Source organism: Danio aesculapii, chromosome 14 (genome assembly GCF_903798145.1).
Source record: "Danio aesculapii chromosome 14, fDanAes4.1, whole genome shotgun sequence".
NCBI lineage: Eukaryota > Metazoa > Chordata > Actinopteri > Cypriniformes > Danionidae > Danio > Danio aesculapii.
Genome location: NC_079448.1, coordinates 14,172,213 through 14,244,301, shown reverse-complemented (window position 1 = coordinate 14,244,301; position 72,089 = coordinate 14,172,213). Strand labels below are relative to the sequence as shown.

General features: G+C 37.6%; 2 protein-coding genes and 1 long non-coding RNA gene across 3 annotated transcripts in view; 2 read left to right on the top strand and 1 right to left on the bottom strand.

Annotated features, from left to right (window-relative positions):
• LOC130241222 (uncharacterized) overlaps window positions 1-718 on the top strand; it is a 3,243-nt gene extending 2,525 nt beyond the window's left edge. The window contains exon 4 of the long non-coding RNA XR_008838838.1: window positions 548-718. This is a non-coding gene — a long non-coding RNA (uncharacterized LOC130241222). The remainder of the gene's footprint in view (window positions 1-547) is intronic.
• A 20,359-nt stretch (window positions 719-21,077) lies between these two features.
• LOC130241220 (E3 ubiquitin-protein ligase NEURL1B-like) lies at window positions 21,078-31,724 on the bottom strand. Its single transcript, XM_056472940.1, has 4 exons — window positions 31,718-31,724; window positions 29,443-29,559; window positions 23,754-23,876; window positions 21,078-23,084 (listed from the first exon to the last, which is right to left on the bottom strand). Exons 1-4 carry the CDS (start codon window positions 31,722-31,724, stop codon window positions 22,837-22,839), a joined length of 495 nt encoding a protein of 164 aa, XP_056328915.1. The 3' UTR covers window positions 21,078-22,836.
• A 16,705-nt stretch (window positions 31,725-48,429) lies between these two features.
• LOC130240964 (trypsin inhibitor ClTI-1-like) lies at window positions 48,430-49,199 on the top strand. Its single transcript, XM_056472650.1, has 4 exons — window positions 48,430-48,525; window positions 48,700-48,734; window positions 48,821-48,930; window positions 49,020-49,199. Exons 1-4 carry the CDS (start codon window positions 48,489-48,491, stop codon window positions 49,066-49,068), a joined length of 231 nt encoding a protein of 76 aa, XP_056328625.1. The 5' UTR covers window positions 48,430-48,488; the 3' UTR covers window positions 49,069-49,199.
• Window positions 49,200-72,089: the final 22,890 nt, after the last annotated feature.

The following is a 72,089-nucleotide window of genomic DNA, read 5'->3' as shown; positions in this document are numbered from 1 at the left end:
TGTATATTTAAGTACACCCCTCACAAATCTATCTTTTAAATATTTTTAATAGGAAGCTATACAATATTATAATTGTGCGTTAGATTAGTCAGTATTGAAGCCAAATCTGGAGCTTATCTAACAAAATAATGGTTGATATGATAACGGTCTAAAAACTAGTACAACCCAAATATATATGTTATAGAAAAATATTAAATACAAATATATATATATATATATTTGCTTCTCTTGATTTTTCCTCTTTTTTGTAAACATTTAGTTAAAATTTGTAATTATTTTTTGCAATATTTTGCTTGAATTTAATTGTTTTATCTTTCAATTTCTAAATATGTTTAGTGACTAAAATATTATTTTAATAAATATATCTGTTAAATAAATCCGTTTTGTTTAAATGCACCAAAATACATTGCATATAATAACTGAGAAAAGGATAAAAAATATTCATTTTCAAAATGGGGTCTACTCAATTATGCTGAGCACTGCATATGTAAAAATGAACTGGTTTGTTAACAGATGATTTTGCTAATTTAATCTATCTCCTTTTTAGGACATCGAAAATAAGGATCTTAATCCAGAAGCAAGGCGAATGTTAAATAAACATCTGCAAGAATGACATGATAATTCAGCTTGGCACACCTTTTGTCAAGCTTTATTGTACTCATTCATCATGGCCTGATTTTGTAATGGTTTAATCCAAAAATAAATGTTGCATATTGAAGCTGTTCTTTTTATTATTTTTTTCGCCCTTAAATCCTGGAACAAAAAGAGTCTGTTAGTTTATAGTTTTAAATTGTAACTTTGCAAGTCACTTTCTTTTGACATCTATACAGGAAACCCACAGAAAACACAAGTATTGCACAGATAATACTCAATAAAAAGACATGGGTATTTGCAACATTTAAATGTGCACCTAAAATGCTGTGTTGTTGTAACCCAACAACAGGTCAAATAAGGACAAACCCAACATTGGGTTAATTTTCTAATAACATTAAAACAGCATTTTTAACCTAATGATTTTGCTTGTCTGTATTTGACCCAAAATTGGTTTACAACATCCCACCCTTTCTTTAGTGTATGATTCTAATATGGAGGGAGTAAAATTAAGTTCAAAAGGTCACTGTGTGTGAGACAAAGAGAATCCAGATCATTTGATAGGTTTTTGATATATTGAAAAGTTACTGTGTGTGTGCGCACGTGTGCATGCATTTGTGCAGTAAAAGATTAGTTGAAGCTCTGACATTAACATCTCCCCTACAACATAAGTATACTTGATAGTTAAAGTATCATTGTTAAAAGTTATCTTTATTAAGTTTTTAGTGGCAACTTCTTCTTTTTTTGTCATTTTTACTGCAACTATATACAAGTGTACAATATACTGCAATACAATATAACAGGCCCCTAGTCAGGGGGTTTGGGTGGTTCGAAAGACCCACCCCTCACTGACAAAGGTTCAGAATTTGTCCCATACATGAGCTCGCTTGTCTTATTTGACTGCTACGCCATTATAAATAGTGAAAATAACCCATCGAAAAAGGATTAAAGATCAAGCGAAGTATTCTGTTGGCTGTTGCTTTGGTATGACTTCAGCTAATCAGTTTGGTCATCACAAACAATTATTTTTCATGTGTTTAACATCCAGCTGTGCAACATACAATCTGGCTTCAGATAAGTCATGTTTCGCTACTGTTTTGTTTTTAAAACATTTTACAAGTAAGTCTTATCGTAAATCTTGGATCTTGTTGTTCTTGAAACAAACAAAAAAATGGCCAATAAAAAGGTGTGAAGTGTATTGTATTGTAAACTTATTGTAAAATGTTACGGAATACAAAACAATTGTTATAAATATTGTTTGTTTGTATTTTGGAAAGCAATTATATATATATATATATATATATATATATATATATATATATATATATATATATATATATATATATATATATATATATATATATTTGTTTGTTTTAGTGAAATTTATGAAAAAAATAAGAACAAAATCTGCCAAACAGGATCAGAAAAAAATCTACTTCCTAGCAGACTGACATATATATGTTTGTTTAAAGCATTAAAGCAGTGTTTCCCAACCCTGTTCCTGGAGGCGCACCAACAGTACATATTTTGTATGTCTCCCTTATCTGACCCATTCGTGTCAGGTTTTGGGGTCTTTTCTAATGTTCTGCTGAGTTGATTCAGGTGTGTTTGATTAGGGAGAGGTTGAAAATATGTACTGTTGGTGTGCCTTCAGGAACAGGGTTGGGAAACACTGGTTTAAAGCATAAATTTGCTTACTTTTGTTGAATTTCTTATGCTTTTTCATTTAATTGTTTTGGGGATATGAACAGTCTTTTAGTGTTTATAGTGTTATAGTGTTAGTTATACTGTGCTAAATCAGTGGGATGAACGGTCCACTCCCATACTTAGAGTTCAAACAATTACTATAAATATCCTGATCATATCACAACTTTGTTCAATTTTATTGCATCAGTTGAGGGAGGTGACTCTCAGATACATGAAAAATGTTTGTGGTGACATCATTCTTCTCTGTGTTAAGTGAGTAATAACCTCATTTCTGAAAAAAAAATTATCTAACACACATCAGAATCTGCAATATACATTAATACTCTGCAAAAAATGTCATTGTTTCATTTCATTCAAAATCTACACTTTAGAATCTTAATTCACTGAAGATATTTTTGTGGGATTTAAAGGACAGTTTATTAAAAAGTAGCTTCATTATGTGGTTCCAAGACAGTTTGGGCCCATTGACATGTTGAAATTGTTGAACCATTAAAAATGACCACTGTGGAGAATGTAAAGTTTAATTATTTGAAGGGGGGGGGGGGCGACATAGGCAAGCAGACTATAAAATTAGGGTTGCACTAGTTGAAAATAGCAATAAATCGTGCAATACACGTCTTGTGCTTTATTGCACTGGGTGGTATGATAGGGTGTTAGATGTTTACAGTAAGGTCCAGACTGAAGTTGATCACATATCTTTTCTAGTCATCTTATTGATAAAACAACAAAAATAATTGCACAACAAAGAATACAAAATTACAGATATTTGTGTTCTATACTTCCCGTTGTTGCATTCAGTTTACAATTATTATATAAAAGGTTTCACAGTCAAGACAATTCTAAGAAATTATAAGAAAGAACAAACTAAGGCACTGGTGATGGCTCAGAATATGTTTGTTGAGGCACTAGAAGAAATTTTAGGATAAGAACCAAAGACCATATCCTTCATCGTCCTCCCTGTAGGTTGTTCTAAAACAAGATAATCAAATTACACAATTATTAGAAACATTTCTGACTTGATATTAAATGACATTAACAGACAATTTATATTAACAACTATAAACACTGCCTGTCCAAGTTACACGCACTAAAATTTAAATTGAACCCCTACAGGTGGTTTGTCCAGCCCACTCGTCTGTGTCAAGCACACTCAGAATGCACATTTTTTTCCCAGAGATGTGCATTGATTGTAAGATTGTAAGTCTCTCTCTATGCTCCAGACACTTTCTTACAATCACTACATATCTCCAGAAAATCATTGTGCAAATCAGAGTGTGCTTCACACAGGTGAGTGGGTTTTGATAGACCACCTGTACAAACACTCCTCTCTCTAAATGCACCAGACCCTTAAACTTTTTTACTTTTAAGAAACTCATTTACTTTCAAACTTAAATACCACTTTGGCACAAAATCCTGCACAAAATTGTTTACTGTTTTACGTAAAATACTTGTATAGTTTAGTTAGATTACTGCTCCAATATGTTAGTTAAGTTTAGGTTTAAAAATTGCTCTTATGTCCAGTGTTTATACTTATGATTATGTTTATTTATGTAGCACCATGGTCCTGCAAGACATAACATTTTATTCCACATTATGCCCACACATGTAGTGACAATAAAGCTCAACTTGACTTGTGCCAGTGGCGCAATTCCCGGGGGGGACAGGGGGGACATGTCCCCCTCACTTTTTTTTTAGATATAAAGTTAGCACAGGCCCGGATTGGCTAATCGGGAGGACCGGGAAATTCCCAGTGGGCCGGTCCGTTTTTGGGCCCGCAAGGGCTGGTGTCCCTAGCTGCTCGCACTCTCAGCAGTCGCACTTTTTTCATTTATTTATTATTTGACCATAACCTCACTCTTTTTACTCATTATTTGCCACAGATTCGCTCTTATTATTTATTTTCTCGCAGCCCCGTGAGTAGAATGCAGCCTGCAGGTTAATGATGATGCACCATAATTCGACCCCAAACAGCGGCACCTTAGTGAAAATAAGAATTTGAATAATTAATATTAATGAATATTACACCTGCTTAATGAAATCAGATGATTCACCGATTCAGCCGATAATCTGACATAACTTTATTTGAGCATAAGATTTTAATTTTATGTAACAGCACTACATGTGGTCCAGTGGTCAGCACGTTGCATTACGACTCCGCTGACCCGTGTTCGAGCCTCACCAGAGTAAATATTATAATTTCTTCAGTTTTATTGTTAAGTCATATAATGCTGTTAGGGTTGTTGAACATTTGAAGTTCTAAAGCAGCTGTTTTCTTAAAAAGACGTGATAGTGTCATTAGAAACTGAATTGGAATTGACGTATAATAGTCAATCGTGAACTTATGTAATTCTTTTTAAGAAAACTTACATAAGTGAATATGAAATTTTTATGTAAAAAACAAATAGGATTCTGACATTTAACAAATAAGATTTGTTAAAACAAATAGCCTTATTGGTGGCATTTGCAAGTCGGCCTGCAATGTCAGGTTTGCAGTGTTATAAATTTGTGCATGAGTGTCAGTCTTATGGTTAAATGAGATTACGTTATATGCTGCTTTGCTGAACAATATTTAGTTTAACCTCTGCCTATTACAAGACAGAAAAATAAAACACTTTAATGATAATATAAATATTGTTTTGCCTTTTAAAGTAATAACAGAATATAAGCCCATGATAAATGTTGACTGATTTCCACGGTTATAGCTTATTTAATTATTTAAACAAATCCTGACAATAAGTCTTGGCCTTTTTGTTTAAGAAGCAAGTCTTGAATAACTCACCTCAAATGTTTTGTTGTTCTTGTTGATACCTGAACAAAAAATACACTAAATAGGCCTATAAAAATGATACCAAACGAAATTTGTTTAAAAAATGATTTTTCCAACAAAAAAAAGGGTTTTTTAAAAGTATGTCTGACTCGCTCCTTTTTTTCCAGCGTACGCCCGTACCTTATAACACGTCCTTATGGCGATTAAAAAATAGAACTCAAGCAGGCCTAATATTTAAATAACATAAAAAGTAGCCTTGACTACCTTTACGAGTACCTTTGAAAGGGAGGGAAGGCTACAATGCGAGTGGAAGAGGAATCTCACTTTTCACTTATGTTTGCAAGTCTTTATATATTTTATTTTTATGCATTTAATATAAACATTTTAAGACGAATTAATGATTTAGGAGATACATTGTCCCAATAAAATAATATAAAATAATTTAGCAAGCTGAGGTAGTGTGAAATCCTGAAGACCCTGGATATACAGTATAGCCCGCTCCCACCACTGATAGTGATAGTGGCATTATTTAAAGATCAGTCACCTTTCCCCGCACACCGCCGCACACTCCAATATCTAATATCCAAATGTGTTCTTTTACTCTTAAAAACAATTAAACTCTTCACGTTATTTCCCAAAAATTATATTCTTTCATTTGTTCTCATTTTAAAAATACACTGTATATGTTATGATAAAATGTCAAATAAAATTGAATTTAGGCTTTTCTGCACACAATTACTCAACATTGCTGCACATTCCTACAACTATCACCAACATTCCACAGTACAGTATCACCATCACTCAGATTTGGTCCCCCCCCCCCACTTCTCAGACCAGAATTGCACCCTTGACTTGTGCTGTAATGAAAACTGTACATTATTTAATGTTGAAAGTATTACGGAATTGCAGGAACGAACGAATGGTTCAAACTGAAGTGCTTTTCCATGTGTGTGGATCAGCATGTCGATCTCTGTGCGGTTAATGAAAATAAAAGCCTTTGTATATTTTTCCAGACACATTTAGCTGCTAGATGTTAGTCAGATAACGTTTCTGTGTTCCTTCTTAATGCCAACTGTCTGAAGATAAGCCATTGTTTGTTTACCTTCAAGCTCGGACCCGTGTACACGTGAAGCAGCCGGTGAGCGTCAGCACACACACATATTATGTACATCTCGACATGTGAAAGTGTTCCTCCATATGTTTTCATCGAAGTGTTCACAATACTTATCCATCCACAGAGTTGTAATGTAGTCAAATGTTTAGAAATACAAGAGCAGCCGTTTAGAGGTCATTTCTGGTTAATGATGTCAGAATATAACAGTATTTTGGAATGAATGTGTGAATGCTCTTTTACTGGTATCACTTTGTGAAAGGGGCTTATATACACCAAATATGAAAACTAGATACTACTGGGCTTACAAATGATATACAGTTTGTCAAGGTTTCGACTAAGATATTATGGTTTAAAAGATAATAGCTCCTTCACACATACATACCTTTTTTTCCGGCAATTTCCGGAAAGTTCTGTATGTGTGAACAGGCCCTTTTTGAAAATACCGGTAAATTTGTTCCGGCTATTTTCAGGAAAGATTACCGGTAATTTGCCAGAATGCTGCGCTGAATGCAGAAGGAAGATTACCAGAAAAAGCGCATTCATATCTAGAACGCGCTGACGTGAGACGTCTACTTTAGCCAATCAGAACAAGCAATTCACATCCGCGCTGTTTATAAAGATAAAAGTCTTTGAAGATTTGTCCAGACACCTTTAGCTGCTAGATGTTAGTCAGATAACGTTTTTATGTTCCTTCTTAATGCCAACTGTGTAAAAAAATTAGCGATAAGATGCTTATGATAAGCCGTTGTTTGTTTACCCTTCAAGCTCTGCATCCTTCAGTGCTTGACACGTCTGTGTGCACGCAAAGCAGGTGGTGAGCGCCAGCACACACACATATTATGTACATCTCGACATGCAAAAGTGTTCCTCTATAGTTTTCATCGAAGTTGTTTACAAAACTTATCCATCCACAGAGTTTGTAATGTAGTTAAATGTTCAGAAATACAGCACAGCCGTTAAGAGGTCATTTCTGGTTAATGATGTCAGAATTTACCAGTATTTCGGGATAGAAGTGTAAATGATCTTTATGGAAAAATTCTGTAACGTCTTTTCCTGTGTGAACAGCACATTTTTAAATTTATCGGTAAAGTCGTACTAGAAATTTTACAGATATTTACTGGTACAGTATCACTGTGTGAAAGGGGCTAATATCAAGTCAAGCTAGTATCTGCAGAAATGATGCTGTTTCAAATGAAACTTTAATTAGTCTCACCCTTTGAGCTGATCTCCAATAAAAGAGGCGTCCATTCTTGCAGCCTATGTTGGCTCACATTACACTTCACCTGGCAATGTCATCTCTTGGATGCTTTTTAAATTGCATAACCGATTGGATATCCCATCCCTTGTCTCCTCAAAGATTAAGGTTTGTGCAGAGTCATTACACAGAGATATAGTAGACTCCGTTCGAGGTATAAAAGGCTCCACTATGTCCAAGGTGCTGCAGAGTAGATGACGTATCACAGCCTTTCGTGTTCTCTGGAAAAATGAGCCAATCTCCTTCCAACCTAAATGTTTTCTACACATTGATGGAAAACATATTATATAAGAATATTAGAAACATTCCTGACCTCATATTAAATGCAAAAAAAAAAAAAAACAATCATACACAGTACGACATGTATAAATATATAAAACTTATACAGGGGTGGGAGAATGAAACAGAAACGCCTAGTTTTAGACCACAATAATTCATTAGTATGGTGTAGGACCTCCTTTTGTGGCCAATACAGCATCGATTCTTGGTAATGACAGATACAAGTTCTGCACAGTGGCCAGAGGGAATTTATGCCATTCTTCTAGCAGAATAGTGGCCAGGTCACAACATGATGCTGGTGGAGGAAAACGTTTTCTGGCTCGCCCCTCCAAAACAATAAGCTCAGTAATTTTTAGATCTGGTAACTGTGCAGTCCATAGAAGAAGTTCAAATTCACTTCATTTCATCAAATCACTCTGTCACAAGTCTTGCTGTGTGTATTGGTGCATTATCATCCTAATACAGTACCGACTTTTAAACCACTGGGTGCGCATGGTGCTCCAGAATGGTTCGGTAGTCCTTGGCAGTGACGCGCCCATCTAGCACAAGTATTGGGCCTAGAGAATGCCATGAAATTGCAGCCCAAACTTGATCCACCACTGATGAACCACTGATCCACCACATGCTTCACTCTGGGCATGGTCTGGGTGGTATGCTTGTTTGGGGCTTTTCCACACCATAACTCTGCTGGCTGTGAGAAAGACGGTGAAGGTGGACTTATCAGGGAACAAAACATGTTTCACATTGTCTTCAGCCCAGGATTTTCACTGCTGACACGATAAAACCAACGTTTGTCATTGGCACAAGTGACAAAATGTTTATAGGCTATAGAAGTCCACCCATGTATACTGACCCTGTGGAGCTCCCAATGAACAGACAGCTGTGGTTTTAGGTTTTTTAGATACAATCCAGGTTAGCACCTGGACATTCCTTTTAGACAGCTTCTTCTTGCATCCACAGTTACTCCTGTTGGATGTGGTTTGTCCTTCTTTGTGATATGCTGACAGTACCCTGGATACCGTGGCTCTTCATACATCACAAAGACTTGCTGTCTTCGTTACAGACATGCCAGTCAGATGGCTACCAACAATTTGTTGTTTAGCATTTTGCTAATTAAACATTCACACTCTGCACTTACTGGTAGAATGTGCAATCAATGAAGATTGGCCCCCAAAGCCAAATGGTCAACTTTAGACATGAAACCTCCAACATTAAGCTTGCCAGTGTTTCAGTTTCATTGTCAAACCCCTGTAAGGGGCCATTTACATATTGTGTCTAAAAGTGTGTGGAAGTGGTCTATCATTCCTAGGCAACCATCAACTGTTTTCTCAAAGGATAACCAATTAACAAAACATTGCTGCAGCTCTGATACAAGTTTTATTTATGGAGAAAATAATAAGCACTGCAGTGTTTGGGTGCTCTGTGTTTGTCTGAACTAATTAGTCTACTGAAATTTGTATATTCCATACAAGTCGGTTCTCAATTAGTTACGCACCTCCATTGGAAATAACGAACTTGCGCATGCAAAATATGCGATATATGAATTCCTAATTATTTTTTATTTAAAATATCCGATATTACAATTCTCAAATTTGTGTAAGAACATCCATTTTTTTGCTTAAACGGCTTAGGGTTGATCATATTGTTTATCTTTATGGGTGATGGGTGCTGCTACAGTATGTTAGTCTGTGCTTGCAGAGGAGAGATTAAAGCATCTGGATTTAATCAACTTCTGCCAAAATACACTGTGTTCCAAATAATTATGCAAATTGGATTAAGCGTCATAAACATTACATTTTTTTGCATACTGAAATAAATATCTGACACTTGTAATATTTAGTTTGCCAGGTAAGCCCAATATAAGCAAAACTACTTAATCTGGCCACAGGTAGGCGTTCCACATTATTAAGCAGTCCACTGATGTTTACTGAGGAGTGCTGTGCAATTCTGGATGTTCCAGATGGATGAAGTAGTGGATGGTTGGTGGACGTTCCAACAAGGTTGAAAGGTCAGCAAGGATGTGATGGAGTTATGTTTTGAGACAGAATTATTGGTAAAGAGCTGGCCACTTTAAAGTCCCTAAAAGTGTGAAAATGACCTCTACAAAGTATATAAAGTTTCTGACTGACTGTGCCTTCCATAGCAAAATCATGTTTAAGCATGACAATGCACCATCTCATGCTGCAAAGAATACCTCTGTTGATTTGGCTGCTATGGGCATAAAAGGAAAGAAACTCGTGGTGTGGCCACGAGCATCCCCTGACTCAACCCAATTGAGAATATTTGTTGCATCCTAAAGCAAAAGATCCTAGGGAATGGGAGCCAATTAACATCAAAACAAAAGCTCTGAGAGGCTTTTCTGACATCCTGAAAAAAAAAATTAAAGCAGAAACTATGAAAAACAAGTTGAATGCAATGAATGCAAAAATTGTGGAAATATCAAACAAGTGAGTCAATGTTAACATGAAACTTTTGATTGCAATAGCTTTTGATTTCAGTAAATATGACCCCCTAATGCTGCTAATTCAACATGTTACCATTTCCAGTTATTTACAACCTATAAAATGTTTTCAAACACTATTGTGCATGATAATTTGAAACATTTTGAGTATTTATTTTAAAATTATTATTAATAAATTTGCTTGATAATTTGGAAAGTGTAAGTGGCTGTTTAACTGCGCATAGAATAACAGTCTAGTTCTTATGTGATTAAAACAAAAATATTAAAATGTTTAAAAATTATTATTATTGCAGTGTCCAAAGACATCAGCGTGTATTTTATTAATTTATGTGTAATGAAATCTTTGAAACCTAAAATTAAATATGATTGTTTAAAAAACACTGATATATTGGGATTCATGACAAACACAGCACATGTCTTTTTCTGGTTTAGAATAAATCATCATGGGAAAGCAGATTTGAATTTAGAAGTTGATCACAGTTGTTGTGAACATTTTAATTACACAGTTGTGATCGTACGTTAAAGGTCCCATGAAGTGCATTGAAATATGTAATTTGTTATTCAATGTTTGATGTAATCTTGACCGAAACACGAAGACAGGGTGGGACATAGTGTAGCCTACCCTTTTAAAAAAACAGCCAACAGCATTTTGGTTGAGCTCAAGTGCATCAAATGAAAAGCAAATGAAAAGTGTTTTAAGGGGCGGGGCTTGTCAGACAATAGAGAGCCTTTGATTGGTCATGATTTGATGAGAAAATGTAGTATAAGTTGACGTGAAAAAAACGTTAATAGATTTAAGTCACAAAGTACAAGCTTTACATGTTATATCAGTTTTATATCTTCTAAACGTGAATTTTGTAACTGTTTTGCAGCACACTAGCTATATTTTAAAAACTTGCAATACTGATACTAACATCTAAAAAAATTATTTTAGTTTCATGGGACCTTTTAAGGACCAGCCAAGACTGATCACACTGGTGTGATAGTGCGCGTGAAAGGTTTCATTGTATTTCAAACTCACTTGTTGAGCTCTTCTCCTCTACTCTCTTCTCAGCGATTGACGTGACATCCACTGTAGTGATATTAGTAATATTAGGGCTAGTCTTGTGTAGATCTTGTGCATCTGTTGGTTTAACAGGGACTTCACCTGGCAACAGAAAGTATGAACACCCTAGGATGTCGTTTGAACGTTCCCCACAAATCCTGCACACAAAGGCTCTCTACAGCATGCTCAGAGATGCATGTGGTGTCAAAGTGATGTGTAGTTTCTTCACAATGTGTTTCTGAAGATTTTAATCAAAGTAATGAGGCTTAGAGGGGGGAGGCACAAAACACTCCAATGTGTCCTGACAGCAGCAGCAGCAGCAGAGGAAGACGTTCTTCATAACCTTCTGTGTTCTTTGAAGGAATGATTGTTTTTCTTCTGTGTGGGGACTTTTAGGTTCTTCTAAAATGAAAAAAAAAAAACAGAAAGATTTGAAAATACCTGAAAGAGTCAATTTAATATGTCAATAATTGTTAAAGAGCCTCTATTATGCATTAAAAATGGTCATATTTTGGTTTTGGGGGGCTCCAACAGTAGACTGATATGCATGCAAGATTTTACCAAATTATCCCAACTACTCCCAGTATGATTTGATTCATTTGTTCCCAAACTCCTCCTTAGTGCAATGCTAATCTGCGCTGATTGGTCCAATGACCAAGTCTGTTGCAATTGGTCGACTGCATTTAGCGAGAGACAGAGAGAAACGCTCACCATGCCTTATCAACATTGTTGAAGTAGTCAGAGTGCACAGTGTATGTGTGAGCCCAGTGCATTTAAGCAATGCAGTTAAACACCAGCACAACACCAGCATATTACTCTATTGCTCAAACAACGACACACATTCAGTATTAATCCACACAGTGGCAAAAGCTGAACTATTTTGAAACTTAGCAATGACAAACGGCAGAGGATCGCGAGCCAACAAATGCATTTAAATCAGTACAGAAAATGGCACGCACATCGTCTTGAACGTGGCTTTAGATGGTTTTTAGACCTGTCAAGCTCTGACAAAGTCTCACACAGCAATAGTCTTTTCCAACGCAATCTCACGGCAATTGTAACTTTTTATTTAGCGGCTAATTGGTATGAATTCGTACAATCTAATTGATACAATTTAGTACGATTTGCTCATCACCCAATGACGGTTGCGTTTAGGGGTGGGGTTGGGTTGGGTGTCATGCTTCCTTTTTAAAATTTGACATTTTTGTATGACTGAACTAGTACAAATTTGTACAAATTAGCCACTAAAATGACAAAACGTAAAATACTTACGTTTTTTTGTGAGATCAGACTGTATTTTCTGACCCTTCCTTAAACAAACGGCTGACGAATCCCCTGTTGCAGGGTAGATTATTGCATTAATCAACAGAACGTTCACTCATCTTCAGTCATGATCAGTCCCACACACACACGCATTCTGCTAGAATTTGAAATGTGCGTTCACATTTCACCAGATCCGGCACTTCATTTGGTATTGTTTCGCATCGATATCATTTCGAACAGGCAAAAGATCCGGATGAGCGATGAATCATTTATACGACTCTGAGTCGAATCTTTTATTAAAAATCTATATTTTTAAACAAGGTGCACTTTCAGATTTAAACCTCAGCTGGATATTATCATTCAATTAGCGCTGTTACACACTGCAAGGAAGGTCATTTTAAAAACCCATAACAGGAGCTCTTTAATAATTTAATCTGGCTCTGGCTATACCACTAACTGTACTCTCTCTCTCAAAAAAAAAAAATCTAATGCTTTGCTTCTTAGACTTTACACACCTGAAACTTGTCTATAGCACTTGTTCACTGCTGCTCTTATAGTTGTGTAAATTGCTTCCTTGTCCTCATTTGTAAGTCGCTTTGGATAAAAGCGTCTGCTAAATGACTAAATGTAAATGTAAATATAATCAAAAATAGATCTTACATCTGCATAAATATAATACAAAAAATAATAAGCACAAACTACTTACTACAGATAAATTCAACAGAACAAAGCAGTGCTTTAGTGTTCTGGAAAACAGTATTCAAGGGCAGAAACTGACTAATCCAATCTAAAAAAATTATTGTTCACCCAACAATGAAAATGTAACCTTTGAGATCCACAGTAGGAACAAAACAAATATGTTTAATGTGTTTGTGCAAATATCCCACAGTAGGAACAAAACAAATATCATGCTTTATAACATTCTTCAAAATATCTTTTTTGTGTGTTCAACAAAAGAAAGAAAGTAAAACAGCTTTGGTAGACAAGTTAGGACAAGTTAATTATAGGGCGTCACACACTGGATGCACCACTCAGATCCACGACAGGGTGCGCACATGACAGTTGAAAGTATCACACACCAGATGCGCACATTCACATGTTATTAAAATTAAACTATTCAGATGGCGCTTTGTGGTGCGGCAGAAATATGAACAGTGTCCTGAGTCGTGGCTGGGCGCCACGGACAGCTGCGGACTTGTGGCACCGGTGTGTGTACTATGATAGAAACCTATGTTTAAAATTCTAAAATGTATGGCACTGCGTGTCGCCGAGCAGCGCTTCTGGTGTGCGACCTGCTTAAGACACCATTTGATTTTTGAGAACTATTCCTGTGAAGTAAAAAAAATTAAACAGAATTATTCTAAACTTTGTTAAAGATACTAACGTTCTCATTTCTTGAATGGTTTAAACTCACTGTAAGCACAGATCTTAAAACATGAGTTTCTTAAAACATATTTTTGTTTCTGGACTCATTTTAATCTCACCTGTTGAGCTGTTCTTTACAGGGGACTCCATGTTACCTTCAATATCAAGGCTTCTCTATAACATTTTACAGATTTTACAAAGATGTCTCAGGTAAATGTCAAATCTGTATATTTAGAATTTTTGGTCTATCTCTCTGAATTGTTTGGATTGTCCTACAGCTTATTAAACTGTTTGTCAGAGATCCTGACGTGTCCTTTATATTATTCTGCCATCCGTTGGTTGCTGCAGTGTGACATAACTGTAAAACCTCTCGCATTTTTTGAAAGTCGAACAGTTAAATTTTAAATACTGGTTACAGGTTTGGCTTTAAAACCGCAAGGTCCTCATTTTATGGTATCTAACGGACCCTGGAGGTCATCTGGTGGTACTGCGATAATGGGCTCTAACAAAACAAATGTTATTTATTTATTTATTTTTGCGTTTATTTATGTATGCCTTTATTTCCTTGTATGCTTGAAATTTCTTTACAGGTTACTATAAAGAGTTCAAAAACCAGCTGTCAGCACTGATTTTAAGTCTGAATGCTCTGCGTGTTTGTGATAATGAAAAATTTTGTTATCAGTCCATAATAATAACAATAATATTAATAATACATACTGTAAATCAATGTTTTTTAAGTCAAACAGTTTTTTTCCATGTTTTAAATTAGCATCATTCTGGTGAACTAGAACATTTGGTGTAGGCTATTTTAATTTTATTAATTATTTAACCAAAATTAAAAAGCAATTATTACATTCTAATCAAAAATGATTAATTTTCATGCACGTTGGATACATTGAATGATACATTTCATATCAAAAATTTGCATAGACTTACTATCAGAAAGAATAGGTCTATAGGCGCTATAATATATATATATATATATATATATATATATATATATATATATATATATATATATATATATATATATATATATATATGTATATGTATGTATGTATGTGTATATATGTATATGTGTATGTATGTATATGTATATGTATATATATATATATATATATGTGTGTGTATATATATATGTGTGTGTATATATATATATATATATATATATATATATATATATATATATATATATATAATAATGTCAACATTATTGTGCTGACGTGTTTGTTTTGTTGTTACTGTTAATATAATTAATAAATAACGCAAATCTGACAAAGTATGTAATTACAAAAATAATAATAATTATTATTAATATTAATAATAATATTTTTTATTATTTTCCATGCTAGGGATTAAGTAATATATAGAATATATTTTATTTTCCTCAGTATAAATTTAGGAAAAGCTGAATTGTTTTATCCTTGAAAAGGCTGAACAAGTATTTTAGTGCATCTCTTTTACCAACAGAGGGCGACAACGATTACACAATTGTGTAAAAAAAAATATTATGTAAGTCATACACACGCACACACAAACACAGCTATCTTTGCAGGAACTTCATTCATTCATTTCTTTTCTGCTTAGTCCCTTATTAATTAACTTATCCAGCACATTTTTACGCAGCTGATGCCCTTCCAGCTGCAACCCATCACTGGGAAACTTCCATACACACTCACACTCATACACTACGGACAATTTAGCCTACCCAATTCACCTGTACCACATGTCTTTGGACTGTGGGGGGAAACCAGAGCACCCGGAGGAAACCCACACGATCACAGGGAAAACATGCAAACTCCACACAGAAACGCCAACTGATCCAGCCGAGGCTCGAACCAGCGACCTTCTTGCTGTGAGGTGACAGCACTACGTACTGCGCCATTATTTAAAATGACTTTGATGCTTTTAATGAGTAAATCTGTTTAGTCAGCTTAGAGGGTTTTTTGTTCAGGAGTCATTCAGGATTTTCTTAAAATTCAGCAGAAAGCACTACGTACACTTCAGACATTCAGCATTGGAGAAGAGACTGAAGAAGAGCTGATTTTCAGAGCAGAGAGAGTGTGGCGCTGCGGTGACAGATGAATCTGTTTACTCGGGACTGAGCCTCTCAGATCTTCAGAGAGAAGTTCTGCTTACGAAGATCAGATAAGAGCCTTCTGTTTTGTTCATCATCTGACCATTCAGGAGCATCTAGCTGATCTATATGTGCTGCTCTGCTTGAAAAACAACAACATATGTCAGTTGGCTAAAATACAGGGTCCCTAGAGGATAAAAATGGGACGAATAAGCATTTATTTCTAGTTAATTTCAAAATAAACTGAACAGTAGTTCATGTAAAAATTAATCTATAAATAAAAAAATCATGATTTCATTTAAAATTATTATTAATTTGTTGCTTTGCTTGTGGTGTGTGTGCCATTTAGAAAAGCAATGCTATTCTGATATGCTGATTTACTTGAAAACAAACACTGGAAGTGAATGGTTACAGATTTCCAGCTCTCTTCAAAAATCTTCTTTTGTGTTCAACAGAAAAATAAAACATTCATAAATCTTTGAAACAAGTACATTTTGAGCAAATGATGACAGAATTTTCCATTTGGGTTGAAGTGAACTATACCTTTAATTTCCAAAACCGTACCATAACTGCAGTATTAGACTGGTTTTGTGTTATGATTTTAATTCTGTATGTTTTATCTTTAAGATACATCTGTAGAATCCTTTAAGTCAAATTTTAAAAACCCTTTCTTGACCACTCAGTCCCAAAACTCACTTTCTGTCCATCAGTAAGCTTGATCCCAGTGTTGAAGATATTGCCTAATTAAATTTACCATGTATCTACCGAATAGCTTATTCGGCTGTGTTTGATTAGAGCTGGAATCCAACTCTCTATTTTGGTGTTTATTCAAAATAATCAATATAGGTCAATGAGTATTTGTGGCTCAGAAACACTTATCGATCTGTAATGGGCAATATCATGCTTATGGGTTTCAAACGTGTTTTTCAAAGTTTCAAAGTTTTGAGGCTTGTCCCTACTGAAAAAACAACTTAAACCAGCCTAAGCTGGTTGGCTGGTTTTAGCTGGTTGACCAGCCTGGTTTAGAGGGGTTTTGGTCATTTCCAGGCTGGTTTCCAATCATTTCCAGCCTGGTTGAAGCTGGAAATTGCTGGTTTTGGCTGGGCTCCCAGCCTGGCCAGGCTGGTCAAGCTGGTTTTAGCTGCCTAGCCTAGGCTGGTTTATTCAGTAGGGGTTGCATAAAGTTTGAGTTTTTACACAGGTAAGTTTCCATTTTTTGAGTTTTTGGTCTCAAGAAGGTACACTGTAAAAAATAATTCTGTAAAATGTACGGTAAAAAAACGGCAGCTGTGGTTGCCAGTACTTTAACGTTAAAAATACGGTACAAACCGTAAAAGTAATTTCTCATTTTACAGTAAACTACCGTATTTGATTAATTGATAGAGGTACTGTAATATGTCTGTAATTTTAATTACCAACATCTACACATCTTTTGTTACACAGTTAGACACGTTAGCAAACCCATATGCAGGTGGTGATGAGGAAGTTACATAATAAACCAATGCTCATCACAATCAACTTTACCCACCTGCTGAAAAGTGTATCAGTATATAGAAGGTGCTCAGTGTCATTCACACAGCTACACACGCATAAAGTCATGAAATAAACATTGTTTATCAACATTAGATGTAAAATAAATCTCTAATGTACATAACTGATGGGGAAACAACTAAAAAGATCCATAGTAATGTCAACAAAAAGCATAAAAGGTGATGTGCCATACAGGGAATTCTGGTAAAGTCAATTTACGGTTATTCGGCGTATTTATTAAGTAAACATACCGTTAACCAGGTTACAGATTTGTACTGTAGCATTTTAGTTTTTTACAGTTGAAATCACGGCCATTTTTTACAGTGTAGGTTGTTTTGATCGGGTTTCTACGCCACACAATTTATAATAAGGCTAACCTGCTTTCAAAACATTTCTAAACATAATAGTTTTAATAACTTATTTCTAATTTTGACAGTATTTTCAATAATATTTTTTCTTCTGGAGAAAATCTTGCTTGTTTTATTTGGCTACAAGAAAAGTAGTTTTAATTTTTAAAAAAAATCTATTTTAAGGTCAAAATTATTATAACAGCTAATAATTCAGGGGGGCCAATAATTTTGACCTCAACTCTATATTGCTCATAATATACATGCTATACTTATTTTGATACTAGTATTTGATACTATGCAATTTAAAGAAATAAATAGATTATTATGTTAACCAGGCAAGTTAGGATAATTTGTAAAGTGGTTTGAACTGCTAATTGAATATATATATATATATATATATATATATATATATATATATATATATATATATATATATATATATATATATATATATATATATATATATACATATATATATATATATATATATATATATATATATATATATATATACATATATATATATATATATATATATATATATATATATATATATATATACACATATATATATATATATATATATATATATATATATATATATATATATATATATATATACACATATATATATACACACATATATATATATACACACATATATATATATATATATATATATATATATATATATATATATATATATATATATATATATATATATATATATATATATATATATATATATATATGATGCACAGTGGTTTATGGCCAAGAAACTGTACGAAAGTGTATAAAACAGTTCAGTGCCAGGCATACTGTACAGATGGTTCTACACGCTATTGCCACATTGTACAGTAGCCTAAAATGCCCTGACGCAAAAACAAAGAGCTGCACGTACTGTTTTCTTGTCACGTTTGATTTCAATCAAAAGCTTTGTTACATACATTAACGATTCTTTTGAAAAATGACAACGCTCATTTGAATATTCATTTGGTTATGAAAAGAACTATGCACTTATAACCCTCACGATGAAGAAACTCGTATATATCTGTGCTTCTACGTCCATCAAAGTTCTCAGCAAGAGCACGCAATGCTCAGTAAACTCTGAAACAGACAAACTCTGGAACATAACCTACTCTGGCTCTGGCGGCACGATAGCTCAGTGCTTAGCACTGTCACCTCATAGCAAGAAGGCTGCTGGTTCAAGTCCCAGCTGGATTAGTTGGGATTGTGGAGTTTGCATGTTCTCCCCGTGTTTCCTCCAGGTGCTCCGGTTTCACCCACAGTCTAAAGACATGCAGTATAGGTGAATTGGGTAAACAAACTGGCCATAGTGTGTGAATGTGAGTGTATAGGTGTTTGCCAGTACTGGGTTGCGGCTGGAAGGCATCCGCTGCGTAAAACATATGCCGGAATAGCTGGCGGTTCATTCCGCTGTGGCAACCCCAGATTAATAAGGTTTTTTCAAACATAATATTTTATAAAAACAATTTTTAGTCTTTGCTATTATGAAAGTGCATAACAATATACTCTAGTACAGTGGCCGAGAGAGCTTAAGGTGCTGCAACTTAAGAAAACACGTGTGATTACAAAAACACCAGCAAATTAAGAAAAGATCTTCATCAGTTTGACAGCACACGTGCTGCAAATCCTCACAACGCATACACATAAAAAAACACTTTTAAATAGCATAAAAAATAACAAATGTTTCAAGGAGACCCTAAAACGTGACAGACCAGGCAATTTAGGTTATGGTTATTTAGGCTAACAAAACACAAAAGACAAGGGAATCAGGTTGTTGAAATAAACAAAAAATGCACCTTTTGAAGATCACCTACAACTTCATGGAGTAATAGACACAGCACAGTGGTGTCCGTCATGTGTTTGGGTCCCCTTGAAACATTTCCACTGTGTTCTATTGCTTTTGTGTTGTGAGAAAATGCAGCATGTTTTCATTAATTGTTTGTGCTGTGAGAAAATGCAGCATGTTTTATTCATTTGTTTGCATTGTGTGAAAATGCAGCGTGGTTTTTTTATGTGTATGTGTTGTGAGGATTTGCTGCACGTGTGCTGTCAAACAGATGAAGATCTTTTCGTAATATGCTGGCATTTTTTTGTAATTGCATGTGTTTTCATTGCAGCAAGTTCAGCTTTCTCGGCCACCGTACTATTGTCATTTTGCAAGATACTAGTATTCAGCTTAAAGTGCCATTTAAAGACCTAACTAGTTAAAAGTTAAGTTAGGTTCACCAGGCAAGTAATTGGAAAACAGTGGTTTGTTCTGCCAATCAAGAAAAAAAGAAAAAATCTTAAAGGGGTATTAATGTTGACCTTAGCAGTTTTAACAGTTTTTAAAAATAATGTATTTTATTCCAGCCAAACTAAAAGAAAATACTCTCCAGAATATGATAATAGGGAATACTGTGAAAAAAAATTATCCTTGCACTGTTAAACATCACTTTCTTTAAAAAATCTTTTAAATACATATGACAATAATAATTTTAATAATTTTAATTAGAATCAATTTAATAATAATAATTTTGTCTGCTTATATTTTATCAACTACAATTTGTGTGGTAGCTGGCATTTTTCCATATTTTACTTTTAGAAGAATAGTTTGACAATTAATTAACTGTATTAAATGGTTCAGTACATGATGTAGTTTCACACATTTTCAGCACTGCCACTTCAGCGTTACTAGAAGTAGAAAGCATCCTGATGAAAAATCAGCCGTGATACTGATTGGATCATTCAGCAGCAACTATGCATTTAATTGCAGCATTCGAATTTAAAAAGGAATTGCAACAGTATTCTTGTTTCTCTAGCTTTGCTTCCTTTACAATTCAGAAACAAACAAAAAACAAACAATGAATACTTTAAAGAATAAACCTGTAGTTTATGGTTTCATTTTATACAATTTGCTGGACAAAAAGTCAAAGTTAAGGATAAAATGACAGAGGGAAAAAATCTGACATTAAATACAACACCACATCACTCCATTATACAAACAAGTGACTTTTGCTCTTACTTAAAATGCAGTCCTCCTGCTGCACATCTGAAATCACTTCAGTCTGAGCAACAGATGCGTTTTAGTGTGGAGTTTACCTCTTTAGTTATAAGTGCAACAAATCTCTAAACCCTTCAAATGTTACAAAGCAAATCCTTCTTCACTTTAACACAGCAATCAGAATATCAAACAATAATTTCTTCTCTTTAAAATAACATACAAAATCACATTTGTAGCCCTGTGTGTTATTCACTTGCAAACAAATCATTTGCGCAATTTTACCTCGAGGTCCCTCACAATTATTCCATACATCTCAGATATGATTGTCGAATTCAATAGGTCCTGCTTTAGGAATAACAACAAAGTTAAAGGCACTAAATTGAGAATAACCTCATAATCCATTAAGTGGTTAGTTCACCCAAAAGAAAAAAAATTGCCTTTAATTACTCACCCTGATGTTATTTCAAAACCCCTGAGATTTTGTTCATCTTTGGAACACAAATTAAGATACTTTAGATGAAATCCTGGAGCTCTCTCACCCTCCATAAACAGTAATGGCCCAGAGAGGTTCAAAGTCCAGCAAAGGAAAAAAATGACTTTGTTTGACAATGTCTTCCATTTCAGGTGTACGTTTTCTACGGTGCAAAACTATTGTTTTGTGTGTGTTGTACTGCTGACCTTATCACCAATAACTTGTATTGCCCATAGTACACTACCTGACAAGTCTTCTCGCCTAAGTTTTAGAAACAACAAGTAATAACTTCACTTTAAATTGATCATTTGGTATCAGAAGTGTCTTATATGAAAGGCAAAGGCCTCTAAATTACCCTTATTTTACCAAAATAAAATATGATCATGCCTTGATTTTTAATTATTTAAATAGGACAGTAAGTGGAAAAAAATTAATATTATGTATGACTCCCATGATCTGGGAGGACTGCATCCATACATCTCTGCAATGACTCAATTAACTTACTAATCTGGAATGGCAAAGAAAGTATTCTTGCAGGACTCCCAGAGTTAATCAAGATTCTTTGGGTTCATCTTCAATGCCTCCTTCTTCATCTTACCACAGACATGCCTAATAATGTTTATGTCTTGTGACTGGACTGGCCAATCCTGGAGCACCTTGACATTCTTTGCTTTCAGGAACTTTGATGTGGAGGCTGAAGTATGAGAAGGAGTGCAATCCCGCTGAAGAATTTGCCCTTTCCTGTGGTTTGTAATGTACAGTAATGGGCTGCACAAATATCTTGGTACCTCAGGCTGTTGATGTTGCCATCCACTCTGCAGAACTCCCCCACACCCATACTGAATGTAACCCAAACCATGGTTTTTCCCTTACCAAACTTGACTGATTTCTATGATAATCTTGTGTCCGTTCGTTTCAATAGGTTTTCTGCATTATTTGTGATGATTGGTGTGCAGTTCAACAAAAATTCTACCTTCTGCCACTTTTCCAAATGATCAACTAGAAGTCAAGTTATTATTTGCTCTTACCAATTTTTTACAACTGGGATCGTTGACAAGACTTTTGTCAGGTAGTATAAATATGCACCCTGACCTGACGTGGAAGAGAAAACACAGGCGAACAAAGTAATTTTTATAGTTTTTTCACATGCAAAAGTGTTTTTGGAGCTTTATATGATTACAGTTAAACTACCAAAGTAACATGGAATGTTTTGACAATATTTTTGGTTCATTTTCTGGACTTGTATGGAGAATGAGAGAGCTCTCAGATTTTATCTAGAATATCTTAATGTATTCCAAAAAAAACCAAGTTCTCAGGGGACTGAAACAACATAAGGTGAGTAATTAATAACAGAATTTCTATTTTTGGGTGAACTAACCCATTAATCATCAGTTACATTTGGCTTCAGATGACCTGCGATTAAAATATGAGGCGAGAGAAATATTGACAAGAACTTAATGCTACTGAATAAAAGCTACATACAGTTCAGTCTAGATACCACAGCTCTGAGTTCTGCAATGAAACCTTTGATAGAAGCTGTTGTAGTCTCTTCACGGTCTGTAGGTTTTTATAACGTCCTTGATGGGTCTCCGACAGATCGGACAGCACGCATTGATCTGCCTCTTGAGCCTCTGTCCGCAGTCATTACACAAACACATGTGTCCACAGGTATAGATGACCGTGTCTACCTCCTGATCGAAGCACACAGTGCACTCGCTGCTCTTGCTGCTCAAAGGAGCGTCTGATGAGGACAGACAAGGGGACACTGGAGGACTGAGAGGAGAGCTGGGAGCCGTCACTGGAAAACAATATTTAAAAAAAAATTTGAATTATATAATAACATTTATACAGCCCAAAAACAGAACAGATTCATTGAATTTATTTTAAGAAAAACTTTTTTTAAGGTAAGGTTTATTTGAGGTAACTATTAAGGTAACTATTTATATGATCTAAATGTAAACAAACAATTAAGTTACTTTTACTAAGTAACATCTGTTTGTTAAATTCAGCCCATATAAATGCAATTTTGTTTGCAACCAGTTTTTTCAGTTTTCCTGGTATTTTGTGTAATATACCGTTATGGGTCAACCATGGATAAAAACAAACAAACAAACATGTAGCTACTAACAAAAATCGTATGAAACATCACTATTCAGTTTACTAATGCCACCGACATTCAGTTCACTTCACTATTATGTGCCAACTATATATTTTCTATACAGAAATACTATTTCTGATGCACCATTAGTGTCCTCTGGTAAATACATTTGTTAATTCATTGGTCAAAAAAGGAAGATAGATTTGGCTTTAAGTTATTATCATTTCATCTGATATCATGAGAGCCCTACTTTACAATAAGATTTGTAATGCATTCCACGCTGACTTTAATCAGCCGTTTCATTAGCATTCTGCCTCTTCTAGCGGTTCAAAGCTGAGAGTGAGCTGATGAATGCTTGTTGAGACTCACCAAGAGAGGACTCAGATGCTGAAGATGATCTGTTGACACTGAAAGCCAGATCAGAGTCACTGTCATCAGGCGTTGATCCTTGAGACACTGATGGAGAGGTGGGTGGGCTGGCCTGAACCGTTCCTTATGCAAAAAAAGAGAATAATTGAATACATCTGCCTTCCTTGCAACAATCACTGATAAACTACTGATACCATCTTTATCTGGCAATGACAGAATGAGTCCAACAAAATATTAAAGTGCAACTGTTTATATAATATCTTCCTTGTCCATGCAAAACAGGGTTTCTGCAGGTTTCACCAAGTTAAATTTAAGACTTTAAGACATTTTCAGACCATTATAAATGAAATTTTAGACTCATATAGGGCTAAACGCTAAGGAATTTTTCTAATGGTCCAAATGGAATTCTTTTTATTTGACCCATCAAAAATGATAATTTAATACATTTAATAGTACAATAATACTAATTATTTAATTATAAAAATGTTATAATTTTTTTTTATTTCTTAGCAACATATTTAAATACTGTCTCAAAACAAGCAATCGCTAGTTTTTATACATACACTTGTTTTTAACATAACCTTTCTTTAATATATATATATATATATATATATATATATATATATATATATTTTTTTTTTAACAATAATAAACTAACTGACAGATTTTTGAATGAAGGGTGCATTACTTGATTTTAAAATAATTGAAGGAAACACACATACCATCTACTGTCTATGATTATTTATTGAACAACAGAAATTAATCTGCACCATCCAGACTCGTTACCACTATCAAACTGACCAATCATAATGACTGTGCTAAGTGTCGTCGCGATGTGTAGTTACATTTTTTGAGAGGTGCACAGGTATGTGACTGTGAGAAGGCTGTGCCAGACAATATGCATGCACTCGACGCAGGAGTATAAATCTTAACAGGGCAGGATCACGTAACTCCACACGCGAGTAGGCAAAATGAAAATAAAAAATTGCCCTACTACATCCCGAATTCTACCTAATAATACAACCATAATAACTATCAATAAGCAGCAAGTTAGGAGTTTATTGAGCTTAAAGTAAGTTCATTGTTTATTAACAACAGATCAATAATAAATTGTACTTTAAAATGAAGTGTGAGCTGGACTTTGGATTGATGTAAAGTTTTCATTCTCATGTAATATATTTTCTTCTGTGTGGTTGTGAATCATTTAACTAGACTAGAGGGAAATTATTTTGGAATATTGGTAGTGTCATCTTCAAGATAAACTAAAGTTGACTGTAGAACCTCTTTGAATGTACTAGTTGTGGGATGAGGAACGCTGGGAGAAAACTATTTATAGTGATTGTATTTATAGTGAAGAAGTTATATGTTAAATTGAGCTCACTGTCGCTAACACACACACAACCGAGTCATTCTACAGTGAACTAAAAATAAAAAACAATACCACATACACTAGCGGTCAAAAGTTTGGGGTCAGTAGGATTTTTAAATGTTTTAAAATAAGCTTCTCCTGCTCACCAAGGCTGCATTTATTTCATCATAAATACAGTACAAATTGTACAATTGAGAAATATTTTTGCACTTTAAAATAACTGTTCAAAAGTAGTTTATAATTTAATTTAATAATTTATTCCAGTAATTTTAATGATGAATTTTCAGCTCATTACTCCTGTCTTCAGAGTCACGTGATCATTTAGAAATCACTCTAATATTAATTATTATTTGTATTATTATTAATGGTAATAGTAATAAAAGTAATAATGACTGGAGTTTCATTTGAAACTACATACAATAAGTAATAAATAAATATTTAATAAATAAGTATTTAACAATTTTTTTTACTTGATGAACAGAATCATTTTATTTAAATAATAATAATAAAACAAAAACTAAACCAACTTTTGACCGCTAGTGTATGTCACAGATACATTTGAAGTCAGAATTTTTAGCCCCCCTTTGAATTATTATTTTTTTTCTTTTTAAAATTTTTCCAAATGATGTTTAACAGAGCAAGGGAAATTTTAACAGTATGTCTGGTAATATTTTTTCTTCTAAAGAAAGTCTTATTTGTTTTATTTGGCTAGAATAAAAGCAGTTTTTAATTTTTTAAAACATTTTAAGGTCAAAATTATTAGCCCCTTTAAGCTATAGTTTTTTTTTCAATAGTCTACAAATAAACCATCCTTATACAATAACTTGCCTAATTACCCTAACCTGCCTAGTTAACCTGATTAACCTAGTTAAGCCTTTAAATGTCAATTTAAGCTGAATTCTAGTGCTTGACACATATCTAGTAAAATATTATTTACTGTCATCATGGCAAGATAAAAAAATCAGTTATTAGAAATGAGTTATTAAAACTATTATGTTTAGAAATGTGTTGAGAAAATCTCTTCTCTCTGTTAAACAATATGGGGACAAAAATAAACAGGGCTAATAGTTATGACTTTAACTGTAAATAGCAAAACCAATCAATGTTTTAAATGCTGAATTTATAATATCACGAACTGTTAGATGTAAGAGTTTTCCTTAAATTAGTTTGAAGACAAATATTTTTGTACCTACAAAATAATTTAAATGCAAAATTAAATGTGATTTATAAAAGCCACTATGTAAAGCATACAAATAAACTACTTTGTTAATGCTAAAAAGCATCTCAGAATGCTTTTATACCAATATGAGCACAGAAGCTCAGATAAGAGAGTCTTTGGATTAAATGAACAGGTCAGTGTTTCTCAACCCGCTCCTGGAGGTACACCACAGTACATTTTTGATGTCTTCCTTATCTGACCTATTTCAGGTCTTGGGCCAATCCCAAATGGCATGCTGACCCCTTGTGGTCCTCCTTTTGATCCATGTTATTGTGATGTATTAATGCTTTGCAACTCTTTTAGTGCTACAAGGACCTGTTTTAGTTCCCCTCCTGTTTTAGGTCCCCCTTAATTTACATGCTGCCCCTTAACATTAGAAAACATGGGGTTAGTTTGCAATGTTATGTTAATGATACTGTAGGATTATTTTTCATAAAAACAAGGTGAAATGTCTCCGTCGAAGTTAACAGAATGTATTACTGACGTTGAAGACTGAATAACCAGTATTTTTCTTTTTAAGAAAGACTTTTCTTTTTAAAAAGACTCATTGGAACAAATTCTGTACACAGAAGATTTTGGAATATAATTAGGATCTATGAGGATCTACTGTTGCTTCAGCTTTTATTGTAAAAGTCCTGGGTGTTTTATTAGACAGCAATTTGACTTTATATTTCATTTGTTTCAAAAAGAGCCTTAATTAGTGCTGTAACGGATCACAAATCTTATGGTTCAAATCACATAATTTTTTTAGTCACGAATCAGACCATTTTTTGCATCAAAAGGGGAGGAGACAAATGTAATTTGCTTTCCATTTATTACAAAAATAGTACTGCAACACACTTTTGGTTTTAACAAACAGAACTTAGAACCTGTCATTTTATTAAAAATAAAATGAAGAAATAATCAGCTGAGTAAAAATAAATTGTAAAATATTCAGTACTATGAAAAATTCACTACTACTACTGTTGCTGATAATGCTAAATGTTTAAATCTAACATTAGAATTTGTACAACCCATATTTATTTCTAGTCTCATTTTCAATAAATGATTCAGTTATTCACTCATAAAACTTCATGTTTCATTGCTAGATAGATAATTTGTGAAGAAATATTCAGTGGCATACTTTTTAATGTAATTGCTCCCTACAACTTTCATTTTGAGCATCATTAAATGCATATGACGGTGGTTTTAATCTTTACCATAATCATCAGTGGGTTTATATAAACTATAAACTGTTATCCCAGTACTTGTAACTAATTTGTAACTCAAAAGACTAAGGACTAATTATCTTTCTTAATTTTTGCGTTTTTCAAACACAGAAAATTCGGCAATTCGATGGATTAATAAACATATGCAAATCACAATCATTTATAATTTATGTTCCATGAGTGTTGAGATCCCGATCTTTTAATGATTAATCATGCAGCTTATGCTGAATGCATTGATGCAGGCTAAACAAGTAGTAACAGAAAACACCTTGAAACCCACCACATCCCGAATAACCTTCCACAACTACTTCCGTCATCATTATAATTTACAGGAAAACCTAAATGCTTTCATACATGTGATTTGAAATATGCGAGAGGCAATCCCTTTGTGATTGTTATCAGTATACAAATCACGGATTAACCATGATCCGTTACACCTCTAGCCTTAAACTACCTCTGGAATATTGGCAAGTTACAAAATATGTTGTCTATTTCTGATACCAAAAACTCATTTGCGCATTCATGACCTCAAGATTGGAATTGGTTATCCAACTGGTTATCCAACATCTTTAATAAACAAGTCATTAGGTTTTGCTTAAAGCCTGGTTGATACTCGATGCATTCGCTACTTCGCTTGAGTGCACGCGGTGAATGTGACGTCATCGTGGTGTTTGCGGAGGTTCGCTTTGGGTGCGTGCGACATGATTTCGGCTGGCAGAGCACACTAATTTTTTGACTTAAGTGAACAGTTCGTGCGGCGCCACATTTGATTTGAGTTAAATATGAATCACTTTGATAAGATTTTGTCTGAAACAGGTACGCCTGTACAGACATCTTTATGATCCGTTCATGCGTGATCATAGAGATAACCAGATGGACAATAATTATTGGCTAGAAATTGCAACAGCTGTGGGAAAGATAGTCTTTGTAAAAGGTTTAGAAAAACTTGAGGGATAAGTTTGTTAAAACCAAAAGGCAAAAGTGGAGACCCAGGTGGTTTTAATAAACAATTACAGAATATGTTTTTTTACCATTTATAGGTTTTACACTGATGTATATATTACAATTTTGAATTTAAAACTATTTAATAGTTACAAAACTAAAATGAAGAGACAAATTATAGATTATTTGAATATATCGGTTTACAATATACCCATGCCCTGTTTTTCTAGGCTTTATTTGTGATAATGGTCAGGAAAGTTGGACCATTATTGCCTTTTTAGCATATTGGCAGAGGACAGAAACTAACCAGACAGTAATGTGTGTATTGTGGAGTGAGCTAAATCAAAAAAAAAAAAGTCAGTATTATTTAGAAAATTTACTTTTTTTGTAAAGCAACAAGCATGTTCTGGTGTCATTGATATTATGATAAACTTTAATAGGTAGCACTGTCCGAGATCTGAACAAAAGCAAGTGATGCCTTAAAGTTTGATTTAAAAAAAAATCTTGAATGGTTATAAAAATCTTTATAACCATTAAAATAATTTATAAATATAATAAAAATAATTCGTTTAAAAATGTTGAAAGATATTAATGATATTACCTACTTCCGGAAACTTCATACTTCTATGTTTATCCATCTGGTTTTACGGTCTCTTTCTTTTGAGCGCTCTCTGTCATTTTAAAGAATATCCCAACGGCGAATGCTTCAAGTATAAAAGCCTTGTCCATTTTGTGAGGTGCGCGCGCAGTCAGCAGAGATCCGCGATGTGGCGCCAGGCGAAAGTATAAATCAGCCTCAATGGGTTCTGCTTAATAGTATACAGCTAATAACCTACACCTTTAAATTGTTTAGTTCCTGTGTACTAAACCTGTCTTCTATCATACTTAGAGGCCCTAGGGTCTCAACAAATAAGCTTATGGGTAACTTGTTGTTGAGAAAAAGTTACTTACCTAATATCCTGAGTCGGTTCACAGCTCCATGCAGCGTGAAGAAGGCCCACAGAACCTGAGAGGAGTCAACACACAGGAGACGACCACGCGCCACTCCACAGAGCTTTATTATGCACACTGAAAAAAGTTTTAAAGCAAGGTGAAAATCCAAGAACTGTGATTCTTTCAGCAATCAAATCACAATCAAAGTAAAACTAATACATGTTGCTTTTAATTTTAGACTGAGCCTTCTTAAAAAAGAAAATTCCCTATATTTGAGTGCATTATGTGGGTGATTTCTCTTTTAATTCCATTTACATTTCAAGTCTGATTAATGACAAACATTTTATAACAATAATTCCAGTCAGTATAGTGACGGTGAAATAAACCAGCAAAGCTTTCAACTAAATTGGCTAATTTGCCCAGTTAGGCTTTTTATGTACTAAAACAGTGTCACGGATTGGCCAGGCTCTTCCACCAGCATCACGCAAAGATCACCATCACCTGAGTATTAACCACACACAGCTGCACCCAATCACTTATAGTCACTACATAAGCACACACCTCACTTCACTCAGGGTCCGGTCTCGTTCCTACGAAGCGGACTCTGAGTGAACACCTCCTGGTAATCACTAAACTCTCGATATCAGTATTTTGTACTTATCTGCTCTCTGTCTCTCCTAGTTTGTCCAGTGTTCCCGGTATCCTGTTTGCCTTGTGTTTGTCGTCAGTCTGTCTTCCCCGCAAGCCCTCTGGTGTGTGCATTCGGTCTCCCTCAGTATCAGTCATCCAACCTGCCACCAAGGATCTCTACAAACAACCAGACTCCACTCACTTCTCCTCCGTTCTCCTGATGTGCTTATATGTTGTAAATAAACTTCGTTAATAACTCACTCACCTTCCTTGTCCGTCTGCTTCCCATAACAGAAGACCGGACCTCTACAATCAACAGCATGAGCACTCACGATCCCATTCAAGAGTTGGTGGACTCACTGAAGAGAGTGTTATTGCCATCTACTCCACTTCCCGAAGCACCACCAGCACCGAGCACTTCTTCACCGTCCACCCACTCATCCAGTCCCATGGCTCGACCAGCGCCCTACTCTGGCGGGGCGGAGGAGTGCAATGGATTTCTTTTGCAATGTTCTCTAATATTCACCATGCAACCTGAGTTATATCCCACAGATCGGTCCAAAATCGCGTTCATCTCCCTTCTCTCTGGATCGGCTCTTCGGTGGGCAGAAACCATCTGGCAACAGTCTGGGCCGGTAACCAGCTCCATTCAAGCTTTCATCAAGTACTTTAAGGAGGTTTTTGGTCGCGCAGATGCAGAAGTAGCAGCTGGAGAACAGTTATACCATCTCAAACAGGGAGCCATGTCCACTCAGGATTATGCGCTCCGGTTCCGTACTCTGGCTGCTGCTAGCGGATGGAATGAGCGATCTCTCCTCACCACCTACTGGCTCGGACTGGAGCCCAGCCTCCGACTACAGCTAGCAGCCCTCGACGATACCATGGGGTTGGAGAAATTCATCCAACAATCCCTCCGCTGTTCAGATCGTCTGAGGGTCTACCAGCACGATCTTCCATCTGCACCCCAAGCACTCCTCCGTTCGCCAGAGCCAGTAGTCCCTCCAGAACCTGAACCAATGATTGTGGAATCTGGTAGACTCACCATCACTGAGCGACAGAGGAGGCTGACCCGGGGTCTCTGTATGTACTGTGGTGCCGACAGACATGTCAGGCTGGACTGTCCCATTCGTCCAGCACGTCCCTTGGTGAGTGTGTTCAGTTCTCCCATAGAAAAAATGCATCCTCTCACCACCAATGTCCAGTTAACTACCCCTTCTGTATCTGTTTCAGTCACGGCCCTCATCGACTCCGGGTCAGCTGGAAATTTTATCTCGTACGCCCTCTGTCGCCAGCTCCAACTTAACACCGAAGCCTCGACGCACGTCTACCAGATCCAACCCATAACCAACGCAATCCATTCCCAGGCACGTATCCATCGCAAATGTGAACCTATCAATCTCCAAGTGGGATTGCTCCACAAGGAGGAGATCCAATTTCTGGTTCGGAGGGTGCATCTATGGACATCATTCTAGGGCGCCCGTGGCTGGTGAAGCACGATCCCATCCTCTCTTGGGGCACAGGAGAAATAAAGAAATGGGGTGAAGACTGCAAAACCAGATGTTTTCCCGACCTACCTGTTCAACTTCAGAAACCCCTTACCATCTATGTCACGTCTGTCGAAAGTCCAGTCGATAAACGATCCGTTCAAATCCCGAAGATCTACTCCGCATATAAAGACGTTTTTTTGCCCCAAGAGAGCTTCCCAGCTACCTCCACATCGGCCATGGGACTGCGCCATAGACCTGCTGCCAGACACTCCTATGCCCAAAGGTAGGATCTACCCGTTGTCCCTTCCGGAAACTAAGGCCATGGAGGAGTATATTCAGGAAGCACTGAGTCAGGGGTATATCCGCCAGTCCACGTCACCCGCTGCCTCAAGCTTTTTCTTTGTGGCCAAGAAGGATGGAGGGCTGCGTCCTTGCATCGACTATCAAGTTCTGAATCAAGGAACAATAAAGTTCCGGTATCCCCTTCCTCTCGTCCCTGCGGCCCTGGAACAACTCCGATCCGCCAAGATATTCACGAAGTTGGACCTCCGCAGCGCCTACAATCTGGTCAGAATACGTGAGGGGGACGAGTGGAAGACGGCGTTTGTGACCCCTACAGGACACTACGAATACCTGGTCATGCCCTATGGTCTGGTCAACGCCCCCTCCGTATTCCAGAACTTCATTCACGAAGTCCTCCGGGAGTTCCTCCATATCTCCATCATAGTCTACATTGATGACATCCTGATTTACTCCCGGAGTGAGGCCGAACACCGCCACCACGTTGCGGAGGTCCTACAAACCCTCAGAGACCATCAATTGTACCTCAAGGCTGAAAAATGCTCCTTCCACCTACCGTCTGTTCAGTTCTTGGGGTACATCATTGATCATGAAGGGGTTCGCATGGACGAGGGGAAGGTCACTGCCGTTGTCTCCTGGCCAAAACCAATAACTATTAAAGAACTCCAACGATTTCTAGGGTTTGCCAATTTCTATAGACATTTCATCCACAACTACAGTATCATTACCGCTCCACTGACCAACCTACTCAAGAACCATCCCAAGAAACTCTCCTGGCCTCCCGAAGCCGATGCAGCCTTCCAAACCCTCAAACAATCCTTCACTCAAGCTCCACTCCTGACTCACCCCGATCCTGAAATCCCGTTCGTGGTCGAGGTAGATGCCTCGACAACTGGAGTGGGAGCCATACTATCACAACATCATGGTACACCAGCATTACTCCATCCATGTGCCTATTTCTCAAAGAAGCTCAGCCCGGGGAGAGAAACTATGACATCGGAAATCGGGAGCTATTGGCTATCAAGCTTGCCCTGGAAGAATGGCGACACTGGCTGGAGGGAGCCAAACATCCTTTCCAGGTGATTACAGACCATAAAAATCTCCAGTACCTCAAAGAAGCCAAAAGACTCTGTCCTCGTCAGGCCCGATGGTCCCTGTTCTTCTCCCGATTCCAATTCTCAATATCTTACCGACCTGGGTCAAAGAACATCCGAGCGGACGCACTTTCCCGTATTTATGATCAGCCGGAAATCATGGAGACCCCAGCCAGAATCCTCCCAGAACAGATCACGGTCTGTCCCATCACCTGGTCCGCTCCTACAGTCGTCGCCACTCCCGAATCCAGGACTCCGCCGGGCTGTCCCCCCAATCGTCGTTTCATTCCTGAAAACCAACGGGTAGATCTGATTCATTCCACCCATACATCTTTGGGCACAGGGCATGCCGGGGCCAACAACACCCTCTCGCTGCTATCCCAACGCTTTTGGTGGCCGCACATGGCGAGGAATGTGAGGAGATATGTTCAAGGCTGTAGAGAGTGCGCCATGTCGAAGAGTCCTCGCCATCTACCTGCAGGTAAACTCCATCCCTTGCCCATCCCGAACCGCCCCTGGTCACACCTAGGAGTTGATTTCATGACAGATCTCCCATCATCGGAAGGTAATACCTGCATTTTAGTCATTGTCGATCGATTTTCCAAATTCTGCCGTCTGATTCCCTTCAGGGGCCTACCCACAGCCCTAGAAACCGCCGAAACCCTATTCAACCATGTCTTCAGATGCTTTGGGGTACCTGAAGATATAGTCTCGGACCGAGGACCCCAGTTCATCTCCAGACTATGGAAAGCCTTCTTCAGACTCCTAGGTGTGACCGTCAGCCTCTCATCTGGCTACCATCCACAGACCAACGGCCAGACAGAGAGGAAGATACAAGAAGTGGGGCGGTTCCTCAGAACATTCTGTCACGGTCATCAAAACTCCTGGAGCCAGTTTCTGGGCTGGGCGGAATACGCCCAGAATTCCCTGCGGCAACCTACCACCGGACTTACGCCATTCCAGTGTATTCTGGGATTCCAACCTCCACTCTTTCCCTGGGATGGCGAACCTTCTGATGTCCCCGCAGTGGATTACTGGTTCCGGGAGAGCGAGAGGGTCTGGGACGATGCTCATCACCATCTCCAGAGGGCAGTTCGCAGAGCCAAGGAGGTCTCCGACAAGAGGAGGATTCCAGGTCCTAGCTATGCGCTGGGGCAGAAAGTTTGGATCTCCACCAGGGACATCCGCTTGCGACTGCCCTCCCGAAAACTTAGTCCCAGATTTGTTGGTCCCTTCACCATCCTGGAGCAGGTCAACCCCGTCACGTTTAAGTTACAGCTACCACCACAATATAGAATCCACCCCACATTCCACGTGTCACTCCTCAAACCCTTTCACGACCCTCTGATTCCCTCCACAGAGCCTGGCCATGAAGAGGAACCTCCTCCCCCACTGATGTCGGAAGTCGGTTCCATCTACAAGGTCAAGGACATTCTAAGGTCCCGACGTCGTGGTGGTCATCTGGAATATCTTGTCGACTGGGAGGGATACGGTCCGGAGGAGAGATCTTGGGTCCCCAGATCAGATATATTAGATCCCGCACTTATGGAGGAGTTCCACTCCAATCACCCCGAGTTTCCAGCACCTCGTGGACGTGGTAGACCACCACGGCGTCGGAGGTATAGGCCCTCAGGAGCAGGCCCTGGGGAGGGGGGTAATGTCACGGATTGGCCAGGCTCTTCCACCAGCATCACGCAAAGATCACCATCACCTGAGTATTAACCACACACAGCTGCACCAAATCACTTATAGTCACTACATAAGCACACACCTCACTTCACTCAGGGTCCGGTCTCGTTCCTACGAAGCGGACTCTGAGTGAACACCTCCTGGTAATCACTAAACTCTCGATATCAGTATTTTGTACTTATCTGCTCTCTGTCTCTCCTAGTTTGTCCAGTGTTCCCGGTATCCTGTTTGCCTTGTGTTTGTCGTCAGTCTGTCTTCCCCGCAAGCCCTCTGGTGTGTGCATTCGGTCTCCCTCAGTATCAGTCATCCAACCTGCCACCAAGGATCTCTACAAACAACCAGACTCCACTCACTTCTCCTCCGTTCTCCTGATGTGCTTATATGTTGTAAATAAACTTCGTTAATAACTCACTCACCTTCCTTGTCCATCTGCTTCCCTTAACAAACAGTACACATGTATTTATAATACACCTATAAATATACATTACCTATTCAAAATACCAATACATGAAAAAGGTGGAAACTGCATGACAGCCAGTGTTCACAAACCTGATTTTGTTTTAACCACTTTTTAAAAATCTCTTTGAAATATGTTTAAATATTTTTGCCTTTTTAACTCAATCAGCAGACTATTACAGACAGTTTACCTTGAACTGAAAATGTATGGGCCTGTATACGTTTCTGATGGTATGATAACCTTGGATAAATATATCACGGTTTCATTGTAATTACTGCTCTAAAATATGTCTTAACTGTATGGGTAAAATTTGCCCTCATTGAATACAATATATTTAAGAAACATTTCAAATATTCTGCAGCCGTTAACATGTCAGGCTAAAAAATTCTAATAAATCAATGACTTCTGCTGTCTTCATTAGTTTCAAAAACACTGATTTTTTTTATTCAATTTGATTCAATTCAATTCATCTTTGTATCTAGCGCTTTTACAATGTAGATTGTGTCAAAGCAGCTTCTCATAGAAGACTATAATAAACTGAAGCTGTGTCAGTCCAGTTTTCAGAGTTTAAGTTCCGTTTAGTTCAGTTCAGTTCAGTGTGGTTTAAATTTCACTGCTGTAAGTCCAAACACTTAAGAGCAAGATGCGCAGCTCACAAGTCTCAAACCATGCAAGCCAGTGGCGACAGTGGCCAAGTAACAAACATCACCAATGATGAAGTGAAGGGGAACAAAAAACCTTGAGAGAAACCAGGCTGCTACATCACATAAATAACACGCACGCACACACACACACACGCACGCATGCACGCACCGTTTAAAAAGACATACTTATACCTTTACAAACAGTTTTTTGTGTTTGGTTTTGTGCAATTCTGATTGGTTACACTTCTTGTGATAATTCTTTTACTGCTTGATTTACTTATTAATTGGTATGTCATTTCTGGAGTAAGATGATCATAAGGAATCATTTTATTTAGTGGTGATCAAGTTTTTTTTTTTTTTTTTTCAAAATTAAGCAGATTATATTTTTGTAAATATTGCAATAGTGCCATATCAATACAAGTTAGGCACTACCAGTTGGCTGAACCTACAACCCTGAATCCTGACTACCCTACGTTTATTTGCATTTCTGAGATGTCAGCTACTAAACCTGAATCTGGAATGTTACCATTATCATGTAACCTAATGTGCTGTATCACTTCACTGCTGTTCATAACTGGGACCTCATGGGATGTGCACACTTAAAAACATTGTTTTAACATGAACCCTGAAAAGCCACCTAAAGAGGTTCTCATCCTTTAGACATTCACATTTTCAATGCAGTATGCGGAGGAAGAAATGTGTTTCTGAAGATAAAAGATCAGTGCAATGTGAAAATTTCTGAAATCTTTCAGATAAAAATCATGTGGAAACAACAAATTTTTGCCATTTCATCCCAGCTCTCTGTGTGAGCATGTGTAGTAAGTGACAATTGCTTAAGCGGTACTTTCTATTAAATCTGCACCAATATATAGCGTCCACTGCAAAAAAAAGCTTAGTTTTTGTCTTGTTTTTAGTTAAAATGTCTAAAAATTCTTAGAAAGAAGCATTTTTTAGATAAGTAAAAATGTTTTCAGAAATATTAAGTCAATATTAGGAGTTTTATCAACCTAAATTAAAGAAAAATACTGTTATTTCAAACCAAAAGAAGATTATTGTACTTACCACACTGGCAAATTATTTAGCTTGTTTTAAGGAAAAACTCACTTAATTTTGATTCATTATTTCTCAAAACAAAACAATATTTAAATATTTTTTAAATAAAATGCTTGTCTAGATATTTTTTCATTAACTAACAAAGCATTGGACTGTGGTGGGAAACCGGAGCACCCTGAAGAAACCAATGCAGACACGTGGAGAAAGCCAGGGACTCGAAATCCGTGCTTAATTAAACGAATGCAGTTATAACGTTCATTGTATTTAAGTTATATACAGCCTTATAACAACATTTTAGATACCAAAAAACTAATACTAAACTGTTTAATTCAAAATTCAAATATAACCCTGGACCACAAAAGGTAAGGGGGAACTTTTGGAAATTCAGGTGTATACATAATCTGAAAGCTATAAATAAATAAGTTTATTTGGCCAAGATAAAACTCTTTAAAAGTCTGGAAAAATGAGGGCTCAAAACTCTTTATCTCTATATTGGCTCTAACAGAATTCAAACTGTTAGACGGATTGCAACAGCTCTTCAGATAAAGGGAGACTTTTCCACATATTGTAATTTCTATTGCTTTACTTTCTATTTTTCCTATATTTTAAATGTGTTTAAAAGTGCTAATAGTATTCTACACTATCCTTAAAAATTACTGAAATAAAACTCAGATGTGTCTAATTATATTAAAATAAAGCTTATGAATGTTCTCTGGTGTTATAATACATTTTTCCTTTTCTGTTTTTAACCACACTTGAACTTGTAGTTGACAACCATTTGAATGTGTATTAAGCTAATATTTTGGTTTTATAAAGGCATTGTCTTAAGCCCTGCTCACACTGTAGGATTTTAGCCATGATTTGATCATCCGAGACAAATTTGATATTACAAATCCTAAGCAAATTTTTGTTCATTGGTTTAACGTGTTCATAGATCACTGCTTAATGATCATTGTGTTCAGATTTTTGCTATGATTAAGTTCTGGCAGTGTGAGAAGATTTCAGACACTTTTCTGACAACAGCTACATTGAGCATCAATCTCCTTTTCACATTCCACTGTAATACAGTTCGTTTTGTATAAAGGAAGAAGAAGGCAGGGTCGACGATTAAGGTAATTTTTGTCATATGGCAAATCAACACACATTTTGAGCCTTGTTTCTGGCTCTTTCCTCTCTTCACGTCTCTCCGACCCAATCACTGAGAAGAAACAGGTGTGATCATAACCCTGATTGACCCACTTTTCAGCCGCCGGTCTCCTAAACTGCTCTCCGTTGTTGCGGAGTGTTTGACCACATCTTCCCCGCCACATCTGAGTTTCTCAATAGCAGAAGTCATTATAGTTGGATAAAGAGTGCAGTGAATGGGAGAATACAACAAATATTTTTTTACAATCCTATTTGCTGAAATTATAAATGAAAAATGCCACAATGGTGTATCAAGACCTTCAGAAAGGAAAAAATTGTGAAAGACTGATAACGGATGCCAGAGATGAGAACGATGTAAAATTACTGTCCCATACACTATGCAAAGTTGATGTAATACTGTACATACAGAAATATATTTAAACATTCATACTTAAAAAATAGAAATATTAAAATATTCAATGATTTAAGATGAGCATTAAACGTGAAATAACAGTTTTGTGAAAAGGGTTCATATGAGCGCTGAATCTGATGATGCAAACTGTTTTTTACTGAGGCCCGTTGAGTGAAAAATGTTGTTTATGTTTAATTTCTAAATTATGGTTTAAAATGTTGTATATGTGAAAAATATTGTTTATGTTTGCTGGTATCATTTTAGAACGCGTGAGAGTGAAAGTGTCATGTATGGACGACATCAAAATCCAGTTGAGATTTTTAGGTATATTTGGTTATTTAAGATGAGCAAAATCTGAGCAGAATCTATCACTGGTGATCACCGAAAGATGCATCTCAGTTAGAAATGTGTCTTATGTGTCTTCGCCTAGCTTTGATGTCATGCTGATGTGTGCCAAAAAACTCTGGCACTGAGCACTCCTCTGATTTTGCCTCACCAAAAGCATGATGGGAAATGACTGGCTGACAACACATGTTAATGCTGTGTGGATGAAACTGACAAATTACACTTTGTTCTCTATCTTTTGTTGTTACTAAGGTTTAAATCTGGCTTTGTTGTATACTTTATAGCTTTGTATTTTTGTTGATAATTTTAAAAAAGACCAAGAGAACATTGCATATTTTTATTTATTTAGATTTAAATATGAACAAAAACAAACACACCTTTGTTAAAACATAACGTGACCTATCTAGAATAGTGTTCTGTTGTTTGACTATTTTAACTACTGAGGCTAAAGGCTGATTTAAATTGTGTTCTATATAAAAGCAACAACAAAACCCGGGGTCTATGTATGTACTGTGGTGCCGATGGACATGTCAGGCTGGACTGTCCCATTCGTCCAGCACGTCCCTTGGTGAGTGTGTTCAGTTCTCCCATTGAAAAAATGCATCCTCTCACCACCAATGTCCAGTTAACTACCCCTTCTGTATCTGTTTCAGTCACGGCCCTCATCGACTCTGGGTCAGCTGGAAATTTCATTTTGTACGCCCTCTGTCGCCACCTCCAACTTAACACCGAAGCCTCGACGCATGTCTACCAGATTCAACCCATAACCAACAATATCCATTCCCAGGCACGTATCCATCGTAAATGCGAACCTATCAATCTCCAAGTGGGATTGCTCCACAAGGAGGAGATCCAATTTCTGGTTCTGGAGGGCGCATCTATGGATATAATACTAGGGCGTCCGGGCTGGTGAAGCACGATCCCATCCTCTCTTGGGCACAGGAGAGATAAAGAGATGGGGTGAGGACTGCAGATCCAGATGTTTTCCCGACCCTACCTGTTCAACCTCAGAGACCCCTTACCATCTATGTCACGTCTGTCGAAGTCCAGTCGATAAACGATCCATTCAAATCCCGAAGATCTACTCCGCATACGAAGACGTTTTTTGCCCCAAGAGAGCTTCCCAGCTACCTCCACATCGGCCATGGGGACTGCGCAATAGACCTGCTTCCAGATGCTCCTATGCCCAAAGGTCGGATCTACCCGTTGTCCCTTCCGGAAACTAAGGCCATAGAGGAGTATATTCAGGAGCACTGAGTCAGGGGTATATCCGCCAGTCCACGTTCACCCGCTGCCTCAAGCTTCTTCTTTGTGGCCAAGAAGGATGGAGGGCTGCGTCCTTGCATCGGGACTATCGAGTTCTGAATCAAGGAACAATTAAGTTCCGGTATCCCCTTCCTCTCGTCCTGCGGCCCTGGAACAACTCCGATCGCCAAGGTATTCACAAGTTGGACCTCCGCAGCGCCTACAATCTTGTTAGAATACGCGAGGGGACGAGTGGAAGACGGCGTTTGTGACCCTACAGGGCACTACGAATACCTGGTCATGCCCTATGGTCTGGTCAACGCCCCCCTCCGTATTCCAGAACTTCATTCACGAAGTCCTCCGGGAGTCCTCCATATCTCCGTCATAGTCTACATTGATGGACATCCTGATTTACTACCGGAGTGAGGCCGAACACAGCCACCACGTTGCGGAGGTCCTACAAACCCTCAGAGACCATCAGTTGTACCTCAAGGCTGAAAAATGCTCCTTCCACTTACCATCTGTTCAGTTCTTGGGGTACATCATTGATCAGAGAGGGGTTCGCATGGACGAGGGGAAGGTCACTGCCGTTGTCTCCTGGCCAGAACCAACAACTGTTAAAGAACTCCAACGATTTCTAGGGTTTGCCAATTTCTATCGACGTTTCATCCACAACTACAGTTCATCACCGCTCCGCTGACCAACCTACTCCGAAACCAACCCAAGAAACTCTCCTGGCCTCCGAAGCCGCCGCAGCCTTCCAAACCCTCAAACAATCCTTCACTCAAGCTCCACTCCTGACTCACCCAGATCCTGAACTACCGTTCGTGGTCGAGGTCGATGCATCGACCACTGGAGTGGGAGCCATCCTATCACAACATCATGGTACACCAGCATTACTCCATCCATGCGCCTATTTCTCAGGGAAGCTCAGCCCGGCGGAAAGAAACTATGACATCGGGGAAATCGAGAGCTATTGGCTATCAAGCTTGCCCTGGAAGAATGGCGACACTGGCTGGAGGGAGCCAAACATCTCTTCCAGGTGATTACAGACCACAAAAATCTCCAGTACCTCAAAGAAGCCAAAAGACTCTGTCCTCGTCAGGCCCGATGGTCCCTGTTATTCTCCCGATTCAATTCTCAATATCTTACCGACCTGGGTCAAAGAACATACGAGCAGACGCAACTTTCCCGAATTTATGATCAGCGGAAATCATGGAGACCCCAGCCAGGATCCTCCCAGAACAGATCACAGTCTGTCCCATCACCTGGTCCGCTCCTACGGTCGTCGCCACTCCCGAATCCAGGACTCCACCGGGCTGTCCCCCCCAATCGTCGCTTCATTCCTGAAACCAACGGGTAGATCTGATTCATTCCACCCATACATCTTTGGGCACAGGGCATCCCGGGGCCAACAACACCCTCTCGCTGCTATCCCAACGCTTTTGGTGGCCAAACATGGCGAGGGATGTGAGGAGATACGTTCAAGGGCTGTGTAGAGAGTGCGCTATGTCGAAGAGTCCTCGCCATCTACCTGCAGGTAAACTTCACTCCCTTGCCCATCCCGAACCGCCCCTGGTCACACCTAGGAGTTGACTTCATGACGAATCTCCCATCATCTGAAGGTAATACCTGCATTTTAGTCATTGTCGATCGATTTTCCAAATTCTGTCGTGCTGATTTCCTTTGAAGGGTCTGCCCACAGCCCTAGAAACCGGCCGAAAAACCTATTCAACCATGTCTTTCGATGCTTTGGGTTACCGAAGATTATAGTCTCGGACCGAGGACCCCAATTCATCTCCCAGACTATGGAAAGCCTTCTTCAGACTCCTAGGTGTGACCGTCAGCCCTCTGTCTGGCTATCATCCACAGACCAACGGCCAAGACAGAGAGGAAGATCCAAGAAGTGGGGCGGTTCCTCAGAACATTCTGTCACGGTCATCAAAACTCCTGGAGCCAGTTTCTGGGCTGGGCGGAATACGCCCAGAATTCCCTGCGGCAACCTACCACCGGACTTACGCCATTCCAGTGCATTCTGGGCTTCCAACCTCCACTCTTTCCCTGGGATGGCGAACCTTCTGATGTCCCCGCAGTGGATTACTGGTTCCGGGAGAGCGAGAGGGTCTGGACGATGCTCATCACATCTCCAGAGGGCAGTTCGCAGAGCCAAGGAGGTCTCCGACAAGAGGAGGATTCCAGGTCCTATCTATGCGCCGGGGCAGAAAGTTTGGCTCTCACCAGAGACATCCGCTTGCGACTGCCCTCCCGAAAACTTAGTCCCAGATTTGTTGGTCCCTTCACCATCCTGGAACAGGTCACCCCGTCACGTTTAAGTTACAGTTACCACCACAATATAGAATCCACCCCACATTCCATGTGTCACTCCTCAAACCCTTTCACGACCCTCTGATTCCCTCCACAGAGCCTGGCCATGAAGAGGAACCTCCTCCCCACTGATGTCGGAAGTGGGTCCATCTATAAGGTCAAGGACATTCTACGGTCCCGACGTCGTGGTGGTCAGCTGCAATATCTTGTCGAATGGGAAGGATACGGTCCGGAGGAGAGGTCTTGGATCCCCAGATCAGATATATTAGATCCCGCACTTATGGAGGAGTTCCACTCCAATCACCCCGAGTTTCCAGCACCTCGTGGACGTGGTAGACCACCACGGCGTCGGAGGTATAGGCCCTCAGGAGCGGGCCCTGGGGAGGGGGGTAATGTCACAGATTGGCCAGGCTCTTCCACCAGCATCACGCAACGATCACCGTCACCTGAGTATTAACCACACACAGCTGCACCCAATCACTCATAGTCACTATATAAGCACACACCTTCACTTCACTCATGGTCCGGTCTCGTTCCTACGAAGCGGACTCTGAGTGAACACCTCCTGGTAATCACTAGCCTTCGATCTCAGCATATTGTACTTACCTACTCTCTGTTTCTCCTAGTCTGTCCAGTGTTCCCGGTATCCTGTCTGCCTTGTGTTTATCGTCAGTCTGTCTTCCCCGCAAGCCCTCTGGTGTGTGCATTCGGTCTCCTTCAGTGTCTGTCATCTAACCTGCCACCAAGGATCATCAGAATTCACCAAACTCCAGTCACGTCTCATCAGTTCTCCTTGCGTGCTCCACTGTTGAAAATAAACACTGGTAAATAATCTACTCACCTTGTCTGTCCGTCTGCTTCCCTAACATTAGGACAGGTGTGATGTGCTTTGATTTTCTAGTCTGGTCAGAATCCTAGCAGCAGCATTCTAGATAAGCTGCAACTGTCTGATTGCCTTTTGGGAAGACCAGTGAGGAGCTCATTACAGTAATCTGCTGGTGATAAAAGCATGAACAAGTACTCGGTGGAAACAAAGCATATAATTCTTGCAATATTTTTGATGATAGAATGCTGATTTAGTCACTGCTTTGACATGACTACTGAAATGTAGAGCTTATTTTTTGTTGTTTGACCCCTAGAGCCAAGGTACGCATTCACCTTGAGAACCTCATCTCTATTCCCAAATGCAATGACTTCAGATTTCTCTTTGTTTAACTGAAGAAAATAAATTTTTGACATTTCCAATTGCTAATTTCATCAATGCATTGGAAAAGGATGTCAATGGGGCTTGTTCTTTAAACATATGATAAAGATACTGTTATCTAAGCGTTGCACCATCACACATGATTGATAATGCTGGGTTCTTGCAGTAACGCATATTTTAGTAATTAGTGAGGGATTACAATGTTTTCCATTTTTAAATAATAGGGCTAGATCGCCAGTAGTTTCCTGCGGAGTGGCAAGGTAACTTGGGTGAAAAAGTGTTTTGAATTAAAAAGACAATGTCTAGTTACTGTAAATCACTGAGTGTCAATCTTGCATGCTGCACCTTTAATGTTGACTTGTACAGTGCTCACCATTCAGGATATTCACCCTCTGTCAACTGTAAAATTTCACATCATGGATGTCCATATGTCTATGGATCTTTTAAAAATACTTTTACACATTTTTTTATTAATTCTTTCCCATTGAAGCATCGGACTTTGTGTCTTGGCCCACAAGCACCTCAAAGAGTGGTAGGGGATCTAGACCTTCCTCTGAAAATGACAGCTCACCCTCTAATGCCACGATGGACATCATGTCACTGGTGTCATCGAATGAGAATGCGATCATAATGGGGGATGAACTGCCACTCAGAATCAAACTTGAATAGAGCAAGCTATGTTGGAGTGGGGCGGTGGGGGGGGTGTGGGGCTTGACTCGGCTGATAGCTTAGACCCATTGTAACACTCAAACCAGCCAGAGTGCTTTCTCCACTGTAGGAAGCAAGGAGGGTGACTTGTTCTTTTGCAAGTACAAAACAACAACCTTTTGCAATTCTTAATTGTGCAACGCCTTTACAGTGAGGGCATGAGCTGTGCATGAGCACTGTTTCCAAAAAGACTCAAGAAAGTTTTCCAAGTCAGTAAAGTCTACCACAGTCATCACACTACCTGATCCCACTCCTGTTAATCCAGAGTATCTCTACTCTACCACAGTCAATGGGCTATATGCACAGTTACTGTTTTTCAGCCAACTGTAGACTTCCGGTGAAAGGTTAATGTGGCTATATCAATATTCAAATACATTCAGTTAATAAATTAAGCATTCATTTAGTTGTTCAAGCATAAAATGAGATGATAGACTGTGTAAACACTAACAGTGGCAGCAGGCTAGCACAGAAACTCCATTGAAAATACTGGGGTAAAATAAATGTTTATATTTTAAAGAGATGGCAGGGAAAAATGGAATTGTCTGAACCCTTCCCTACTATCTTATTTCCATGTTGTGTCCACCGATGCCAGTCAACTTAAGTCTAACGATCTGCGCAGTCAGTTCTTTACACAGGAACTGTTCCTGAGCAGATTGCTCAAGATTTTGGCCACGGAGACCATCCCTGAGGCTCTGGCTGCTCGGTATGGCCACAGAGGCAAGCACGAGTACCTTGCTCTCCATTTCAAAGCTGATGAGCTGAGTCCCAAGTAGTTCACTGACTCTGCAGCAGAGGCCTTATCTGAGTTATTTTCCAGTCTTTCCAAGTCTATTGATGAGATCCTGTCACTCCTTGTCCTTACTATTAATAGTGAATGTCCTGTGTCTGTTCCAGAAAGAGCCTTCCCAGGGCCTTCATTTACATTTGAAGCACCCCTGCAACCATTTGTTCAATCACCCTCTCTACATACTGTACTCATACAGAATGGTCATTTCAAAGTCGGAATGTTCTAAATCAACCCAAGTCACTATATCTATCATGTTTGATATCATTTGAAATGTCTCAGTGCGACTGGTACAATTGTCTCATTTCCTCAAAAATAGACATAATCAAAACAATAGATATGTAACTTCAGGTATCTTTTGAACCACTGTGAAGGGTGTGCCTTTCCTATAGGCAGAAACTCTTCCACTAAATGCAAATGTCTTTGTTATTCACACACCCCTTTCCTTGAGGGCATTCTTGGATTTACTACTTAAGGGAAAGTTTCTAAATGTTCAGGGCAAATCTGTTATCCAGATCAGCCCATAGTGTGGAACTTTATGTTCCATGCTACGTATATTTTGAAGTCAGGTATGCATCTTTTAATCTTGGATTTATCTTTGAGAAATTGAGTCTTATATTGATCGTTTATGAATTGACTGAATGAATTGGCATAATACACATTTACCTGACTATTAAATTGTTATGTTTGAACACATTTTGCTTACTCTGTAATTATTCATTCTATTAGATTACGCTGTATCCTTGTTTCCGCACTTCCTGTGTCAGGTCAGTAGATGGACTAAAATCCAGTTGAGATGGAGCATTGGGCACACTAATTGTATTTTAGGGATCCGACTGACTCTTGGTATTGATTCAAGTGTACTTAGATGGAAAGGGCGTTAACTTCATCTAGGACAAACAAGGAGTTGCACGACTAACCTAGATAGGGTACCCGACCCTGGTTTGAAAGTAATGTTATTCTAAATTAAGTGTATATGGGAAACCATGGGCTTGGCTAAACCCAAATTATTATAGAGTACAGTAGTCGGTTACATTTATAATAATGGCCCCTAACCTCTGATTGGAAATGATAATGTCTTTACTCAAGGGTGTATATCTGAGGAGGACTAATCAAAAATACTGTAGACTGAGCAAGCATGGGAGCGGCCATCTAAAAGTAGTAGTCATCTACCTCTGTTTAGTATTCAAGACTGACAAGAGTGTGACCGTGAGTGATGCCTACAGCCGGGGCTATTTCTCTGAGCGACATGAGCACCCGAATGAACAAATGTGATAGTTACGAGTGAAGATAAAAGGTTCAAACATTTATCTAAATTATATATTGATATAATCTTAATGTTTTATGATTGGAGTCAGATAAAACAAAAGAAAAATATATTAATGTTTCTAAACCACCTCATATTCAAATTGGAGTCAGATGTGAGTTAAATTTAAAGTAAATCAACATTGTGCACTGGAAAGACCGAACAGGCATTGAACCTTCATCCACCAGTGGACACCTCCACTGGACCAACTGGGTGGACCTTACACTACATTTATGCGTTAATTGTTTTTGACAAATAAAATATTATCGAAGTAAATGAAGATTATTTTGCAATTTTTTTCAGAGTACATTCGCAGAGTTTATTAATATTCACAATCATTCCAAATATGGGCATCAAGGAGCTTCTGGTTCAATGGCTATTTAAGGGTAAAAATTTGCATATTGTTAAAAATTACCATTTCTAGGTCATTTTTGAACTTGATATCAGAAAACAATTTAACTTATTGAATCAATGCCCTGTATGGCACTTCTAATTAAAATGGCAAGTAACGGTTCTGAATTTAGGCCAAAAATGTAGTTGTACAAGAAGGGGATTAAATATATTTTCCACTTTCAAGGTCATCACATTTTTTAACAAATCATTACTAAACTTCTACTGTTGTCACTTGCATAATAGTGTGGAACACAATGTAAATGTAATTCGACAAAATATGAAACAGACTTTGATAATCTTCATGACTTTGATAAACTGACAACACTGATAAAAACAATGGGCAAGGCACTTCCTCATTCTGTGACTGGACAATAAGATCATTATTTCAAGATCAAGGTGTCTTTATTAATATAATACATTTTACAAATGTAAGTTAGTTTCACAGAGAGGAAATTTAGCAGTCCATCACTAAAATTGATTCCACATGTACATGAATACACTGTACCACAATATAAAATGCATAAATTTAGAACAAGAAAGTCATGATGAAAACCTACACACACATACACCCAGGAACAAATTGCCATCTCTGGCAGAGAATGACACTCACTGATCTATTACCATTTTATTAAGTAATTCTATTGCTGCAGATCTAAAAAGTTTTTTTTTTATCTTTCTAGCTTACTATCTCTAAAGTATCTGTTAGTTCTCCATCTAGGGGCTGCAACTACCAGCATAGAAGCTGAAATTTAACAAACAGCTGAATTTCAATTTCAGTTTGGTCAACAGACTGTAAGAAGAGCTGGCAAGAATTTTGTTTACAACTGTTTATGAAGCATTTTATCAACAATTTTATCTACTGTGGTAATGTCATAGCTGTTCGAGCAATTATATTTTGTTCATATATTATATTATGTTAAGTTAAATTATATTTTGTTGAATTATCTTTGTGTGCTCTTTTTTCCTACTACTTTAAAATGATTAGCAATTTGTAAAATTTATCATTATATATTTTTCATATTTTATTTATACCACTTATCAATTGATTACTTGTTATTTAATTGATGTTTTGTTATTTAATTGACCAGAACAGTGTCACAATGGAATGAGACATTACTCTAAATTCTTACTATAAATGCTGAATCAATCTCAAACTGTTTATTCTGCAGTATCTTAAAAAAAGTTATTCAAAGCTAATTGTGGGTTGAAACAGAGACTTCTTTTCAGTGCCCTTTGGTGATATTTTTCTTGTCAGTTTTTAATGATCTTAGTGGGCAAGACGTTTAAAAAAAATAAAGACTGTAATGTATATGATAATCTGTAATTTAAAGGCTGTCAAATATTGATAGTTTATTCCCCTTTTAAATTGTTAAGATTTATATAGGCTATATGTAATATTATCTTCCATCAACATATGAAAACGTGCTGGATAAGTTGGTGGTTCACTCTGCTGTGGTGACCCCCAGATTAATAAAGGGACTAAGCTGAAAAGAAATTGAATGAATATATATATATATATATATATATATATATATATATATATATATATATATATATATATATATACACAGTAGTGTAGCAAACAGGGGGGAACAGGGGGGTTACATGATTAATAATTATATGAACGTATGAATGTATCTCATACAGTATATATATATATATATATATATATATATATTTTTTTTTTTTTTTTTTTTAATTTTTTAACCATTCACATAACTCCACCCATTGGAAGTTTTTACACAAGAACTAAATATGAACCCACTCTGGTCTGTGGGTGGGAAATAAAGTGCAATAAAAGGAGCTCACTGCCTCTGAAAGTGATTAATTACTTTCTCAACACGTCTCTGTAAACAAACCACAATGCTGGCGCAGATTGTTCTTCTACTTTGTTTGTCAGGTGAGTTTGAAAACTAATTTTGACTTTAAAGGAACATCATTTAGGATGTTTCCAGCATGTTTTGTATCAAAAGTAATGTTGTTTTTATGTTTAGTCATTACTTGAAAGTTTAAGCTATAGTTGTGTAGAAAAAACTTTAATAATTGCTTTTTGCTTCTACGTTCTTATAAACAGCCATGGCAACAGCAGCTGATGATTGTCCTACAGTGGTAAGTTGAGCAATATATCCTTATGCTCTCTATCTTTTTTTTTTTTTTTGTCTTTTACCAGCTATTTGTATATGCTTTATTTACAGCCCAACTGCATTAAATACCACCTGCCCCACTGCACCAAGGAATATAAGCCTGTGTGCGGTACAGATGGAAATACATACGCAAATGAGTGTAATTTGTGTGTGAAAATTTTGTAAGTAGACCTACATGTAATTCAATTTTGTAATGTTTGGTTTATCTACTTGTTTTAATGTACTCTTTAAACTGACCATCTTGTTGCAGTGAGGAAAAGGTCAACATCATATTAATCTCCAAAAAGGGTGAATGCTGAGCCAGATGCATTCATTTTATTTGGGATGACGTGAACAATGTCTTGCTTTTTAATGGGTTTTCATCTCAAAATGAAGAATTTGTTCCTTTTTAAAGTATTCAAATCTTTAAATAAACCCTTGATGTACAAGTCAGTGTTGTGTTAAATGAATTTTGATATTAGAAAAATTTAACTATGAGGTCTAAAAAAAATTGTTTTGAGTCTTTTTTTGAGAAATTTTATCATGACATGAGTTTCAAAATTACAAAAATCTGATGAAGAGAAAATGGTGTAGATAAAGCCCTTAGTGTAGTTAAAATAAATGTGCATGGAACAGTCTTTTTTACAAAGTTGTTGCAAAATGATTTTTTAAGAATAAAAATGGTGTCAACTTCAATCATGGGGACCGAAGCTTACTTGTTTGTTACAAATAAAGTAGTACAAATTAATAATAAAAACAAACAAAATTCAGTTTCCCTCTTTGGAATGATAGAAAAGTGATAAAAGGTTTTGGCACACAAAAGTAATACTTTAACACTGAAAATAAATAACAATCTAAATAAAAACTGTCGTCATCTCTTTGGGACTAAATATAACTACAGTACATACAAAGCAATGTAGTCGAAGCCTGCTGGACCTCTGCCTGAAAGGCTCTGTTATTAAAATATATTACAACTTTGTTTTGTATTTTCATTTTGTGCATTTGAACCAAATAGTCAGGGGAAAAAACTCCAGCTAGCTTCTTACTTAGTGTCACAATAACCAGCAATCTAACTTGTATATATTGCTGGAGAACATTCACCACACCCGGAGAACAATTCTGTCATTATAGGAAGTACAAATCCTGTCATCCACCACACACACACACACACACCTGTTTCAGTTCTCCTTTCATTACTCATACACACAGCTGGAAGCTGCGAAGACTAATTACATAGACCATATACAGCACACACACAGACCTTGCTGAGTCTTGTTGGTGCAAACCCTGCAACAGTACGAAGTGTTTCTTGGTTTAGTCTCTCCGTGTTTTGACCCTTGCCTTGTTTTATTGTTTACATTGTCTGCCACCTGCATTGACCTGTTCCTTGACTATGCTGCTGGATTTCCTTGTATGTACCCATTTGTAGTGGTCGGCAAAGCGAGGCTTCATGAAACACTGAAACAGTCAAAGCAAATGTGTCGAAGCTTCAAAATGTTTCTAAACCTGTCTCTACAGTGACACCTAGTGGTCGTTTTTTATGTATTGCCCTGGAACAGCTTCAGCAAAGAAACAGTTAAGCAAATCGAGGTATTAAACTACATGTTTATAGAATTGAGCTTTAAGTGATTTAGTGAGAGTGGTGAGAGTTCCAGAATAGCATGCTGAGATAATGGCTTTGAATCCAGGATGATGCAGCTATAGACATTCGTTTTTAAATGCTCTGTTCTTGTAATGTGTTTTTGTTTTAACATTGGTCTGACATCCCAATGAACACTTTGTGGATCAAATATGTCTTGTTTGGCCATAAAAAGTGACATTATTAAAATACATCAAGTCATAGTTTAAGAGTATTTGTACAAGTCGGGATTCAAACTCAGGGCCCTTGCAGCACAGTGACTCTGTGCACATGCACAGTTGACTAGGCTACATGAGATGGAGGTTTTTTACCGACCTTGTCAGTCAAACGCAGATTTGCCAGGCCTCAAAACACATCTTTAAAATGCAAGAAGATCCCTTTACAGTTTTCTAAATTGGTAGATAATATGTTGTTTGTCTGCAGCGTGATGTTCAGTCTAGTGATTCCGTCAGGTTGGATTCAGTTTCGGTTGGTGCTTTCATGTTGTGTGACTTGACACATCGGGAATAGCCAGATAACCAATCACTCTGAAGAGTAAGAAAATGAATGCCTATGAATTGACAAAGCATACCTTTGCTCCTCACAGATACTGCCAATCTAATCAGTTTAAAGCCAGCACCTTGGAGGAGAGCAAACCTCGGAAGCCTCACGTGACTGAAGAAACAACATCTGCTGAACTGAATCTAGAGAATCAAGCTTCATGTATCCAGTGAGGGTGAAGATGCAGATGAGCTCAGTGATTCTCCCATCCCTGGGTGTTTCAATGAGTACTTCTAAAAGAACAGTCCAATAAAAGAGAAGATTTCCCCTAAGATCAACACTGTCAGGCAACGCATCTTTTTCTAGATGCTGTTCTGACCATGCGTTTCTGGATACGGTGGTTCCTATTTCCGGATGATGGGCATTGGTACAAGTTGGGCGAACTCACCTGACACAAGAAGAGCATAATCGGCAATTTTAACACAACTAGTGTCTTTACTGTGTCAACCCGGGCACATTAAAAATGCCTGTCCCATCAGACACATCTAGAGACATGAGTTCAGCTGCTATACAGTCTATCAATAATCATAGCCTGGACATTTGCATAATCCTGTCTTTTGGAAAACAGAAAATTATTACTAAGGCTATGATTGATTCCAGTGCAACTTCATAGATTATACTTTTGTAAAAAGTAATGCCATACCTCTAACTCTCTCTCACTCTTCCTTAGCAGTCTCACTGTTAGATGGGCGACCCCTTGGGGACTGGAGAAGTCCATCATCTGACGCAACCATTTTCACTAAAGACGGCTCATTACACTCTGAAAAATACGTTTTTACGTCATCGAATCACCCACACACCCTGTAATCCTAGGATTACCATGGTTACAACAACATGATTCCATTATATCCTGGAGGAGTGGAGAAATCATCCGATGGAGTGAATCCTGTTTCACGGAGTGCATACAACTCATATCGCCTCTTCAAATCAATGCTGTATTAATCACTGATTAATCATCTCCTACCAGGCACTATACCCCCTTGTGCAGAATCTTCTCACTGTCTCAACCAGAGTCTGAAGCAATGCAAGTGTATATCGAGGAGGAGGTCGACAAAGGGTTCATCTGCCCATCGACTTCACCAGCGTCTGCAGGTTTTTTCTTTGTAAAGAAGAAGAATGGAGCCCTCTGTCCATGCTTTGTTTACAGGGGTTTGAACGAGATAACAGTGAAATACAAATATCCACTTCCGCTCATCCTATTTGCACTGGAACAACTTCGCTCCGCCAAGATCTTCACCAAGCTTGATCCACGTAGTGCACACAATCTGGTGAGAATAAAGGAGGGGGATAAATGGAAGACAGCTTTTTCTACAGGTAACAGGCACTATGAATATCTTGTAATGCCCTTCGGGCTAGCAAATAGTCTATCAAATTTTCAAGCGTTTGTTAACAATGTATTCAGGGACATGTTAAATCGCTGGGTGATTGTCTGCATAGACGATATATTGATCTATTCAAACTCTCAGGAAGAACACATTCAACACATCCGAGCAGTGCTACAACATCTCATAGATCATCATCTATACACCAAACTGGAAAAATGTAGTTTTGGAGTTCTGGAGTTTAATCAGACCTGTAACCTATTTATGATATGTGATCGGGCCGGAGGGAGTTGCGATAGAAGAACAAAAAGTAGATGCTGTGCTCAACTGGCCACAACTCACCACCTTAAGAGAATTACAAAGATTTCTGGGCTTTTCCAACTTCTATTGATGATTATTAAAAATTTCAGCACAATAGCTGCGTCCCTCACGTCTATGACTAGAAAAGAGAGGAAACACCTGAAATGGACACCAGAGGCAAAACAGGCATTTAACAATCTCAAATCTAGATTTGCATCAGCACCCATTTTGTGTCCTCCTAACCCAAAACAATTATTCGTAGTTGAATTGTGTGCTTCCGACAGCGGAGTTGGAGTGACATTATCGCAAAGCATGATTCGTCGGCTAAACTCCACCCATGTGCATTTTTTCACGTAAACTCAACTTAGCAGAGAGAAACTACAATGTAGGTAATAGAGAACTTCTTGCTATAATGGCCGCCCTAGAAGAATGGAGACATTGGCTAGAGGGAGCTAAAGAGGTATTCTCTGTGATCACAGACCTCAAGAACCTTGAATACATTCAATCTGCTAAGAGATTAAATTCACAGCAAGCCAGTTCTTTAACCAGTTTAATTTCACGGTCACCTATCAGCCTGGTTCAAAAAACGATGCTCTCTCACGATTATTCGAGCGTGAAAGACAACAAACCACCAATGAACCCATATTATCAGAGAAGACACTTATCGCACCAGTACAATCGGATCTGATGACAGAAATTTCTCAAGCTCAAGCCCAAGAAACCCACCTTTCCAACTGCAACACATTGTTCATTCCACAGTCCCTCAGTGAGAACGTTCTACACTCAGTACACACTGCATTAAGTTCGGTAATCCTGGTATTAATGGCACTTTACAACTACTCCAAAACCATTTCTGGTGGCCCAACATGCAGAAAGACACCATCCAGTTTGTCCGTAAGTGCACCCTTTGCAATGCACATAAACACTCTCTCCTCCAACCGGCAGGTTTGTTACAGCACTTACCCATCCCCAACCGCCCTTGGTCACATTTCGCTATTGACTTCGTCACTGACTTGCCCATCTCTCAGGTTAACACAACCATCCTCACTGTCATCGAAAGATTGTCCAAGGCCTGTCACCTGATACCCTTCCCTAAATTAACATCTGCTTTGAAAACAGCAGAATAACTGTAAAATTTGGTATTTCGTTTCTATGGGTTTCCAGATGACATTACATTTGACCGCGGACCGCAATTCACATCAAGATTATGGAAGGCATTCTGTCAGCAACTAAACATCAGCCTCACTGTCCAATATTTGGATAGGTTGTCAATGGGACTGTAGAGGGAAACAGTGACCATAAGAATGAACTTGGACATTCTGCTGTTAATGTTAACAGAGTTTCTGCTGTTAGATTGGAGTAGCTGGCTTAACAACCAGTTTAATCAGAATTTCAGTGAAAAGACTGTTGAGAAAAAGGAAATGTCAAGGAGAAGATCTTTGGCTCATGAGTATTATGAACAGTACAGTCATGCTCCAGGATGGACATTACAGATTAAGATTGCCATTTAAGTCTGATGTCACATTACCAACTAAACTTTGTGTTGCTAAGCAATGGTTGTTGGTTTAAAAAAGAAATTGGAAATAAACCAAGAATTTCACCTTTTCTTGATGACATTATACACAAGGGCTGTGCTGAGAAGGTACCTGATTATTAACTTAATCGTGTGGATGGTAAAGTTTACAATAAAAATATGACCCTATTTTATGCATAATAGGGGCTCTTTAAGCCTTTAAGATTCTTTCTTTAAGCTTTTTTTCCCTAATCTTTTTTTTAAGTGTAATGGAGCAACTATGTCTAACATGCTAGAAAGGATAGAATCCGTAGTTTCAGTGTCAAGCTCTTCTAGGCTGCCTGGAATATTATGGTAAGTAGAAAGATCAGGTAGGTTACTGACAGTCTTTATGAATATGGTATGAGGTATGATTATGCCGATGAGTAGGCCCTGAGACATGCTGTTTCACTTCAACAGAGGCTAATATGTCTAAGAAGGCCAGACTTAAAGCATATTTTTCATTATCTATATGAATATTAAAATCACCAACAATTAAAATTTAAATGTGGCCAGAACTATTTCAGATAAGAAATCAACAAATTCTTTTGTAAAGTCGGGATGGTACCCTGGAGGCCTATATACAGTTGCCAATATAAATTTAGATTGACATTTATTGTTTAAATTGCACACTGAAATATACATTACTATTAATTCAATTTAATTCAATTCACCTTTATTTGTATAGCGCTTTTACAATGTAGATTGTGTCAAAGCAGCTTCACATAAAAGATCATAGTAAATAGAAACAGTGTCAGTTTAATTTTCAGAGTTTAAGTTCAGTTTAGCTCAGTTTAATATGGTTTAATAGTCACTACTGAGAGTCCAAACACTGAAGAGCAAATTCATCGATGCGCAGCTCTACAGATCCTGAACCATGCAAGCTAGTGGCGACAGCGGCGAGGAAAAAAAAACTTCATCAATTGGCGAAAGTGAAGAAAAAAACCTTGAGAGAAATCAGACTCAGTTGGGCACGATCATTTCCATTTCTCCGCTGACCAAATGTCTTGTGCAGAGCTGCAGCCTCAGCGGCGAATGAATTATATTTGAAGTCACATCACTGAGTAACACTAAAAATATTAGTGTATATTATGTCAACGCCTCCACCTTTGCCTTTAAGATGCGGCTTGTGTTTATAATGATATCCTTCAGGTGAAGACTTGTTTAGGATCATGTAATCATCTGGTTTTAGCCAGGTTTCTGTTAAACAAAGCGCATCTAGCTTTATGATTTATCAAATCATTAACAAAAAGAGTTTTAGAGGAGACTGATCTAATGTTCAATAATCCAAATTTTATCTATTGATTACCTTTCGTTTTTATTTGAGAAACATCAATTAGATTGTTACCTTCGAATGGGTTTGGGAGTTTTTTATATTTAGAGGTTCAGGGAACAGACACAGACACAGTGTTCTTACATCTAGGTGGCTCTACGTGCTGTAGATTATCTGAGTTAGGTAAACTGTGAAGGTTAGCAGACAGTTGGTTAAGATAATCTGACTGCTCCCTGCCCTGGGCCCCAGTTAGTCAAGTGTCAACACCAAATCTATATGCCAGATTACTAGAGAGAAGAGCTACCCCAGCTCGGGTGGGATGAAGATCATCTCTCTTCAACAGGTCAGGTCTACCCCAAAAACTTGGCCAATTGTCTACAAAATGTTATTCAGTGGGCACCACTTTGACATCCAGTCATTGAGTAATGAGAGTCAGCTGCGGAACTCAGGGGAGGGCAGGGGACCAGAGCATATCACGGTGTCTGACATCATCTTTGCAAGATCACACACCTCTTTAACATTACTTTAAGTGATCTCCGACTGACGTAGCCGAACATCATTAGCACCGACGTGGATAACGAGCTTACTGAACACTAGATTAGATTTAGCCAGCATTTTTAAATTTCACATGATGTCAGACGCTCTGGTTCCCGGCAGATATTTGATTATGGTGGCTGGTGTCTGTATTTGCACGTTCCGTGCTATGGAGTTGCAAATTACTAGGGCACTTTCATCAGGTTTCTCAGTGGGTGCATCACTGAGGGGGCTAAACTTGTTTGAGGTTGGAACGGATATAGTGTTTTCTCCCACCTTTAGATTCTCTCACAGTGACCCAGCCGTCTCTCTGTGAAGACGCAACAACCAGAGCCGAACAATGTGCATAGAGGCTAGTTTACATCACTTTGTAGATGTATGTGAGACTGGGTATGGCGCAGTTTATTGCCTGAAGATGCTGAACAGTGCAGACAAGGTTCATGTGACTTTTTTGATGGGTAAGTCCAGAGTAACACAATTGAAACCTGTGACCATACCTTGTTTAGAACTTACAGCAGCTGTCTTGGCTGTCAAGAAGGACATCATGTTTAAGAAAATGCTGCAACTACCATTGGAGGATTCTGTCTTAGAGCAATAGTGCCACTGTTCTTAATTACATGAAGAGTGAGAACAAATGGTTCCATACATTTTTCGCTAATAGAGTGTCCTTTATAAGAGGCACAACACATCCTCAACAGTGGAAGTATGTACCCATTAAAGAAAACCCAGCAGACGATGCATCTCATGGTTTGAATGTGAAATCTTTTTTTGAATAATAAATGATGGCTAAATGATCCTTGTTTTCTAAGGAAGCCAAGTGATGTACAGAACCCACCCAAGTGATTCATGGGTTAAACTGGGTCATAATGGCAGAAATGAAATGCTTTCTAAGCTTCGATGTAAGTATTGGTTAATAAATGCCAACTCTGTTTGTAGACGTTTTGAGGGAAAGCTGGGTAAACAATGGATGGCAGACCTTCCAGTGGAAAGAATCACTCCTGATTTATAACTTTTTAGTAATGTAGGGGTAGATTTATTTGGCCCAAAAGAAGTAAAAAAAGGACGTGGCACAGTGAAAAGCTATGGAGTGCTGTTCATTTGGAAATGGCATAGTCACTTGACACTGACTCATCTATCAATGCTTTACTGAGATTTATCTGTCGTTGTGAACATGTTTCACTTATGAGATCTGATAAAGGGACTAATTTTTTCAGTGCTGAATGGGAGCTAAGAGAGGCACTATGCAAGGAGAAGATTTAACAAGCCCTGTTACAGAAGATTTAATCCACCTTCAAGCCTTAATTTTGGAGGAGTGTGGCAACGTTTAATTCGACTGGTGAAACAAAGTCTGTGTGTTGTTCATCGACAACAAACATTGGATAAAGAAACCCTGCAAACTGTGTCTTATGTGAAGCTGAAGCAACTCTAAATGATCAGCCCATTTCTAATCTCTCCCACCACCCTAATGATTTGGAAGCTCTCACACCTAACCACCTTTTGCTTTTAAATGGAAACCCTGCGCTACCTCTTGATTTATTTGAAAGGTCTGATGTACAGTATATGGCAAACGAAGATGGAGACAAGTGCAATATATTCCAATATACGTGAATACCTACCCTTGTTGCAGAAGTGTCAAAATTGATCAAGAAACATAGAAATCTTTCTGTTGGAGACATTTTGATCATTGCAGATTCTACTGCACAACATGGATCATGGGTTCTAGGAAGAATGATTGAGAATTATCCAGACAGTAGAGGTTTAGTTTGTTTTATAAAATTTAAAACCAAATGCAACATCTTTGAACGTTCAATTAGTAAGCTTTGCCTTCTTTTGTAAGCAACATAGGCAAATTATGGGATAAGCAGTTAAACAGGTGTTAAACTAAACAGAGGTTGTGCATTTATATTTGAATTTTGAATTCAAATGTAATGCTCCATATTATATGAATTTGTAATTGTTATGCCATCTTGACAAACAATTAAGGGGTCGGTATGTTGGAGCCATACATTTTGTAATTGCATCTGGTCACTAGGTGGCAGTATGATACTATATAACTGTGGCATCACTGCACTGAGGAAGTGTGTTGGTAGGAAGCACAGTTTTTGACCGTACATACTAAAGAGTAGTGTGCAGTACAGATAATAGAATGCAGTTGTTTTGGAAAACAAATAAAGACATTTTATTTGTATCTATTTTGCCTACGGACTGTAACATTTACGCTTACAAAAATTGCTTACTCTACCAACATTATCAGCAATTGGAAAGCTGCTACAACGTATTTCAAATACAAATTAGTATTTTGTAATTTGTATTTGATAGGGTTGATGAAAATGGCTTAATATTTTGTATCAAAATACTTTAGTGTCTTGTATTTATGTAGTTCCCCAGCAGGAGGGGATTTCCAATGCTATGTTGAAAACTTTTACTATGGGGATTTTACCAGAAAGCCAATCATCTGAAAGAGTAATAAAACAGGCCAATGAAATGCCAATGAATTGGCGGCATCAGCATACGCAGCTGGCAGTAATTACAGCTGTGAAAAAAGATGCCAGTCATGTGTTGTTAAGTTCCTTTTTGCTTTCAGAGCTTCATGGTACTGAGAGAGTCTTTGGTTCCTTCATTGAGAGAGTGAACAAGAGAAGTTGCCGGTGATCGATGGGCAGTTTTCTCCTGGTCTCAGAGTGGGCGACAACGCAGTGGCAGACGGTCGAACTGGGTCCATTCTCCAATCCATGGGTGTTCTCCGGTCCGGTTCTCCTAGAGCAGTTTGTATAAGAGCAAATTTCCTAAAAGAGCAACATGATCGTGCGCATCTTTTTAAAGATGTCATTACGACCGTGCGTTTCTGGATGTGGTGGTTCCTCGGATGATGGGCACAAGCACTATGTTGCATGACTGGTTGGCAAGTCGGTTGGCACTCAGATCTGAGGGTTACAGTGGGGGTCATTCCACCACCCTTGGGCTTGCGGACCTCCCACTCCTCAGCGTGCTTCTACCAAGCTTCGAGTGAGAGAAGTGCTCTATTCTCTCGGATGGTCGTTGGCATCGATCAAGAGGGTCGGGGACCTGGAGGCTTTTTCGGTCAGTGATTCATGCCTGGATTTCGGGCCAGCTTATTTTCACGTTATCCTGAGACCTAGGCCTGGATATGTGCCCAAGGTTCCTACCATACCCTTTAGAGGCCAGGTAGTAAGCCTGCGAGCGCTGCCCATGGAGGAGGCAGACCCAGCCCTTTCTTTGCTGTGTCCCGTTCACGCGTTGCGATTTTATGTGGACCGCACTGAGAACTTTAGATCCTCTGAGCAGCTCTGTTACAGTGGTCGGAGGAAGGGAAGTGCAGTATGCAAGCAGAGGTTGGCCCACTGGATAGTGGATGTCATCTCCTTCGCTTATCAGTGCCAGGGTGAGCTGTGTCCCCCGGGAGTGCATGCGGCACCTCTTTAAAAGACATCTGTAGAGCTGTGGGCTGGGCGGGCACCTTAATCTTCATGGGATTTTATAATCTCAAGTGGAGCTGATTTCCTCACATGTGCTGATAACTCCAGTAAATGAGGAAAATTTGGATTGGTGCTGTAACAAGCTGCGCATTTTTCTCTAACACAGAGATACATGTGTTTTTTTTTCACTTTGTCCAGTTGAGTTCCCCATTTGGCGAGCCCTATGGAGTTCCTCCGAGGCCCCCGGTACCTGACTCGGGTTGGCGGAGGAATCGGGTGCCTGGCACATTACCTTGTTGGCATGACTGCTCGGTCAGCCCGAGTTCTGGGTATAGGTGCCGGCTATGCGCGATCCCCACTGGCGATCCCATGTGCTTCACTCAGCCACAGTATAGTTGCTATGTATGCTTTGGGGGAACGGAAATGCTATATTCCTTTGCCACAGGGATTGCGCCTTAGCTGACAGCTGTAGTTCGGCTCTTCAGCTAGAAAAGGTACTTAGCGCCGCACGGCTTGCATCTTTATCCACAGCTGATTGGGATTGCTGACAGCTGTAGTTCGGCTCTTCAGCTAGAAAAGGTACTTAGCGCCGCACGGCTGGCATCTTTATCCACAGCTGATTGTTATTGCTGCCAGCTGTGTACGCTTTTTGGCGATATCCCCATAGTGGAAGTTTTTCCACATAGCATTTCCGTTCCCCCCTCCTGACCCGCGGACCCCCCACTCCTCATCAGTGCGCTCTGTCAAAGCTTCAAGTGGAGTGGCGGGCATGACACCGGGGACCAGATGTCCATCGCTGCACCGGTGGGTGGAAGGTGGGTTAACATGTACTGATTACAATCCAGACCCACTGCCGCCCTCCGTGGTTGTCAGTGAGGTCTCGGTTTAAAGTCGGACATGTTAGCTGTGCTTAACCAGGCTGCTTCAGTGTTCGAACTGGAGATAGCTCATTCCCCAGCTTGACCTCCAGACTAATAAGATGGGTGTTACAAGGAGGTCAAAAAGGTTAAACCTTTCAAGCCCCCGTCTCCTTCTTCCCAGAGGTGCACAGTGAGCTTACGCAGGTATGGAGGACACCTTTCTCTACCCGGTCCTCGTGTGTCCCGCTCTCACCACCCTTGGAGACAACACATACAAAAATACATACAAATACATTTAGAATGTTACTATTGGAATGTGAAGAGACTTTCAACCAGCTCAACAAAAAATGTTTCTGAAGACAATCACCTACTGCACCTTTAAGTTACTATGGAGATTTTTTTTGTTTGCAGCTTGGTCAACCAAGATTAATCCTAGTAATTTTATAGAGTTAGTTTTGATGTCAATGCTAGGTCATGCAATGTCAATGTCTATGCAAATTCAATCTGTTTTACAGTCACTCCATGCTCTTGGCCATTTACATATATTTTCAACTATTAGAATTAAAATATATGTATGTTTAATTGTATTAGCAATCATTTATATATATGTTCATATGTGGCCATTTTAGATTCATTAGTATTTACATGTACAGTGCTCATCATAAAGCAGTACGCCCCTCACACATCTCTCTTTTGAATCTATATTTTCTATAGGATGCTTTACAATAATACTTGTGTGTGTATATTAGGGCTGACCGATATTGGAAAAATAAAACGATATATTGTGCAGCCCTATATACACTAGAATAGAAATAAGACCAGAGTCTAAAAAGTAGTACACCAAAGGTATTATGATATGGAACACTTTTTAAATAAATCTTAATAAACAAGAAAAATCAAGAGAAACATAAAAATATAAAAAATCTGTAGTTTTTAAATTTCTTTGCAATAACTCATTGAATTTAAATGTATTGTCTCTCTATTCCTGAAGATGTTTGGTGATTAAACTCTTATTTAAATGGAAATAACTCATTCATTTTCTTTTCGGATAAATCTCTTTATTAATCTGGGGTCGCCACAGCGGAATGAACCGCCAACTTATCCAGGATATGTTTTACACAGCGGATGCCCTTCCAGCTGCAACCCATCACTGGAAAACATCCATAGACACTCATACACTACGGCCTATTTAGCTTACCCAATTCACCTATACCATGTTTTTTGGAATTGGGGAAAAACACACCAACACAGAGAGAACATGTCAAACTCCACACAAAAATGCCAACTGACTCAGCCGGGGCTCGAACCAGCGACCCTCTTGCTGTAAAGCGATTGTGCTACCCACTGCGCCACCGTGATGCACTTGGATATAACTGTTTAATAAAACTATTTTGTTTCAATGCACCAAGTGGTGTTCTCATTTATGCTGAACACTAGGAACATACACATGTTGTTACGGCCTAGTGTTGTTGTCTATTGTTATCCACTAGAGGTGTTCTGTGACCTGAGTTCTAGAGCAGGGGTTCCCAAACCATTTGAGCTCCAGCGATAGGGAGCTTGAGCTCTCGCTCCTCCTCCTGTAAGCTGTTTTAATGCGTACACCCACCCCACCCCTAACCCCAACCCCCAGTGACATCACTCGTAGAAGAAGTGCAAGGAAGGAGGAGCTGGAGCTCAAGCTCCCCCTTGCTGGAGCTCAACCCAAGTGGCTCTGCAGTGAGCACCACTTGAACTTTTCAGCCCCTGACCCCTAAAATGAAATGCCCGTAACTCGTTACCCCCAAATTCATCGAAAGTGGTTATAAATATACAAACGTTGTGTTTTTCAGTGTATAATCAACTCATTTGCTCATTGACTGTTTTCTAGAAAAGTCTTTAATATTGATATTGAGCCTTGAAGTGCAAGTACTTAATTTAATTCATGGGGCATATAATTCAATAAATATATTTCAATAATTCATATAAAACATGTAATTCAATAAATATTACAATATTAATGACCTAAAATTAACTGCTGCACAGGACAAAATATTTAGCACATGAAAATTCATTAAAATTTAAAGTAGTATTCTTATAAAAATGTATTCTAATAACTAAATTTTTAATATGAATACAATTTAAAAAAATAAATAAATTAATTTTAATCTAACTGAATTGTTTTTCTTTACAATTGAAGTTTTATTGCTTAAATGTAATGTATTAATGCAGGTAACATGCACATTGTGGAGCATATTTGCTCTGAGAGAGCTCTAAAGAAAAGAAATCCTTTTCCCAGCTTAGCAGTCCTACAAGAATAGAATGCTTTGTGTGAATCAGAGAGATTAAACTGTATATAACTCATGAGAAACTTTGCACAGCGAAAATGAATCATCTGATATTACACACAGCTACCAGCCAAACTAAATACATTTATTAAATGGTGTATAGTTAACAATCTGCTTTCTGTGTGAAGGATGTGGTGCATTGGTGGGATGGACGGACCACTCCCTCAGTAAGAGCAGGATATGACTGCTATATAAATATCATGATCATTTCATTACTTAGTTCACTTTTATTGTATCAGTTGTGTGAGGTGACTCTAAGGCTGGGAACAATGTTTGCACGTGGCGTCATTGTCCTTCTCTGTGTGCTGGGTGAGTAAAATCCTCAGGTTTTTTTTCATTAAACTTCATACTTCAGAAATGATATTCACCAGTGCTAATATGACAAATGAAATGAAAAGTATTACATATTGTGACCCTTTAACACAGTTTAAAGTAATGGTTTGACCAAGAGACCCATATTGTGTGTGTGCGTGCGTGCGTGCGTGCGTGCGTGCGTGCGTGCGTGCGTGCGTGTGTGTGTGTGTGTGTGTGAATAAAATTATTATGGGCATCACGGTGGCACAGTGCTCCGGTTTTCCCCACAGGTCCAAAGACATACACTATATGTGAATTGGGTAAGCTAAATTGTCCAGTGTATGAGTGTAAAAGAGTGTGTATGGATGTTTCCCAGTGATGGGTTGCAGCTGGGAGGGCATCCGCTGCATAAAACATATGCTGGATAAGTTAGCGGTTCATTCCGCTGTGGCGAACCCTGATTATTAAAATGACTAAGCCGAAAAGAAAATGAATGAATGAATGATATTATTATATTATATATTTAAATATATATTTTTTAAAACCATTCAATTATCGTAAAAGTAGTTGCCAGATATTCAGTTTAAAAAATGGTATACCGTAAAAAAAATGTACACATTTTAAGGTAAACAACCATGTTATTAATTTATAGTGTTATACACAAATCGTAGCTTTGTAACAAAAGACAAAAACCCAACCATAAGCATGTAGAAATAAGAAAGTCATTTGATGAACCGATGTTCCAACATTTATGTGATGAACTTTTCCCACAAGCAGAGAAACATACAGTTTAAGTAAGAATTATTAGCCCCCCGTTTGATTTTTTTTTTTCTTTTTTAAATATTTCCCAAATTTAACAGAGCAAGGAAATTTTCACAGTATGTCTGATAAAAATTTTTCTTCTGGATAAAGTCTTATTTGTTTTATTTCACTTTATTTTGTTTTATTTTTTAATTTTTATTTAATATTACTTTAAGCTGTATAGAAGTGTCTTGAAAAATTTCTAGTAAATATTATTTACTGTCATCATGGCGAAGATAAAAGAAATCAGTTTTTTAGAAATTAGTTATTAAAAGTATTATGTTTAGAAGCGACGCAGTGGCGCAGTAGATAGTGCTGTTGCCTCACAGCAAGAAGGTCGCTTGTTCAAGCCTCGGCTGGGTCAGTTGGTGTTTCTGTGTGGAGTTTGCATGTTCTCCCTGTGTTCGCATGGGTTTCCTCCGGGTGCTCCGGGTTTCCCCACAGTCCAAAGACATGCGGTACAGGTGAATTGGGTATGCTAAAATTGTCCGTAGTGTATGAGTGTGAATGGGTGTGCATGGATATTTCCCAGAGATGGGTTGCAGCTGGAAGGGCATCCGCTGCGTAAAACAATTGCTGGATAAGTTGGTCATTCATTCCGCTGTGGCAACCCCAGATTAATAAAGAGACTAAGCTGAAAAGAAAATGAAAATATGAATGAATTATGTTTAGAAATGTGTTATGTTTAAAAAATCTTCTCTCCGTTAAATAGAAATTGGGGAAAAAAATAGATGGGGCTAATAATTCAGGAGGGCTAATAATTCTGACTTCAACTGTACATAGAAGGTGCTCAGTGCTATTCACACAATTACTAAACACCATAACACACAAACAATTATATATATATATATATATATATATATATATATATATATATATATATATATATATATATATATATATATATATATATATATATTGAAACAAGGCAATAAATATTTAAACATTATTTACCAAAATTAGATAAGTAATAGATTAGTTAAATTTTGACATAAAATGTAGCTAAATCACTGATAATGAGAAAAAATGTTTGATGGTAATGTCAACAAAATTAAACATAAAAAATGTAGTGTAATGCAGGGAAAGGTCAATTTATAGTTTATAAATGTTATATGTGTGTGTGTGTGTGTGTGTGTGTGTGTGTGTGTGTGTGTGTGTGTGTGTGTGTGTGTGTGTGTGTGCGTGTGTGTGTGTGTGTGTGTGTGTGTGTGTGTGTGTGCGTGTGCTCGTGCGTGCATGCATGTGTGTGTGTGTGTGTGTGAATTGAGTTACAATGGCCAGATGTTCCAAAACTTTGACCACAGTATATATAATTTTGTGTGTATATTTACTTGTCGCTATTTACATGTTTTTTGTAATCAATTGACTAACTTTAGTCTTTTCTTTTCCTTTTTGAAACAAACAGTGGCCATATCTGATGGAGCAAAGGTGGTGAGTAAATAGAATTGCTTTCTTAAATTCAGTTTTTCCCTCGAGGTGTAAATGTTACAGTTTCCTTTTTCTTTTACCAGCCAAAATGTGGTTACCCAGTTGGAGCATGCCCAATGAACTATTCACCTGTGTGTGGAACCAATGGTGTAACATACAGCAATGAATGCTTGCTATGTGCTGCAATGCAGTAAGTTAAGACATTCGGTGCTCAGTACTGTATATTTAAGTACACCCCTCACAAATCTATCTTTTAAATATTTTTAATAGGAAGCTATACAATATTATAATTGTGCGTTAGATTAGTCAGTATTGAAGCCAAATCTGGAGCTTATCTAACAAAATAATGGTTGATATGATAACGGTCTAAAAACTAGTACACCCAAATATATATGTTATAGAAAAATATTAAATACAAATATATATATATATATATTTTGCTTCTCTTGATTTTTCCTCTTTTTTGTAAACATTTAGTTAAAATTTTGTAATTATTTTTTGCAATATTTTGCTTGAATTTAATTGTTTTATCTTTCAATTTCTAAATATGTTTAGTGACTAAAATATTATTTTAATAAATATATCTGTTAAATAAATCCGTTTTGTTTAAATGCACCAAAATACATTGCATATAATAACTGAGAAAAGGATAAAAAATATTCATTTTCAAAATGGGGTCTACTCAATTATGCTGAGCACTGCATATGTAAAAATGAACTGGTTTGTTAACAGATGATTTTGCTAATTTAATCTATCTCCTTTTTAGGACATCGAAAATAAGGATCTTAATCCAGAAGCAAGGCGAATGTTAAATAAACATCTGCAAGAATGACATGATAATTCAGCTTGGCACACCTTTTGTCAAGCTTTATTGTACTCATTCATCATGGCCTGATTTTGTAATGGTTTAATCCAAAAATAAATGTTGCATATTGAAGCTGTTCTTTTTATTATTTTTTTCGCCCTTAAATCCTGGAACAAAAAGAGTCTGTTAGTTTATAGTTTTAAATTGTAACTTTGCAAGTCACTTTCTTTTGACATCTATACAGGAAACCCACAGAAAACACAAGTATTGCACAGATAATACTCAATAAAAAGACATGGGTATTTGCAACATTTAAATGTGCACCTAAAAATGCTGTGTTGTTGTAACCCAACAACAGGTCAAATAAGGACAAACCCAACATTGGGTTAATTTTCTAATAACATTAAAACAGCATTTTTTAACCTAATGATTTTTGCTTGTCTGTATTTGACCCAAAATTGGTTTACAACATCCCACCCTTTCTTTAGTGTATGATTCTAATATGGAGGGAGTAAAATTAAGTTCAAAAGGTCACTGTGTGTGAGACAAAGAGAATCCAGATCATTTGATAGGTTTTTGATATATTGAAAAGTTACTGTGTGTGTGCGCACGTGTGCATGCATTTGTGCAGTAAAAGATTAGTTGAAGCTCTGACATTAACATCTCCCCTACAACATAAGTATACTTGATAGTTAAAGTATCATTGTTAAAAGTTATCTTTATTAAGTTTTTAGTGGCAACTTCTTCTTTTTTTTGTCATTTTTACTGCAACTATATACAAGTGTACAATATACTGCAATACAATATAACAGGCCCGTAGTCAGGGGGTTTGGGTGGTTCGAAAGACCCACCCCTCACTGACAAAGGTTCAGAATTTGTCCCATACATGAGCTCGCTTGTCTTATTTTGACTGCTACGCCATTATAAATAGTGAAAATAACCCATCGAAAAAGGATTAAAGATCAAGCGAAGTATTCTGTTGGCTGTTGCTTTGGTATGACTTCAGCTAATCAGTTTTGGTCATCACAAACAATTATTTTTCATGTGTTTAACATCCAGCTGTGCAACATACAATCTGGCTTCAGATAAGTCATGTTTCGCTACTGTTTTGTTTTTAAAACATTTTACAAGTAAGTCTTATCGTAAATCTTGGATCTTGTTGTTCTTGAAACAAACAAAAAAATGGCCAATAAAAAGGTGTGAAGTGTATTGTATTGTAAACTTATTGTAAAATGTTACGGAATACAAAACAATTGTTATAAATATTGTTTGTTTGTATTTTGGAAAGCAATTATATATATATATATATATATATATATATATATATATATATATATATATATATATATATATATATATATATATATATATTTGTTTGTTTTAGTGAAATTTATGAAAAAAATAAGAACAAAATCTGCCAAACAGGATCAGAAAAAAATCTACTTCCTAGCAGACTGACATATATATGTTTGTTTAAAGCATTAAAGCAGTGTTTCCCAACCCTGTTCCTGGAGGCGCACCAACAGTACATATTTTGTATGTCTCCCTTATCTGACCCATTCGTGTCAGGTTTTGGGGTCTTTTCTAATGTTCTGCTGAGTTGATTCAGGTGTGTTTGATTAGGGAGAGGTTGAAAATATGTACTGTTGGTGTGCCTTCAGGAACAGGGTTGGGAAACACTGGTTTAAAGCATAAATTTGCTTACTTTTGTTGAATTTCTTATGCTTTTTCATTTAATTGTTTTGGGGATATGAACAGTCTTTTAGTGTTTATAGTGTTATAGTGTTAGTTATACTGTGCTAAATCAGTGGGATGAACGGTCCACTCCCATACTTAGAGTTCAAACAATTACTATAAATATCCTGATCATATCACAACTTTGTTCAATTTTATTGCATCAGTTGAGGGAGGTGACTCTCAGATACATGAAAAATGTTTGTGGTGACATCATTCTTCTCTGTGTTAAGTGAGTAATAACCTCATTTCTGAAAAAAAAATTATCTAACACACATCAGAATCTGCAATATACATTAATACTCTGCAAAAAATGTCATTGTTTCATTTCATTCAAAATCTACACTTTAGAATCTTAATTCACTGAAGATATTTTTGTGGGATTTAAAGGACAGTTTATTAAAAAGTAGCTTCATTATGTGGTTCCAAGACAGTTTGGGCCCATTGACATGTTGAAATTGTTGAACCATTAAAATGACCACTGTGGAGAATGTAAAGTTTAATTATTTGAAGGGGGGGGGGGGCGACATAGGCAAGCAGACTATAAAATTAGGGTTGCACTAGTTGAAAATAGCAATAAATCGTGCAATACACGTCTTGTGCTTTATTGCACTGGGTGTATGATAGGGTGTTAGATGTTTACAGTAAGGTCCAGACTGAAGTTGATCACATATCTTTTCTAGTCATCTTATTGATAAAACAACAAAAATAATTGCACAACAAAGAATACAAAATTACAGATATTTGTGTTCTATACTTCCCGTTGTTGCATTCAGTTTACAATTATTATATAAAAGGTTTCACAGTCAAGACAATTCTAAGAAATTATAAGAAAGAACAAACTAAGGCACTGGTGATGGCTCAGAATATGTTTGTTGAGGCACTAGAAGAAATTTTAGGATAAGAACCAAAGACCATATCCTTCATCGTCCTCCCTGTAGGTTGTTCTAAAACAAAGATAATCAAATTACACAATTATTAGAAACATTTCTGACTTGATATTAAATGACATTAACAGACAATTTATATTAACAACTATAAACACTGCCTGTCCAAGTTACACGCACTAAAATTTAAATTGAACCCCTACAGGTGGTTTGTCCAGCCCACTCGTCTGTGTCAAGCACACTCAGAATGCACATTTTTTTCCCAGAGATGTGCATTGATTGTAAGATTGTAAGTCTCTCTCTATGCTCCAGACACTTTCTTACAATCACTACATATCTCCAGAAAATCATTGTGCAAATCAGAGTGTGCTTCACACAGGTGAGTGGGTTTGATAGACCACCTGTACAAACACTCCTCTCTCTAAATGCACCAGACCCTTAAACTTTTTTACTTTTAAGAAACTCATTTACTTTTCAAACTTAAATACCACTTTGGCACAAAATCCTGCACAAAATTGTTTACTGTTTTACGTAAAATACTTGTATAGTTTAGTTAGATTACTGCTCCAATATGTTAGTTAAGTTTAGGTTTAAAAATTGCTCTTATGTCCAGTGTTTATACTTATGATTATGTTTATTTATGTAGCACCATGGTCCTGCAAGACATAACATTTTATTCCACATTATGCCCACACATGTAGTGACAATAAAGCTCAACTTGACTTGTGCCAGTGGCGCAATTCCCGGGGGGGACAGGGGGGACATGTCCCCCTCACTTTTTTTTTAGATATAAAGTTAGCACAGGCCCGGATTGGCTAATCGGGAGGACCGGGAAATTCCCAGTGGGCCGGTCCGTTTTTGGGCCCGCAAGGGCTGGTGTCCCTAGCTGCTCGCACTCTCAGCAGTCGCACTTTTTTCATTTATTTATTATTTGACCATAACCTCACTCTTTTTACTCATTATTTTGCCACAGATTCGCTCTTATTATTTATTTTCTCGCAGCCCCGTGAGTAGAATGCAGCCTGCAGGTTAATGATGATGCACCATAATTCGACCCCAAACAGCGGCACCTTAGTGAAAATAAGAATTTGAATAATTAATATTAATGAATATTACACCTGCTTAATGAAAATCAGATGATTCACCGATTCAGCCGATAAATCTGACATAACTTTATTTGAGCATAAGATTTTAATTTTTATGTAACAGCACTACATGTGGTCCAGTGGTCAGCACGTTGCATTACGACTCCGCTGACCCGTGTTCGAGCCTCACCAGAGTAAATATTATAATTTCTTCAGTTTTATTGTTAAGTCATATAATGCTGTTAGGGTTGTTGAACATTTGAAGTTCTAAAGCAGCTGTTTTCTTAAAAAAGACGTGATAGTGTCATTAGAAACTGAATTGGAATTGACGTTATAATAGTCAATCGTGAACTTATGTAATTCTTTTTAAGAAAACTTACATAAGTGAATATGAAATTTTTATGTAAAAAACAAATAGGATTCTGACATTTAACAAATAAGATTTGTTAAAACAAATAGCCTTATTGGTGGCATTTGCAAAGTCGGCCTGCAATGTCAGGTTTGCAGTGTTATAAATTTGTGCATGAGTGTCAGTCTTATGGTTAAATGAGATTACGTTATATGCTGCTTTGCTGAACAATATTTAGTTTAACCTCTGCCTATTACAAGACAGAAAAATAAAACACTTTAATGATAATATAAATATTGTTTTGCCTTTTAAAGTAATAACAGAATATAAGCCCATGATAAATGTTGACTGATTTCCACGGTTATAGCTTATTTAATTATTTAAACAAATCCTGACAATAAGTCTTGGCCTTTTTGTTTAAGAAGCAAGTCTTGAATAACTCACCTCAAATGTTTTGTTGTTCTTGTTGATACCTGAACAAAAAATACACTAAATAGGCCTATAAAAATGATACCAAACGAAATTTGTTTAAAAAATGATTTTTCCAACAAAAAAAAGGGTTTTTTAAAAGTATGTCTGACTCGCTCCTTTTTTTCCAGCGTACGCCCGTACCTTATAACACGTCCTTATGGCGATTAAAAAATAGAACTCAAGCAGGCCTAATATTTAAATAACATAAAAAGTAGCCTTGACTACCTTTACGAGTACCTTTGAAAGGGAGGGAAGGCTACAATGCGAGTGGAAGAGGATCTCACTTTTCACTTATGTTTGCAAGTCTTTATATATTTTATTTTTATGCATTTAATATAAACATTTTAAGACGAATTAATGATTTAGGGAGATACATTGTCCCAATAAAATAATATAAAAATAATTTAGCAAGCTGAGGTAGTGTGAAATCCTGAAGACCCTGGATATACAGTATAGCCCGCTCCCACCACTGATAGTGATAGTGGCATTATTTAAAGATCAGTCACCTTTCCCCGCACACCGCCGCACACTCCAATATCTAATATCCAAATGTGTTCTTTTACTCTTAAAACAATTAAACTCTTCACGTTATTTCCCAAAAATTATATTCTTTCATTTGTTCTCATTTTAAAAATACACTGTATATGTTATGATAAAATGTCAAATAAAATTGAAATTTAGGCTTTTCTGCACACAATTACTCAACATTGCTGCACATTCCTACAACTATCACCAACATTCCACAGTACAGTATCACCATCACTCAGATTTGGTCCCCCCCCCCCACTTCTCAGACCAGAATTGCACCCTTGACTTGTGCTGTAATGAAAACTGTACATTATTTAATGTTGAAAGTATTACGGAATTGCAGGAACGAACGAATGTTCAAACTGAAGTGCTTTTCCATGTGTGTGGATCAGCATGTCGATCTCTGTGCGGTTAATGAAAATAAAAGCCTTTGTATATTTTTCCAGACACATTTAGCTGCTAGATGTTAGTCAGATAACGTTTCTGTGTTCCTTCTTAATGCCAACTGTCTGAAAGATAAGCCATTGTTTGTTTACCTTCAAGCTCTGACCCGTGTACACGTGAAGCAGCCGGTGAGCGTCAGCACACACACATATTATGTACATCTCGACATGTGAAAGTGTTCCTCCATATGTTTTCATCGAAGTTGTTCACAATACTTATCCATCCACAGAGTTTGTAATGTAGTCAAATGTTTAGAAATACAAGAGCAGCCGTTTAGAGGTCATTTCTGGTTAATGATGTCAGAATATAACAGTATTTTGGAATGAATGTGTGAATGCTCTTTTACTGGTATCACTTTGTGAAAGGGGCTTATATCACCAAATATGAAAACTAGATACTACTGGGCTTACAAATGATATACAGTTTGTCAAGGTTTCGACTAAGATATTATGGTTTAAAAGATAATAGCTCCTTTCACACATACATACCTTTTTTTCCGGCAATTTTCCGGAAAGTTCTGTATGTGTGAACAGGCCCTTTTTGAAAATACCGGTAAATTTGTTCCGGCTATTTTCAGGAAAGATTACCGGTAATTTGCCAGAATGCTGCGCTGAATGCAGAAGGAAGATTACCAGAAAAAGCGCATTCATATCTAGAACGCGCTGACGTGAGACGTCTACTTTAGCCAATCAGAACAAGCATTCACATCCGCGCTGTTTATAAAGATAAAAGTC

Coding starts and splice junctions, on each gene's coding strand:
- LOC130240964 (XM_056472650.1), top strand. CDS start 48,489: ATGCTGGCGCAGATTGTTCTTCTACTTTGTTTGTCAG. Junction 48,735..48,820: donor CTGATGATTGTCCTACAGTG/GTAAGTTGAGCA, acceptor CTTTATTTACAG/CCCAACTGCATTAAATACCA. Junction 48,931..49,019: donor AATTTGTGTGTGAAAATTTT/GTAAGTAGACCT, acceptor ATCTTGTTGCAG/TGAGGAAAAGGTCAACATCA.
- LOC130241220 (XM_056472940.1), bottom strand. Junction 23,877..29,442: donor GAACCGACTCAGGATATTAG/GTAAGTAACTTT, acceptor TTTTTGCATAAG/GAACGGTTCAGGCCAGCCCA. Junction 23,085..23,753: donor AGCATCTGAGTCCTCTCTTG/GTGAGTCTCAAC, acceptor ATTGTTTTCCAG/TGACGGCTCCCAGCTCTCCT.